General features: G+C 34.1%; 1 pseudogene; it reads left to right on the forward strand.

Annotated features, from left to right (window-relative positions):
• Nucleotides 1-22,259: 22,259 nt before the first annotated feature.
• Nucleotides 22,260-43,582, forward strand: LOC149254975 (endoglucanase 16-like; annotated as a pseudogene).
• Nucleotides 43,583-72,089: the final 28,507 nt, after the last annotated feature.

Here is a 72,089-nt window from a genome sequence, read left to right on the forward strand (position 1 = left end):
TGAATTGATCAACTATATTGATTGTTAGGGAGATGGAAAGTTCCAAGGAAAATAATGATGAGTGGTGGGTCAAGTGATGGGTCAATTGTAGCTCATCATATGAATAAGTGGCACTAATTCCTAATGCACATGTTGATGGAAGATGAGTTTATGGTTGGGTAAAGCTTGGATCTCTGAGATGTCTCACATTTTAATATTTCAATATGTTAGATAAACTTGACCCTATGGTGGAGTTGAGGTTATGTCAACAGTTATGGTTAACAGTTGTGGTTTTGGCCATGTAGTATTGGTGACTCATGGTATTACATGTAGTTGAAACCCTTAAAATGCTTGTGTATTCTCCATTATAGGCATCCATATTTGAGCGGTGAAAGATCAGGTTGTTGGTCGGCTTGTCTGTGTTTTAGCCAAGGACAATAATAGATCTATTGTTGGTTGGTTTTTCCCCAATTGGGGTTTTCCAGATAATCATGGTGTACATGTTTTGAATGTACAAGCTTCAAGGTACCGATGGATGCATCGTTGTATCTACCATACTCCCTACGCTAGGATGACCTCCATTGATCTGGGATCAATGATACTGGTCTGGGACTAGTGGTAGGAGTTGTACCATACTATGACGCTGACTTCGGGTCGGTTGAGACTGGTCTGGGACCAATGGTACATACTGCGAGACTGACTTCGTGTCAGTGCAGTACTGGTCTGGGACCAGTGAGAGTGGTACATACTATGATGCTGACTTCGGGTCAGTTGAGACTGGTCTGGGACTAGTGGTAGGAGTTGTACCATACTAAGACGCTGACTTCGGGTCGGTTGAGACTGGTCTGGGACCAGTGGTACATACTCTGAGACTGACTTCGTGTCAGTACAGTACTGGTCTGGGACCGGTGAGAGTGGTACATACTATGACGCTGACTTCGGGTCGGTTGAGACTGGTCTGGGACTAGTGGTACACTCTCTAAGACTGCGATACTGGTCTGGGACCAGTGGTAGGAGTGGTACTTACTATGAAGCTGACTTTGGGTTGGCTGAGACTAGTCTGGGACCAGTGGTACGCACTCTGAGACTGACTTTGAGTCAGTGGAGGATGATACTGGTTTAGGACCAGTGGAGTTGTACTCACTATGATGCTAACTTCGGGTTGGTTGAGACTGGTCTGGGACCAGTGGTACATACTCTAAGACTGACTTTGAGTCAGTATGATACATCCTCGATCATTTCTTCTTCTTCATAATTCAGACAAAAGCATAACATAACAGAACAATGCAAGAGCAGAGCAGAATAGAGCAAAACAATACCGATCAGTACAGGGCAGAACAAGACAATCAGAACAAGCAGAATAAAGCAGAGTAGGGCAAGGGTCAGGCTGTATAGGGCAGTGCATTTGATGGATGAATAGTAACGACTGATAGACAGATTGCATATGAAGTTCTCCCTGGTTGAGAGGGAGTGTTAAAATAGGCAACGAGGGAAAACTTCATGTGGGTCATCTTATTCATGGCTGATAATATTTTTATTAGATTCCTCTCATCGAGAGGTGTAGGATCGATATAAAGATCATCCGATTCCGATAAGTATTTATGGAGATATGAATTTATTTTGATTATGGAATTATTGTCAAGCCGACCTACAACTCATGTAGGCTCAACAACCCAACAGTCGCATCTATTCACCCACCAACGTTGTGTATAAATGAAAGAGGACTTTTCCTCATTTTCACTCACTCATATCATCACTTCTCTCTCTCTCTCTCTCTACTGCACAGAAATGAGTCTCTTCTCTACTACGCTGAAACGGGTCTCTCTCTCTCACACATGTGAAGCCAGAAGCTGTTGAATTTGAAGCTGCAACTACAGAAGTAAAGATTGACTTGCGTGGCCTAGAAGATCTCCTCTTTGGAACTGCATTGTAGGTTCATCTGAACCTCCTATGAAAGCCGCAAATTTTGGTGGTGGAATGAAGTCAATTCGATGAATGGTTTGCAAGGTATCGACTGCCCTAGTTTGAAGCTGGAAACTGCTGAAACTAAAGTTGCAACTGCCGAAGTAAAGATTGACCTGTGCGGCCTAGAAGATCTCCTCTTTCGAATTGCATTGTAGGTTCATTTGAACCTCCTCTGAAAGCTGCAACTTTTGGTGGTGGAATGAAGTCAATTCGACGAACGGTTTGCAACATATCGACTGCCCTAGTTTGAAGCTGGAAACTGCTGAAACTGAAGCTGCAACTGCAGAAGTAAAGATTGACCTACGTGCCCTAGAAGATCTCCTCTTTGGAACTACGCTACAGGTTCATCTCAACCTCCTATGGAAGCCGAAACTTTTGGTGGTGGAATGAAGTCAATCCGACGGTCGGTTTGTGAGATATCATCTGCCCTAGTTTGATAATGAAGCCGCTAATGCTGATGTTGTTGATCTAGGGTTTGTACTATTGATATGAATCAGATTTATTGTACTATTTCTCTCTGCTGAATTATTGAAGATAAAAGAAGATTTGATCAAAGGGTTTCCCCACACATTGTGGGGTTTGTCCCTGGCTAGCCGCCATATCTTGTGTCTCTTGTCTTGGCTTGTTTTCTATTGATCGTTTAATGTTCTATCTGCACTTTACTTTATGTACATGTGATTGCTAATCTGTGGAATATAATAAGAAAAAGAAGTAAACTGTTATAACCATAGAACATACCATAACTTAACAAAAACTCACTCCCTCATCTTTTTGAGTGAGGATAACAACAAGGGAATGATATAATGCAAATATATATAGGTAGAATTCCTTGATGATGTTTAGATTGGAAAAGGATGTGAAGGAAACATTGACTAATTTGATTTTATTAAATTCCCTTCTCTCAACCTCTGTCCACTAATGACCTTTTACATGAGATCCATGATTTTAAAGGAATCTAAGCCAAATAATTTATGAAATTAATCTTCCAAAATAATGATTGCAACAATGTCTTCTTATGAGGTGGGGAATCTATGTGATAGCTTTGATTCTTTCCAAATTCATTAGTATTGAATTTTTCAATATGATATGGTCAAGTAACTTTCTTTATACCACAATGAATATTATTTTCTTTGGATTTAAATAGATTCCATGCTTCCTGCACCTGTCAAATATTTTATTTTAAGTATCATAGTTGGTTGGAGTTATTTTTTGAAAAGATCACAATATTGTCTATGTAGACAACCACTCTTTAGTTAACAAGGCACACAAAATCCATATCCATCATGCATTGGATAATATTGATGACATTCAACAATCTTGGGATTCTTTTGAAAGCATATGTATTCATTTAGTCTTGAAAGTGGTTTCCAATTGATCCTCGTCCAAGATAAGGACATAAGTGTTCATTGAAAATTCATGAAAGAAAAATAGCATTTTAGAACATGTGAACATATATAAAGTTTGTTCCATGGGTGGGACAAGATAGTTATTCTCCTCAAATTCTAAATTAATATTTGGAAATCCATTTACAAACTCGTCTCATCACTCTTCTTCCATATGACAACAACAATTGTAATCCAATTACCATCCCAACTAAATTTACTCATGGATCACAACAAAATTTACTAAGGATCACAACAAACAGCAATTATGAATTTAGTTATGGATTTGTTTTTAGGTGGGAGATCCAACTGCAGACCATAACTGTTGGGAGAACCCAGAGAGGATGGACACTCCAAGGACTTTGTACAGAATAGATACATCCACTCACGGGACAGAAATTGCAGCAGAGACTTCTGCAGCATTGGCCGCTTCCTCCGTCATCTTTGCAGCCATTGACAAACCTTATTCCATTCTCCTACTCCAAAGAGCTCCGTCATCTTTGCAGCCATGGACAAACCTTATTCCATTCTCCTACTCCAAAGAGCTACTTTGGTATAAGATTAATCGTATTCTAAAATCACTTATACTGTTTCATTGGTTTAAAACAGCGATTGCAGATTTGAGAGATATTGAGATATTTTAGAATCTACAATTAGCAGAAAGGTTAATGGTTTAATTTCTTTTCACTATTATATTCTATTCTTAGAATTTACAATCTAGATAACTTTAGTAATTAAAACAAACATATGATACGAAACAATTTCTTTTCACTGTTCTGTTCTATTCTATTCTTAGAATCTACAATTTATTAGTAATTAAAACATACAATGGGTCATATTTGTTTGTGGATGAATGTTTTTTTATAACTTATGTCTCTATTTTTGGAATATTTTGGGATCAGAAAAACATGGGTGAAATTACTTATTTGAGGTTGCCTATGTTTCTTATGATTCCAAAATATTCCAATTTTTTTTTTTTAAATGCCCATTTTTAACATGTTTATAGAATTCATCTCTTAGATTCAAAATTGAAAATTAATTTAATGAATTGTCTTTTCCAACATTTTAAAATACTCATATAATTGAATACTAAATTTTAAAATACTCATATAATTGAATATTAATTTAGTACAACTCTTTTGTTCATGAGTTAGATTCAAAATTGAAAATTAATTTAATGAATTTTCTTCTCCAACATTTTATGATACTCATGTAATTGAATATGTCATTTAGTACAGCTCTTTCGTTTTGCTAACCAGTACCGTGGAACATATCGTGGAGAATGCCCTTTCTATTGCTCTGTCTCAGGCTATGATGTATCTTTCCTTAACATTATAAATTTTACTTCCTTTTTCACTTCACACGAAGTAAGTAACTTATTGAAGTCTTCTTATTATTCCTCTACTAACTAACATACAGGACGAGCTTGCATGAGCAGCGGTGTGGTTATATAGAGCAACTGGATTGCCATATTATACCAAATACATACTCCACCAGAATTTTTGTACTTCCAATGAGTATGAGTTCAATTGGGATCAAATGTGCAGGAGTTCAAATCCACCTGTCTAGTGTAAGTTCATATTCACATAAACATATGAATCACCAAATGTTCAATTGAGAAAAAGTTTAAGGCTAGCCACTTGACCTTAAACTGACCACAGCTTCATAAAATTAATAAACCTGGCAGCTATATTTCTCTGGAGAAACCAACCTGGAAGTTTTCAGAGGCCAAGCAGAAGTGTTCCTCTGCTGAGTTCTTCCACAAAGTCCTCAATTCAAAAATTCCATCACACCAGGTAAATGGAAGTTTCTCCCTGTCATGCTCTGAGTTTCAAAATTAAGCTCATTAATAGTGTTTGTATCTGTTGAGTTTCAAAATTAGGCTCATTAATAGTGTTTGTATCTGTTGCACTTGTACAGGAGGTTTGTTGTTTGTTAGAGATGGTGCAAATACACAATATGCTATAGGCACATCATTCCTTGTATCATTTTACGCAATACCTGCAATGTGGCGATCAAACATATGAACCAACCATTCTTATTGCATTTGCCAAACAACAAGTACATATACATATTATAATTTTTTAAGTGTTGCAAAATATTTAATAAATGAGGAGAAGAATTGAGCACACTTGTATATCCATTCCAGATTTCTCAGAGTATAAGAGATTCAAAGTTAAATAAATTTGATTTGTTTTTTGATATCATAATTTGAAAAAACCAGCAAAGTATTAGCTAACAAGTCCACTTTGTATATGTGAATTGTAGGTGGATTACATTTTGGGCAAGAATCCTGCTGGTATGTCTTTCATGGTGGGTTTTGGTGACAAATATCCACAGCAAGCTCACCACAGAGGGTCCTCCATAGTTTCAATATACGAGGATTCCAGAAAGATATCATACCGAAGGTTTCACTTTGTGGTTCAACAGAGAAGCACCAAACCCAAATGAATTAACAGGTGCGGTTGTGGGAGGGCCTGATCACTATGACGGGTTTGAGGATAGCAGGGCTGATTCCACCAAGCTTGAGCCCACGACGTATATCAATGCTCCTCTCGTGGGAGTCTTGGCTAAGCTCCATAGCAACATCATGGAATAATCGACATAACAAGGCCAATTCGTGAAAGGTTGAGCCCACAACTTATATCAATGATCCTCTTGTGGGAGTCCTGGTTAAGATCCACAACATCAGCATGGAATCATGGACTTAAGTTCAAAAAGTTAAGCTAGTAATATCTTTTACTAAGTCTGTATTCTATATGTAAATCTGAGTCAATGGAAATATATATGAATTTTGGTGCGTGTATGAGAGTCTCAGAAGATCCTGTGCCATCGTGTTATATATGTGAGGTGTTATATATGTGAGCAACTATGATAAATATTTTTTCTAATAATGTATAGTTTAATTTATCATGTGTTAAATTTTTGCTAATAAAATAATGGCATAAGAAATTTGGCTTTCCTTTTGTCCTAATATTGATCCTAGAGTTGTATCCGAGGCACTAATGGATATGTGAAAATGGAGAGACCAATTTCTCCCTCTTAAAATAGATGTGTTGTGGAAAATTTTTCTCTCCATATTTCAAAAGTAGTGCAACAAGATATATTCTAAAAAAATCATTATATTTAATGAGCAATTTAAACAATGGTGATGCTATTTTTGTGAAATTTTCTATGAATTTCCTATAACCTGCATGTCTTAAGAAAATCCTTCCATATTTTTTAGTCTTTGGAACTGGAACTTTAGAAATGACTTCTATCTTTGTTGGACCAACCTTGATTCCTGTAGACAATATAGAATGACCAAAAACAATTCCTTTAGCAAGTAACATATGGATTTTTTCATTACTTAATGAAATGACGCCTAATCATTTTTTTCAATATTTTCCAATGCTTTGTCAAAAAAATTACCATAAACAGTAAAATCATCCCTATAAACCTCAACACAATTATGAGTATAAATCCCCCATGCACATGTAAATGTGGTATAATCTTGATCTTCTAGAGTGATTTGAATTTGATTATAACCACTAAATCCATCAATAAAAGTTTTGTTTTGTTTTTGTTTTTTCTTGATAAGGTATCTAAAAATTGATCTATAAATGGAAGAGGAAAATGGTATTTTAAGGTGCTTTATTTAATTCACAACAACCTATGCAAACTCACCACTCACCATTCTTTTTAGGAACAATTACTAAAGGTGAAACCCATTGATTATAAAAAATATAATATATGGCCGTTAATTCCATTACAATTTTTTTAGAAGTGGATTCATACATATTTGGGGTTGTTTGATTGGTCAAGAAATTTCCTAAATATAAATGTGTTAGGATAGATTCCATTCATATCATTATAATCCCATTAAAATGCACCAAAATGTTTTTGTAGTTTTTGAAATAGCTTTCTTTATGAGATTCCTCAAATTTAGAATTTATGTTTAAAGTTTTTCCTTGTTTAATCTCAAGAGGGGTACTATAAGATTCTAATATTGAATTAATAAAATACGTATAACCGATTAGTGTTGACAGAGTATATATAGTACAATTTTCCTAAAATTTCTTATCCAAGATATGATCAAAAGAAACTTCCCCCAATATATTGAATTAAATCACAAAATTATTAGTAAAATTTGTGATTAGAAGTTTTTCAAGATCCTCTTTTAAATTCATAGCTTGGTTAATTGTTAAGATTGGTTGTACTATTTCTTCATCACTATTTGCATCATCAAGCTATTGTGTATTTTCTAATTCAGTTAATGATTTTGTAAGTGGATACAAAATAAATTTCTTATCTAAATCTCCATATGAAAATTTCATGTCTCATATTTACAACTGATTTACGTCTCAACTATAGTTAACCATGGTCTTCCTAAGATACATGATGACAACCCAAATTAGATTTAAAATACATAGGATATTTGAAATAATTTAAAGAGACTATAACATCTTCTATTGTTCCTTCAAGTTTCATTGTACATATATATGCTAATTGTAAAACTGTAGGTGTGTGATGAAGATTAGATAACTGTAACTAATTCATAGTTCCTTTGTGATGACATTAGTTGCAACTCTAGATTGATTAACATGTTTGCAATTAGAATGTTATTGATGTTTGCAATTAGAATGTTATTGTTGTGAATCTTAATAATAAGGCCACAAGGATCAACACATTTTTCTATAAAGATTTTAAGCGACATTATATCTTTTAATTTTCCAATTTCTTATATTATTTGTGGGTATTTTTTGTTCTTGGTTTTCATAGGCATGATTTCCTAACTATTTAGCATGGATGGGAATATCTCTTATTTCTTGTATTAAATGAGTTTTAATACAAAGATTCTTTAATTCACCCCATAAATCATATTCAAATTGTTTTATATACTTATTAAAATTCAACATTTCTAGAAAAGGAGGATATTTGCATGAGAAGAAGTTTGTTTTATTGCAAATTATAGAACTATTTTTTTTTTAAAAATCTATATTTTGCATTATAATAATTTGGTTTGAAGACCGAAACCTTTTACAACATGTGACATGATATTTTCACTTGTTTTCCACAATTCCTACCACATTACATCACATTACATCAAAGATTTTTTTAGACTACATACTATTGTACTGAAAACATTACTCCCATCAACTCTCCAAAATATGCATTAAGCACTGCATAATGACAAAACATATAACCAAATTAAAATTTAAAAGAAATTACAAGTCCTCCCTACCTGGAGTGACTTGGACTCCGTCATCATCCTCGATGGGATGCGCGTGGCTCTCTCGTGGAATATCATCGCTCGTGATATCCTCGTCTATCTGCTCCGTATTCATAGCTAACTCCTGATTTTTGTTGTTCTCCTATTTGCGTGGCATGCCATTCTCTTCCACTCTCCTCCCTAAATTGTGACCTAAAACTCTGGCGTTTCGACGACCAACTGCAGACGATCCAAATTTTTCTTCAGCAACTCGAGCTAATGGGAGAGAAACTCATTGATTGATCTAGTTTCTATCAATTGCATCTCTACATTACAAGAGATTAGTGCGAACATGTGAACGTCGAGCTCCTCACCGACTTCACCCTCAATTCTTTCCATTTCTGCTTGTAATCCTCGAAATTGATGAATCAATGTGATGAGGAATTGAACTACCTTCTTATTGATAACATAAGCTCCCGTTCTCCATATATAGTGTTGATACTTCCCTCATTCCCTCATTCCGGAAACCTGCTGCATTGAAGCGTGATGCATTCATCAAAGCCACTTGCATCGGGTCCATTAAGGATTGAGCACAAAACCTCTGAATTTCAAAGAACTGTCCATGGCCAAACATGTACTATGGTGTAGAGATTATGGTTTCACACATTTGAATTTCCCCATTAATCAAATCATGGTGTAGAGATTATGGTTTCACACATTTGAATTTCCCCATTAATCAAATCATTGCTAATCCATTTGTCTGGTGCCGACTCCAAGCTTACATCACTGCTCCATGTGGCCATGAAAGCATGATTCTCCAAGTTAATATGACACCCTTTTGTGTCTTAATTAATATGGAGCTTGATTCGAGAGGTCCTGTATTAATAACGAAATTTGATGCCTGATCCTAAGATTAATGTGCATCGTAAGCCCAATTATTTCTAACTGCTTGCTCAACATTAAGGGAGTGGCTTAAATATTATTTTCTCATCGTCTACCTTTAATTCCCAGGTTTTTAATAGCACTACATAATTTTCCATGCAGTCGGCTTCCTCATTCAGGTTCATTTTAATATGATAAAAATCTATATGTCAAATTTCTCATTAATAGTTTGATCCATTGCAAGAGAGCAGGGATAAATGGGTCATCTTTCTCACGACACTTGATAACCTGTTGGAGTCCCCAAACACCTTCAATTGTCGAATTCTGTGGGCAAAGATTGAATCCAATCTTTTCCACAGTGCAAAATACACTGCCTGGTCAGTCAATACCCTTAGGCTCCAGACGAATTCCAACCCTCTTTCTTTATCGAGGTGATGCAGTAGAACTATTATTATCATTTGATTGATTAAGACTTTCCTTCTCAATTTGTTTTTCAATAATAATAGGATAATATTTATGAATTGCTTTTCTTAATATAAGATGAATATCATTTAAATCAAGAGGGGTAATCATATAAGTTGGAAAATTTTGTAGCTCAACATTGTAAGCAGGTTGAGCTACTTTATTGTTGGGGTTTGGAACAAGTTATGCAAGTAACTGGGTAGGTCATGGAGGAATTTGGTTTGATGGTAATTGTAATTGTGATTATGAATTTGTGGCTATTGAGGTTAGGTACGATAGGATTCTTGAACTTGCTGGGGATGTTTGGTTTGTAGAGGATATTGTGGATATTGCTATGGAAAATATGGACAATTTGGCATTTTCCCATAGGCAAACCCTCCCCATCCTTGTTTCCAAGTTCATTTTTGAGTTTGGGTGGTGACCATGTTTCCGAAGGCATAGGATGAATCCAATTTTGTTGGGGGTATTGTTGATTTGAATAATAAGAATTAAATTGTTGTGTAGGGTATTGAGACATACTTGATGCTCATGACTACCAATGTATTTTTGGTGCAACAAAAAAAAATTGTTTTGTAACTTCTTTGTCTTTTTCATAGACTACTTTAAGTTCTGGTATTGAAGGGAAATTTCCTTTTACATATTTCCCTACACCAATATGACAATGTTCATATTATTTAAAGGATTTTTTCTCAAGAATCCCAAACAAGATTCCATGTTTCCTTCCGATTCAAGAATGACTTCACCTCACCTGCCTACCATTAGGGTTTTGTTGTTGAATTTAATAACTGGAAAAAAATTATTATTAAAAAAATTCAAAAATGCTATTATACTAATATGAATGGTCCTCTATATTAATACATTTTTTAATAGAAAAATATCATCATTTACATGATAAAGTTAGACATTCTATAGGTAGAAAAAGCTAAAGTTTCATTAAGTTTGGTAGTATTTTTTAAAACAAAAGCTAGCTCCCTCTACATATATATTTGCTGCATTTCATCTTATTACAACATCCGAAATTAATAGTGGAAACATGTCAAATTATTTTATTTATTTGTTTTAGGTTGTGAACACTGTATCACAAGAGTGTTTTTGTACATATATATTTGTTGCATTTCATCTTATTACAACATCCGAAATTAATAGTGGAAACATGTCAAATTATTTTATTTATTTGTTTTAGGTTGTGAACAATGTATCACAAGAATGTTTTTTTACTCTGGGAATAAAACTTTTAAGTGATTAGAAATTTATTTTTATATGATTGGTAAAGTGTTATGAATATTTTATTGAACAATGTATTATAATAAGTCCAATGTATTAAAATAAATTCGATAATATTATGTTTAAAATCCAAAATCTATATTTGAAGATTTATTTTTCTTTAGATTTATGGATCGATAAATTACTATTTATTGCATATGCATGGAAATTGTAATTATGTAGAAAATAGAGAACAATGAAATAAAACTCACAAACCACAAATTAACACAAAATATAACTTGGGAAATCTTTTGAGGAGACAATTCATCTAGAAGGTGTGGTTGCTTTTCTCTCTTTCCTTGAATGGAAAATGGATACAAGTACAAAGAAGTGAGGTGTGTGGTCCGTGGGATATTGCAATGCACAAATCCTCTCTATTTTCTCTTTCCTATCCTCTCTTAGCTACTCTACTCATCTATGAAAAAATGCATTGGAATATGATGGAACCCCTTTTCCTCCCAATGACCCAATTATAACACAACTTGATAGCCTATTGGTTGTTAAATTTGATTTCTCAAATCTTAATTAGTGTTAAAACATTGACTCTTCTAGAAAATTCTTCATCATGATCATGTGGCTAGTCCATTTTCCATGAATAATGGGTGCTGACATGACTTATGGTGGTTAAAACAAGAAAGCCAACTTCAGAAAGTGACATAGCTTTTCCATACAAACTCTAGTGAGGCAATTCTTGCATCGTTGAAAAGGTTTATGTGTGTAGAATAATAAAAGCATGAGGTGCTTAAGAAACAAATTTTTACTCCAAAAAAATATCAATTTATGCCTCAAACTACTCCCTGAAGGTTTCAGATCCTAATTTTCCAAACTAGGTCCTCCTAGTAAAAACCCAATTTACCAAACTAGGTCCTGCTAATTTGCCAAACTAGGTCCTGCTAGTAAAAACCCAATTTGCCAAACTAGGTCCTGCTAGTAAAAATGGTTATGTGCACTGATTCCTCCACTAATTCCACTATAAAAGCATCAAAATGGAAGATAAACAATATAATGATCTAATACAGTTCACCATAAGATAAAATATTCAAAAACAAAAGTATAAACCTATATGATAAAAGGGTGCATAATAATATAATCACTCACTTTAGAAGATGATTCCTCCATAGCCATATACATTGAAACAATAAGAAAGACACTTAAAAATTAATTTATTATGCTAATATGCATGTATATTTTGGAATATGAATTTTAGAATTTTAATTTAACTATCAGTAATTATTAGGGTGGAAGCAATTTAACCCCAATGGAATATTCTAGAATATTTTAGTAGTTGTCACATATCAAAGGCATTGATTTATTTCAAAATTATTTATTTCTTTCTAAGCTTTCAGCTAAAATGATTAATTAAAAAATGTCATATGAACAAGAGTTATGGTTTCTTGGACATGTGATATTATTAAGCTATGGTATTGTAACAAAACTTATTTATAGGTTAAGAACTTCAATAGTAAAGTAGGAATGAATCTCCGTGATTAATAACCTTGTTACATGCTTTTTTAAGTGTATATATATTTAACTCATAAATTAATTTGTTAATAATAATAATATGATTTACTTAATTTTGATAATTTGTTTTAAAATAATGTGAGATTAATCCTAAAGTAAGTATTTTAATACCTTATCAACCATTTAACTTATATAAATGTGTTAATTATTTTATAAAAAATTAACATAAATAAAATTAAAGTAAATTCCTATTTTATTTGTTCTCTAAAAATAACTAGAAAACATACTCACTAAAATAAATAAATTCCCATCTTATTGTTCCCTCTTAAAAATAATATTCATTTCAATAATGTCAGCTAAAATTGAAAGAAAGAAAAAAAAAGAAAACAAGACAACATATTGACGTATTCCTCAACTACCTTGGTAGTGGCTGCGGAAAATACACCAACCCAATTTATTATACGAATGATCTGAAACCAAAATTTAATCTGGGAAATGCATAAAAAAATTTGATACAGAAAATATAATGCAATAGCGTGATCGCTCTATAGTTAATCAATGACCTAACAATAAAAAAAAATGGATAAAATTCATACTCACCAAAATATTTTTGTTCCTAAGAGGGACTTAGGTATCTTATTTTTAAAGAGGATAAATGAAAAGACTAAAAATGACACAATTATCAACACTAAAATAATTCTAAACTTTACCAATGCGATATAATTAAAAATGCCATATTGCATATATTTTTAAATTAAAAAAAATAATAGTTAATTCCGTGATTATTGCATTGTGTCATGTCATAGATTTGTAAAAATATAAATTTAATTTAATTTAATAATTTTTATTTTTATTGTTGTTAAAGAATTTTGAAGTTTAAAGTGAACCTAATTTTTTTTATTTTTATTTTATATCCTAAAATTAAAATAGGAAAAAATTATATAATAATAATTTGGTTTATAGTAAGATAGATATAATATTTATTTTTATTGTTGTTAAAGAATTTTGAAGTTTAAAGTGAATATAATTTATTTATTTTTATTTTTATTTTTATTTTATATAGTAAAATTAAAATAGGAAAAGTTTATATAATAATAATTTAGTTTACAGTAAGATAGATATAATGTTATTTTTTTGTTTTGAAATCGAGATTTTTATTAATTTATATAAGAATATAATATGAGAAGTTTGTTATTAATCTTTTGCTAATTTTATTTTTCTTGAACTTATTGATCATAAGATAATGACAAAAATAGTTTGACAATAACAATAATAAACGCAGAGATCATATGTCGATCACCCAAAAAATGTAAAGGGCCCCAAGAACCAAAATGCATCCAATATTTATCCCCAATCAATAAGATTACTGGACACCTGGAATGTTTGGTCCATTTTCTGGAGGTAGAGGAGGGCGAAGACCCTCATGAATGTGTGCTTCCAAATGTGCCAATCTACACTCTAATCCATCCAACCTCGCCTAGATCCTTTTCTTCCCACAATGCAAGGATAATAGTGTATCCATCATGTGCCATTGGTTATGTTGAAGGTCATTCATGAAAGTAATGATTTCATTTTAGTCATCATGCCAGTTGCGTGTGAATTGCTCTAGAATGGTGGTTACGAGTTGAATTTGGTTTTCCAGTGAATCAAATGGAGGTGGGAGATCAATTCCACTAGGAGATGGAGGTGGTTATTGGTCTACCTCCTCCCCGCAGTCTCGAATTTATGCCTGATGGTCTTCTCCCTAGCCGTGAGGCCCCATGCATTTGTGAACATGAACTCACTGGCATTGCATGGCTGTGGAATTTTAATTGAAGGTCACCAATCCCACATCCTATTCTCAAAGAAATCGTCATCCACACCCTGAGACAAGGAGACTAAGAAGATTTACAAAATTATGCACTAGAGAGGGGTTGACACAAACATTCCAGACAATAACCATACCTGGAACAATAATTGACTCATAGGCCCAAAAAAAGAGAAGGGAAACCCCATAAAAAACACCATTACCTCCCCAATTGACCTCGAGTAATGAACACCAACAAAGGAGTAAGATAGAGACCTGGAGGGTCCTATCCCCAACAACCATAAACTCAGCCACGACTATCCCAAGCCGAATAACTGTTCCATCACAAAAGTTAACATTCTAGAAAAGAGAAAGAATATGAGAAAAATTGAAGACTAGGGGGGGGGGGGGATTTAACTAGCGAGATTGAAAATGAGGTGGCCACTCTCAAAGTCACCATAATCGTCAACACCAATTGTTGATTGCCTTGAATCAATTCTCAACTCCTGTCGTCTGTCTGTGCAGACCACCATGAGCCTGGCTCCCAAGCCGTTTTCTACCGAGTTTCTACCGTGATAGGGGATAAGCATCCAAGCTTTGAAACGACGACTATTCTAACTATTATAGTTTGGGGAGCTATGGATGAAAAGGATAGCAATCCACCTTGCACTCCAACGAAGACATTACCTACCAATTTCCCTCTTCCCATTACCATGCAAATCCAATGACTTTCCAATAGAACCCACATATCACATATACCACAATGCCCTTCGAGAACTGTCTGTTCTCGCGTGCCACATGAGGCATATTTAATACACTTCATGTCCTTTAATGCCATGTGGCATGGGGTTAAATGTCCCTCCCTGTCCTTCACTTAACATCGAGGTCACCCCCATCAGGGGTATTAAGTCCCATTGTGAAATAATTAAAAAAAATAACATAATAAATATCTCTCATGCTTTTAATTATAACTATATATTATTTTAAATATGAAACTTAACTTATATTAAATGAAATGCTTTTTGTTTTTGTTTTTGGTAAGTTAAGATTTCTATTGTTAATAAAACAATTGCAGTTGTTACTGTTGTTATTTGTCTTTGGTATGCCACATGGGAAACCACACCAGAGACAAGATAATTGTTGGTCAGTTAGTGTCCAAAATGGTATGAGGAAAAGAGCACCCAACAAACGTACAATTTGCCTATCCCTTTGAGGGGAAAACTAGCCGAAAGAAAAACTAAATTATAGACTGAATTTTGAGATTGTATGCAAATAACTAATAGCATTGGTCTAAAAATAAAAGAAATTGTCCCATAAGTGGGGAGACCAACCCTGAACACTACAACCAAAGAATCCAAAAAATTTGGACAAAATGAATAGAACAAAAATTAAGAAAAAATTGAGTCATGAAGATAAGGAGGTGTCTAATTCAATTGGGTGGTCTGAATCCTTGCAATGTGGTATCAATGTCAAACCTGGAGGCAAACCCATTTCAAGGCGAGCAATATGGCCCGCCAAATCCATCAACAACAACTTTAACTCCTCCAACTTGTGTGTGAGGTTGTCTCGAGCATCCCATATATTAACCATAGCTTTATGTAGAAGTAGTTTAATGTGCCAATAAAAATAAGAAATGAATGTTTTTTTATGGTCTTTGGTGTTTCCAATGTCCAGATCCCAATCCACAATATTTTCCATAACCTCAGAGTATAGTATGCCTTCATCCTCAACTGCGTAAATTTTTGAGTAGATTTTAATGGGAGTGTGATATTTATAGAGGCGGGAAAAAGTATTAGCTCAAAAATGAGCTTGTGAGCCTCTAACACTCCCACAACCTATAGCACCTTGTTAGATACATGTAGACTGTCACGTCATAGTGGCTAAGGGAAGAAAGAACTGAGTGAGTCAAAGGAGACTCAAAATTGAATGATGAACGAAGTGTAGGCCGAAGAAGAGATTAATACTTTCCTTGAGGAAAAAGGCTATGTCTATGATCACCTATGCATGTCCTCCATCATCCATTAGTGTTAAGGAGGGCATGAGGAACGTTAGAGAGAAGTTATCAAAAGGAGAACCAAGGAAAGAGGAGTTGCAAGCAAGAGTCATGTTGGGAGGTGGAAACAATTGGGAGGAATTGGAAAAAATGAAAATGGAAATCATTTTAGTGAGCTTGGAGATAACACCCTTCACAAAGTTTGTGGAGGCATTGACATGAGTGAGTTTAATGCAATATATCTTGCAAGGAGAGAGGCATCACTACCAAGACTAAGTTTATTGTACTCACTAATCAGTTATCATGTTAGGAGGGGGAGAGGCCTTGAACCCTAGCCCGAATTCTAACTGACACTTCACCTTCAGCCCTAAACACCTCATCAAGGAATATTAAATAAAATATTATCTAAAATTTATAAATATAGATAATTTTAAGTAATTTAATTTACTAAATAAAATGTAATATAAAATTAATTTAATTTAATATATCTATATATATATATATATATATATATATATATATATATATATCTATATATATATATATATATATATATATATATATATATATATATATATATCTATATATATATATAATTTTTTTTGTTTAAGATAATGGCTATAATAGACACCTAGGTCTCAAATCTTTTTGAAAAGCTAGCCTCGGACCTAAACCAAAAAAGGATCCCCTTGGTTTTGAAAACTACGTGTAACTTCCTTTCATAAGGGGAACCACTGACAAGATCGCACACGTTCTGTGTAAGAATTAGGTGCATGCTTCCTTTAAGCCCCTCAGCACTATTCGTAGCTCCCTTAAGTCAATCAAGGATCATGTTGACCCCAAAGATATGAAAGGTGTTTACTTAGTCCCTTGCTCATGTGGAACACCATATATTGGAGAAATAGGTTGTTCCATCAAGCAAAGTATCCAAGAGCATGCGGCAGATATTAGGCATAATAGATCCCGCTCGTCTGCCTTAGCTGAGCATGCGTCTAATACTAAACACTAGATATGTATTGAAGATTCCTGTGTTCTAGCAAAAATTGATAATTCCATAATAGGAAGTTCATGGAGGCTTTAGGAATTGAGAAGCACGATAAAAATCTGAATAGGGATGAAGGTTGGAAAATTAGCAGCAACTGATCCCTGCTCTCCATTCCTAGTTTTTTTTTTTTTTTGGAAATTGCCTATTTCTTTAGTCTCTTTTTTATTTAATTTTATTACTTATTAATTTAATTTTTATTATTATAATTTACTTTTATTTACAATTTTTTATTTATTTAATTTTTTTTTCACTGATCCTGTTTTTAATAATTTGTATTGATCCTTCTTTTGACTTCCTTTATTTTCTCCATAATTTTTGCATTTCATCTTTGTATATATTTTATTTATTTATTTATTATTATTATTATTATTTTCAATACATGAGGATTGTTTTGAACATTTGATTTCATTTGACTTTGACTTTTTAACCTATAAAAAAAATACAAAAAATTGTTTTTTTTATTTATTTTTGGCTTTCTAATGGATGAATTTGTTTTCTCTGAAACATCTACACCTATATATATTATTAAGTTTAGATCATATACTCCACTTTTGCTATGACAATGAACCACACTAGAGGATTCAAAACTTTAGTTCCAAAAAATTATTCGGTGTAATCTCTCCAAAAAGAAAAAATCTCTTTTAAAAATTTAAAATTTATTAACTAATTAATAATATTAATATTTAATAAAACCATTTCATAATTTAAAATTTATTTAAATTAAAAAAATCATTACTTTAAAGAATCACATTGTTTATTTTGAAAATGTTGCACTATTTCAAATGACAAAGTGTTCTCATTGAATTTTACACACATGCATGTGTTATATATTTTAAAGTATTTTAAAAAATAGAAGTAAGTATGTATATTTTTAATAATGGTTTTAATCATTAAAATGATTAATTTATTGAAATGATTTAGATTAAGTTATAAAGCAATATATGATTATCATTATAATTCAAAATTTTATATAATAGTTTGAGGTTAGATATATTAATAATCTGTGATTTAATGAAAATTAAGGAGCACTAAAGTGACTATTATTTTAGGGTGTCTAACTCTCTATCCTTATCACAACATGCTAATATGTCACTTCCAAAAATTGAGTTCTGGCCCGAATGAGAGCAAGCAATCTTCCCAACTACCCAAATTATAGATATTGCAATATACCATTGCACTCAAAATTTAAATTATATATATATATATATATATATATATATATATATATATATATATATATATATATATATATATATATATATATATAATTCCTATACCATATTTGCAAAGCCAATGCTAGTAGCTAATGGATAAGACCATAACACTAGATGGCCCTAACGTGTGACCTACTATTTTAAGCTTACCCATAAAGAAACTAGGCATCATCAAAATTGTACAAGGTCATCACTGCCATATATAAAAAATTTCCAAAATTTGATAAGAGATATTAACATTTCTAAAAATAAAAAATCTTTATGAGTTTATAAAACCTATAAATACATAAAACAAAAATAAAATTATAGATAGTAAAATTAAACCTGGTTGTAATTCTTTACTCTGCCTAGTCATGCTCGCAAGTATTTGTGCTCTATTTGGTGAGGGCATAAGAATTCAATGTTTTGGTATGCTAGTATAGCTGCAATATTCTATGGCACTTCATGTCACGAGTGTGGTTGGTTCCCATATATGGGACAATATTTGTAGCTTCATTCATTACCTCTTCATAATTCACCACTTCTTGCTTAATTTTAACCTCAACTTCTTGTTGCATTATCACATTTCTTGTTGTAGGGGAGGCAAAGCTGAAAAAATCCTGAGCAAGTTCTCTGGTTGCAATTCCCTCTGTAGCTGGGTTAAGGAGAAATTGGAAAAGGGAAAATACCTTTGAAATTAAATTAAATTAAAAGGAGATGATATATCAACTTGCACTAGAGAGAGAAGAGCCATATTTTAGAGCATGCAAGGGTCGATCCTATTGTAATAAACATTCCCCATAGTCAAAACCAATTGATTAAACACATCGTTGTATCATTGCCTTATATAATTATCTTGAAAGCCATGTTAATCGATAAATGAACATGACATTGCTACAATGGAGGAACCATGATATAGGACTAGAAAGTTACCATTAATACCTAGTACTGCATGTCATGATTTGGGTAAAGGATGATGCATGAACTAGCTTTGTGGACTTTTGTCATCCCACTAATACCTATTATTGCATGTCATGGGTTGGTAGAAGACAATGCATGACCTAGCTTTGCAGGACTTCGTCATCCCACCCCACCCCTTGTCCTTCTTTCATCAAATTCACCTCATACAAATAATATTATACTATATAAATATCAATGATATATTTTTATAATATTTATTTTTATTTTTATTGAAAATACTTATTATCTATCTAATTGATGCCAATGCATCTATCTCCCAAATTTACCCTTTCTTCATTCCAAATTTCTTAGTGTAATCCTGAAATTTATATTAAATTAAAACACTGAATTTCTAAGCCCTAATCTCCAAGGGTGTAATATGCACTATCCACATAACCAAGCACTAAGACTTAGAATTTTTCCAAAGTTCCACTTGTATTTGGGATAATTTGTTAGTAAGTTTCTTGCCGATGACCTAGATTTCTTTAGACCTAGATATGTCTCAACCCAAATAACGTTTTGGTGCACTTCCCAAAATCTACAGGGTCCACACCTGATTTTTTTCTAATGATCTGGATACTTTATTTAATCTAGATATATGCCCCGAACATAATTCATTTTCTTTAATCCAGATATGTTGTGACCCAAATAATCTCCTTCCAATTCAAATATAACCTTGATACAAGTATCTTTGTCCTAGCCCATATTTATCGCTTCAACTCACATGCCTTCACTTTGATTTGAATATAACTTCTCAATCTGAAAATCTAGGAATCCAGATCAGTTGTATGTGACACACTTTGGGAAGGCTTGGATGAGGCTTGAACCATATTTCTTTATGGCATGACCTCAAAGCCTTGTTGTGGGGTACACTCTAGATACTCAAGTTTGGGATGTGGTTTCAATCCAGACTCAGGTGAAATATACATTACCAACAATTATGAAGCTTAGATGCTCCTTGACTTGGATACTATGTTGCAAACTAGTATGCATGATGAAGATTGTTGACAAAATAATTCTTTATTTTTTCCATCTAATGAACTATTTATAAAATGAATTTGGACTTGCAAAAAGGTAATGTTATAACACTTGACTCCAGTCTGGATTGACGACCTCGAATTGTGTTGTAACCACAATTTACTCTGTAACTTCGAATTAGAGCCGACGATAGCGATTATTGATCATTCGTTATGAAAAATCAATTTTTCCTTGCAACAAGGCTAAAAATGATCTCGTTTTACGTTCAAAATTCTCACATTCTCGCCAATCTAGACATTACATAGTGAATGTAAAAACCCAAGCATTCATATAAAACATGACATAGAGATTGTGTGAGAGAGACTACACTGCAAATTCAACACACCATCTCGTAGTATTCTTGCTCAACATTTATTAACATGACCAACATTGATATTCAATAATATTTGAAGAGAACTTCCCACAAGAGATGAGATACAAATATCCATACAATCTTGTGAATAACATTCAAAATCAAATCATCAATTTTAATTAGTTGTTATATTGAGGGTTGTTAAATATTGCTATAATCTCCCTTCTTGGCCTGTCAAACCTTTTCTTACACTCACTCTCTATCTTATTCTTCTCTTCTCTCTGTCTATCTCACTCTCTACCCTTGTTTTCAGGACTCTATTATATACAAGGTGCCAATTTTGTTGAGATTCACTAAATATGGATCAAATTATCCCTACATAGAAATATCTAATCGAAGACTAAAATATCTAACTCCAATAAATCACTTCAAATAGTGAATATTATGTAGATGGTAAATTAATCCTCCACTTCTCAAATCAATCATTATTACATCTTAATTATGAAAACAAATCCCTTAATCATATCTTAAATTAAATTAAAGAAATCCACTTTATTTTTTAGTAAATTTGGTAAGACCTCTTAAGTCTGGTGGACTCTTAAAGAGATACTTCAACATCACTAATATATAAATATATTAATGATATAGTTTCAATTATATTAATATAAAAAGAAAATATTACGAATAATCTACATGATTAAATGATAGCCATTTTAATTCTGGACACTCTCTTATGGAATGAAGGGAAAAAAGAAGAAGAAATGATAATTACACTAGAATATTTAAATAATTATAATTGTAATTAATTATATAAGTAAGATAATGAAAAATTAATATACTTTATAATAATAATAATAATTATAAGTGAAGTTAGTAAATTTCGAAATAAATAATGCTTTTATGAATAGATTCTTTATTATTATATAAAGGGAAATCAAAGTTTCTTATTATTAATGTTGTAAAAATTTGACTTCATTTTTATTAGTGCACAAACTTTGTAGTAACATCTTGTATTTTTAAAATTAAGTGTTAATGACCCTACCTTGTGCTTCTTGTAAGGTTTGAAAGAAATTGTAATTATGATGTCCTTGGAGGCAGCCGACAGTGTCACTATTTGGCATAGAGGATTTTCTTCCTCTACGTGCTACCCATCTCAGGCCCATCTCAGACAACCGACACTCACAAACTTCCTTTAGTCCTTTAGTCCAAATTGCAGATACCCCACGTAAAACATTCCACTGCTTTTTCACTTTATTCTTTGAGTCCAAATCAGTTCTATGCATCATTACACCAACGTGGAGAAGTAAATATTTTTCTGCACGTTGTCCTTTATGTTTGTTGGGGTTTAGCAATCAGTTGCAGCAGCAATGGGTTACAGGCTCACCGTTGGAAGGTTTGTCTGCATAATTCTTGCTACAGTGCTGTCAGCTGATCATCAATTTGTGTTGGGTGAGTTTGATTACAAAGATGCTCTGCATAAATCTATTCTGTTTTTGGAAGCTCAACGTTCAGGAAAACTGTCTAGTAGGAACAGGATCAGTTGGAGAGGAGATTCCGCTGTCACAGATGGACACATGCAAAATGTAGTAACATAATTACTCCTTTTGGTATTGCCATCTAAGTCTGAATGCTTTGCACAATGAGAAAATAATATTAATGGATGCTATAGTTCATATAAACTTGTCTAGAGACTACTCCCATGAAAATTTGCAGCCTTTTCAATTAAAAAACACGGGTTGCCTGCCTTAGATTTTTATATTTTGAGCTGGCCATGGTCAAGCTAAATCAGATTTGTTTCACTGGTGAAGTTAGTGGAGTGTTGCTGGTAAACTGGTTTCATTATCATTATGGTCTGCTCTACCCTAATGGCTAAAGCCATTTCTAGTTTATTTGTTTTACGTTTGGGGTATTTTGACTATGATTGCAAACTGATAAAAATAGGTATTGTCTGTACAAATATTTCATTATTTCTATTCTGTCATTACTTGTGCCGTGTAAAATGTATCTTGTGTTGCAATTATAATTATGATTAAAAGGTAGGAATTTCAAAATGAAATGCAGTCTGTGTTTATTTATAATTATATTTAAAAATAAAAATTTCAAAATGAAATTGTTTGTGTGTTCAAAGAAATTTAAAAAACCCAAAGATTTGTTTATGGATCTATTATATAGATCATTTAAATTTAAATTTATTTCTAATCAATTAATGTGGCTTTGAAAAACTATATTAGTAAGTTTTAAAATAGTTCTAAATATTGACAATTTAAATAATTTATGTGATAACTTCCGAAAACAAATCTCTAAATGACTCTACTAAAAAACCACCTTTCATATATATATATTAAGATGCAGTTATAACCAAATTCCTATTCCATGCCGTTCTTTAAACTTATTGTCTAAATTTAGAGATTTACTTATAAGGATTTAGATTATCATTTCAAAACAGTAATTAGTTTTTTTGTTATCCCATTAAATTCCATCACTTTATTTAAACTTATTGTCTAGATTTACTAGTGGGGGTTTAGATTATCATTACAAAATAATAGCTATATTTTTTTCCTTTCCCATGATGAGCACTTTGCCCACCAAATTTCACCCTTTTTATTATTTAAACTTCTCGATCTGAGTGATGAGTTTACATTATCACTGAGATCTGGGCATTGCCAGCACAATTGAAATAGATATTGTCTGTGAAAATATTTCATTATTTCTGTTCTTTGAATGTACCATGTATCCCACGCTCAATTACAATTTCGATTGAGCTTATTGTCTGTGCAGGTATTTCAACATTGTGTATTATCATTGAGATCTGGGCATTGGCAGCACATTTGAAATAGATATTGTCTGTGAAAATATTTCATTATTTCTGTTCTTTGAATGTACAATGTATCCCACGCTCATTTACAATTTCAATTGAGCTTATTGTCTGTGCAGGTATTTCAACATTGTGTATTAAAGATATTGTTGTATCCTTATTAATTCCAATCGCTCTACTTTCAATTGCTCTACTTTCAGATCAATACGTGTTTTAGATTCTATGGCTACTCAGCAATTTTCATTTTTCCATGATTAAAAACTATTGTCCCGAGCCAGGCAAAAATCTAAAAGAGAGCTATAGCTTTGTAAGTTAAAAAGAAAACTGGCTAATGAATTTTGATGGAATGATAAAACGTAATAATGATATTTTTTACCAAGTTTGTTAAGTTTTTAAAGTAAGGTGGTGATATTCTTCATAAAAATTTGAACGGTCAAATCCATGTCTTGGTTGGCAAGTCCTCTCGATTATTGATGCAATGGTAAATTAAATACCGACCCAACAATGAATTCTAAATTAAATTAAGTTTGCTACGCTTTAAAGGATCCCATTAACACTCTCCAAATAATTTTGTTAATATAATATTTAGTCCAGATCCTACCAATTCCTGATAACTTGGTACATTAGAAAACTCACCACAAATTAATTTGAATTAAGGACTCTTCCTTGAAAGTGACAGGTTTGCTAGGGTACCATCAACATTCTCCATCCAAATAATTTGTGCATCCAATATGTAGTCCAGATCCTCAACAAGTCTGGAAAGATACAATGATGTTTCGCATGGTTTTTACTGTGTTTTTGTGTAGGTGGATTTGGTGGGAGGTTACTACGATGCTGGGGATAATGTGAAGTATGGACTTCCCATGGCATTCACAGTTACCATGTTGGCATGGGGAGCCCTTCACTATGAAGTTGAACTTGCAGCAGCTAGAGAATTGGAGAACGTTAGGAATGCCATTAGGTGGGGTACTGATTATTTCATCAAAGCAAGTGCCACTAAAAACCAGCTATGGGTTCAAGTAAACTAATTATTATAGCATTTAAATCACACTAAGGCTCACACTAACTAGCATTTATAGTTTTTTATGATTTCAATTTTTAGGGCAAACTTTAACTAATGAGAATAGAAAATACTAATTAGATTTACATAGAACATATGTTTAATTGTTTTTTTTCAGGTGGGAGATCCTAATGCAGACCATAGCTGTTGGCAGAACCCAGAGAGAATGGACACTCCAATGACTTTGTACAAAATAGATAAATCCACTCCAGGGACAGAAATTGCAGCAGAGACTGCTGCAGCGTTGGCTGCTTCCTCCATTGTCTTTCTAACCGCTGACAATCCTTATTCCCATCGCCTCCTCAAAAGATCTAGATTGGTATAAGATTAATCTCTTCCAAATTGAAAGTTAAATTAATCTAAAAATACAATATCCCCTTCAATTTTTTATAACATTCACATAATTGAATATGTAATGTATTATTGCAAATCTTTCGTTTTGCTGACCAGTACCGTGGAAAATATGATGGAGAATGCCCTTTCTATTGCTCTGTGTCAGGCTATGATGTATACTTTCCCCATAATGACACATATTTTCAAATTAAATACACATTACTAACACACCATTATTTAAAAGTACATAATGAGTAACTTCATGATGCCTTATTCTTCTTCCTCGGTCAATATGCAGGACGAGCTTGCATGGGCAGCATCATGGCTGTATAGGGCAACTGGATTGTCAAAATATACCAAATACATACTTCAGCACAATTTTTCTACTTCCACTGAATCTGACTTCAGCTGGGATCTCAAATCTCCAGGTGTTCAAGTCCTCATGTCTCGTGTAAGTTGATATCTGCATAAATCATATTAATTACCAAATGTTCAAGCTAGTCAATTGAGATAAAAGTTTGAAATATTGTCACTTGACCTTCAACTTACCCACATTATCATAAAACTAATAATAAAACATGGCAGCTATATTTCTCTGGAGAATCCAACTTGGAAGTTTACAGAAAGAAAGCTGAAGCATTTCTCTGCTCAGTTCTTCCAGAAAGTCCTCATTTCAAACTTTCCACAACACCAGGTAATTGAAAATTTCCCCGTATGCCATGGGTTTCAAAGTTAAGCTCCTTAACAATGTTTAATCTGTTGCATTTGGACAGGAGGATTGTTATATGTCAGAGATGGTGCAAATACGCAATATTCTACAAGCATATCATTCCTTGTATCTATATACAGTGATTTGTTATCAAAATACAAGCAATCCCTGCAATGTGGCGATCAAATCTATGAACCAAGAAACCTAATTGCATTTGCCAAAAAACAAGTACATATACATATTGGATTTTTCATTTTGCAAAATATTTAATAAAGGACCATAACAACTCATACTAGTGTATCTATTTCCACATTTTCAGAATTTAAGAAATTCAAAGTTAGTTAGATATCTGTTTCCTAGATCCATCACATTACATCAATGTTACTTGGGAGCGGGAGCGAAAACGGGAGCGGGAACGAAAACGGGAGCGGGAGCGACCATTTTCAGAAGCTCCCGGTTTGGGAGCGAATCCGGGTGCGATTTTTTAAAAATATATATATTTTTTATATTTTTTAATATTTGATACATATATGTCAACAAAAACATGTAGAATGATGAAATAGACATAAAAAACATAAAAAAACATAAATTTATCATTGAACCATATCACATCAATCATCTAGAAATTATAATCGTCATCAACCATGTCCACAAGTTAGTAACATACATATTACAACTCCAACATATAGAGTCTTATAAATTATGATTCATCAAATTCAATATTAAAGTTTCAACTTCAAGCGTTCAGAATTGAAAATTCAATAACATTTATCATCATTGATCACCAAAGTTGTACTTGTAAGCCAAGTTTAACCATTACAAGAAGTAATATTGAAGATATTTCTAAGTCCTAACTTCTAACTGTTAACATGATATGAAATGTTAAAAATTTATAAAATGAAACATGAATAATGAGATGAAATTAAACAACTTTAGTCTTTCACAAAGCATCATATTCATAATTCACAATCATTACCAATGAGTTATAATTTCCAAGGCCCAACTTCAAACTTCAAATTTTCATTGTCACAGTGATATAATGTTTACAAAAAATATCATAATGATATGAAAGAGTCAAGAGTCAAGAGTTAAGGACTCAAAACTCAACAGTTACGAAAACTAAAGTCTAATAGAAACTAAAAAAGACAAGTAAACTGTAAATCTACATGTGGCCCTTGCCACGAGAGTCTCCAGGAGTATAAGCAGGTCGTGGTGGTCTTCTAGGAGTCTCTCGCACAGATCGACAACCAAAACTAGAACCTCCACGCGAGGGTGTAGATGGAGGTGGCGACAGCAAAGGAACAAGACTCGGACCTCGAGCACTGCTACTGGATGGTGGAGGTGGAAGTGGAGGTGGCATGGCTGCTGCTTCATTTTCATCCCTTACAAGTTCCTCTTCTAGTTCTTCAATATGTACAATGCCATCCTCCAAATTGTCATCCTCTCGATGATTGTCCCAACTTTTATATGTGGGATCCTCATTAGCCCGATCACAGTAATGACTCAGCAACCTCAAGTTTTAGTGCACATAAACCAAGCTTTCTGCTCGGTTTTCATTGAGTCTGTTTCCTTTCACATTATGTATATAACTGTAGGTGCTCCAACACCTCTCTGCAGAAGAAGAATTTACAACCCGTGAAAGAACTTTTTTTGCCAATTTTGGCAAAAGTCTGTGGCCGCCATATGTTTTCCACCATGTGAGAGAATCAAATTTATATTTGTCGTCCATTGCATGGAAGTTACCATACAAACCAGTGCCACTGAAGTATCTGCCTATTTCAAGGCGCACAACTGCACATTCCTCCCTGTCAAGCACCAACTTTTCTAATGCTTCCAGATATCCTTTAGTTACCTCTTGATCTAAATGGGGTTTGGTCCTAACTCCACCCCCTGCTGCAGGTTGGCCCAACCAAGATGTAGAGTATTATTTTGGCGTAAGGATATATGCCAAGCAATGTAGTGGAAGGTTAAGCCTATTCCACCGTTCACACACACAATAATGAATCAGTTTGTACAAGTTGGGATCTCTATTATGAACAATGTCTTTTATTTCCCCCAACATGGTATCCATTTGCTCATACACCTCGCCAATCACTGGTTTGTCTGTATCTGCAAACCGAATCATGTGATAAATTGGCTTGGTGAAATCCAATACCTGCCTCACAATTGTCCAAAACTGCCCATCAAGAGCGGCCTCCTCCACCATTTCAAAACCTGCCATGTCAGCTACATTTGTAGCCCTTTCCTTTAACACCTACCAATGTGGACTTGATACCATGCTAGCTAATTCCTCTCTTACCTTCAAAAGGCGCCTGAAGGTGAGGTAATAGCTACCAAATCTAGTCCTCGCAATCTTCAGCAACTCCAATCTCGAGTGACTGCGGAAAAGGCCATGGGTATTGCTATGATTTGTAATAAATTTTATCATTTGTTTTCCTTTCTTGTACAAATTACCAATCCATTGGTATTGTTCATTTTTGTTTTTGACAATATCATGCAACAGAAGGTTCAATGTGTGAACCAAATATCCAGACCAAAATATGTTCGGGTATTTATCCTCAATAATTGCTCCCGCTGCCTTACAATTAGGAGTATTATCAGTGATGACTTGGATGACATTGTATGGGCCAATACGCTCAATTGTTTCAAGTAATGCTTCTGCAATGTTGATGGCAGTCTTGAACTTGTCTGAGTAATCATGTGCAGCTAGAAAGATGGGACCACTAATAGACACAGCAAGAACACTTATCAATGGCTTGCCTTTTACATTTGTCCATCCATCAGATACAATGGACACCCCATTGTCAGTCCAAGAACTTGTCATTTTATTCAAAGAATGTGATATTTTTGCTTTTTCATAATCAAGGCCAACAGTTCTTGCCTTGTCATACCCAGGGCTCTTGTATCCTTTAGGGGCATCATTTATGGCAGAAACCATTTCGTGCCAATAAGGTGAGCGTAGAACATTGAATGGTATCCCACATGCATAGAGAAACCTGTAAACTTTTGAATCCACATCATTCCTACACCCTCATCAAGGAAATCTGATATGGTTCTACGCCTTAAAGATGATGACCCTGTGGCTCCATGTCCATATCCACTGCCTTGGGAGGATGCTGAAGGAGTTCTTTGTGATTGTAAGCTTGGTTCAAAGAAACCCCTTGATCTTTTTGTTCTGTATTAGGCATCCTCCTCTTCCTTTATGTATTTGGCTCTATCTGATGTTGACACCGCTGCAAAAGTTTTGATTCCTATTTGTTTCTCTCCATCCCATGGCCTTTTCCCGCAGAGGTGTCTTCTAGCACGGGTGTATGAACCTGTGTAATCAGTGTTGCAATGGGGGCAATGAAATTTAGTGGTTCCACCCCCTCTCCCTGTTTCAGCCCTGTGAACATATTTCCACAATGGAGTTTGGTCTTGTTTAGTTTTTTGAGGGTCATGTTCACCCTCCTCCACCTCCTCCTCACTGTGGTTTTCACCCATTTGACATTCTCCGGCTTTTTCATCCCCCTCTTCAGTTTGGGGCCCCCTCCGTTTCCTACTCTCCAGCACCCTAATAACCATAAAAGGGACCAGGAAGAGGAAAATGCCAATAAATATCGCCAGGTCCATGGTGTTTGATGTTTGTAGGGTTTTGATTCTTGAATCTGCAAATTAATTTAAGTTGTTGGGATTAATTAATTTAATTTATTAATTTAATTTAAATACATGATCTTTAAATAGTTAAACTCAAACAACTAAATTAACTACCTAACCAGCTAAACTAACTAGATTACTAAGTTACTTACCTCTGCAGGCTTGCTCCTCACTCCTTGGCACTTGCTCCTCACTCCTCAGCACTTGCTCTTCGCTCCTTTGCTCTTGCTCCAGCTCCAAAACTTACTTAATGAAGTTATAATGAATGTTTTTTGGCCCATTGGGCTTATAAAACAAAAAAAAAATTCTAAATTTTTTTATTTTTTCGGGTCCGGCGGATTTGTTTTCCGCCGAATCGCTCCCGGCCTGGCTCGAATCGCTCCCGGAGCGATTTTTAATGTCCGGGAGCGATCAGGGAGCGATCAGATCGCTCCTGGGCATTAAAAATCGCTCCGGGAGGGTGGCAACGATCGCTCCCTGTGTCGCTCCCTAACAGACCAGGGAGCGCAAATTTTTTTAAGGGAGCGTGCTCCCGCCCGAAGTGTGCTTCGGGAGCGGGTTCGAGGGGGGGGGCTCCCCCGCAACATGGCATTACATATATACGTTTGTGATGGATCTGGAAGACAATATCTAAATAATTTTATTCACAAAAGTCTCTATTGAGAAATTCAGAATTAAAATCTCTATTGAGAGATTCAAAATTATAATTTAATTACTTTTCATATCTACATAGGATATAAAAACCAACAAAGTATTTTCTTACGCATCTGCATCTGATCTGAGACCACCTTGGTTATCTGGATGCAATAATGATTTAGCTATCGACTACATTGCGTTTAATATTGTAAAATTTACAGGTTGATTACATATTAGGTAAAAACCTTGTGGGCATGTCTTTCATGGTGGGTTTTGGTGACAAATATCCACAGCAAGTTCATCAAAGAGGGTTTTCAATAGTTTCAATATAGGTGGAGTCGACAACGATATCATGTACCGAAGGTTTCATGGTGTGGTTCCACAGACCAACACCGAACCCAAATGAATTAACTGGTGCAGTTGTAGGAGGGCCTGATCGCCATGAAAGGTTTGAGGATTGCAGGGCCGATCCAGGTTTGAGGATTGCAGGGCCGATCCGAGCAAGCTTGAGCCCACAACGTATATCAATGCCCCTCTCGTGGGAGTCCTGGCTAAGCTCCACAGTATCAGCATGAAATCACCAATTTAAATTTGAAAGGTTATGCTATTAATTCATTCTTTGTTCTAAGTTTGCTTTCCATTGTGGCTAGGTTAATTAGCCAATGGAAGAAAGTATATGAACTTTGTTTATTCTGGGCTCTAGGATTATTTTTTGGGTCATTTCAGCTTGTTGGATCCCATGGCCAGATTGAAGGCTTGTCACTGCTACTTCCATCCTGGATCATGTATGCAGAGCAGGCTTTGTAAATCGCTTTTTCCTTTTAAATAAAGTAAAATTGTATCACTTGTAAATAGAGAGACTTTACGTCTTGGATCCTGTACGAATAGGGTTTAATATGGCTGGTCAATTCTCTCCTCCTTTGCTTTATTGAATATAAATTTGTATTACTTGAAAAAACAAAGAGTATACGGGAGTCTCGGAGCTATTACATGAAACATTCATTTTCTGCGTTGGTTAATCGAGATTTAACCTTCTTGTTATTGAATATTAGATTTATATATATAAATAAAATATTATTGGTTTTTGTTAACCAAAAAAATTGAAACATGCACTTTTAGACAAAGTTCCAATAACAATGCCAATACTCTTATACTTACACCAACACTCTTATTTTTACTATTAGTATGTGTTTTGCACCAGTATACTTGATTAGGGGTTTTATTTAAATTATGTTTTTATTTTATAACTTTATTATAAAGTGTATTTTATTCACTATGCAATATTTTTAATATTGTTTTTAAGTTATTATTTTACTTACAATTTTCATTTATAAAGAATTCAACTTATATGCAAAGTTAAATGAGGGAAAATATATATATATATATATATATATATTTTCATAACATCAAGGAAAAATTTAAGGATGTGAATTTATTTTAAAGTTTAAAAATTTTGGCAAATCTTACTATTTCATAATATGCAAAGTGTAAAACATTTTGCAATTTGTTTGTAAAAGAATTAAAGTCTTTAAAATTTTGGTAATTTTTAAGGTAAAATAATTTTATACTTTAAATTTTGGATGAATCATTTTTAGAAAAATTAGAAATTGGTGAATCTCTTTTTAGGAAAAAAAACATGGGCAGCCTTTAAAATTTTCTCTCTACAATATCCATCATCATGTGGATAAAATTTAAGGTGCCATGTGGTTGTTTGTTACAAATTAATGTCTTTTTTCAAAAAGTGGCATAACTTTCAGATTTGAAGTCTATCTTTCATGTTGTTATTTTTTAAATAGACTATTTTTTGAGAGAGCTTTCTATTTAGATAATCAGTTTCAACATTTGAATATATATATATATATATATATATATATATATATATATATATATATATATATAGCGAGAGAGAGAGAGAGAGAGAGAGAGAGAGAGAGAGAGAGAGAGTTGCTCCAACTCAACTTTTCCTTACCAATTTCAACTATTTATGGAAATCTCACATGGAGGTTGTACTAGGAAGTAAGGAATTATATCAAATTACGTTGGGAAAAGAAAAATCTCCCACTAATATTGATAAGAGAGCCAAATGGGAGGAACGATGAATCATGTGGATTGATGAAAATGTCCATTTATCCTGATTTGTGGTTTCATATTCAAGAAACTGATTACTCAGATGAAAGTTTTTGTTTGTTTGTTTTATAATGTGGTTCATGGACTTTGGATATCAGTGACCCCTATTTCCATGCAATATTTTCACTAGGCAAATCCTCCTCTAGGGATCACTTCCTACTTGCTCAACCACAAAGCATGACCTCAGGGGTGTTGAGAGAATTGAACCCGTGACATCTCAATAGCAAAGGTGCTTTAATATCGGGGACTTGATCAATTGAGCTAACCTTCAGGGTTGACTTTGAAGAAGTATTAAAAAAGTTGAAAAATATATTTTGTGAACCTAATGTGAAGTTAGATCTCATCAACTCGAAAATAAAATCATGACATTAAGTCCTAATGGTTTACCTTGAATCGAAAATTATATATATATATATATATATATATATATATATATATATATATATATATATATATATATATATATATAAGTTCAAAACTTTTAGAAATTTAAATAAAGACTATCAAATTGATCTATATGATGAGAACTACATATATATTATTCTTTCCAAGCTTGGTTCTACATATATTTTTTATCTACATGTTATCCACTGAAGAAGCTCTAGGGTTTCATATTAAAAACATTCTCTTGAATATTTTTGTCATTCTCTGGTTAGATAGTAATACAAGCTCTTACATATTGGAGTGATTAGCACTATAGGTACATCTAACAAGGCCATGGTGGCGTAATAGAAATATAAAACCAAGCATCCAAAGAAGAAACATCCTTGTGAAAACAAGCAAAACAAGGGCCCAAAACCCTTTGAAACATCTTCTACTGCCAATGGTCACAAAGGACCAAAATGAAAAGAGTAAGAAGATTGATAGACATTGCAATGATTGTGGGAAAAATGGTCAATTTGGAGTTAAAATGTTCTAAAGTTATGGAGACCTTGGAAGCAATAAAGAAGCACAACCTACATCTCAATTCTTCTTCTAACACTTCCTCTCATGGACATGCACTTTATGCTTTTGGTTTCTCCTTAAAGAAATCTATAATTCTTCTTCTAATGAGTGGCTTATTGATTGTAGAGCATCTTATAATATGGTTAAGAATAAAGCCTTTTTTCTACTCTTAATGATTAAAACAAAAAATAAATACTTATTTGTGATGATAGACCTATTAATTTTGTAGGATTTGGAACAATTCAAGTAGATAATTATCATTTGAATGATTTATTATGTGTTTCAAGTCATTCTTGCAAACTTATATTAATATCATATCACTCATTAAGGTGAAGATGAAAAAACAAAGTTTTCACCTCATCAATTTTTAATTGAGGATTTAAAAGATCGTAAGCACATCCTTTCCATTGGAAAAGTTTGATATTACTAGGTTGTACAAGTTTGGCAACTTTGGGTCATCCTATTTTCCCTCAGTTTTTATTTCTCACAGTGATAACTTGAGCAAACTTTGGCATAAGTGATTTAGTTATATAAACTATCACTTATTGCAGAAACCTTGTAATCAAGATATGGTGATTGGTCTTCTTCTTGTTTCTTGTTGAGATGTCATTTATACTAGTCATGTTGGAAAAAATCAGTATGATAGTTTTGACAACTATGTCTCTTGACACACTACAACCCCGTTGTAGCTTGTCCATAGTGTTTTTGAGGTCCACTTTCTTCTACTTCTTTCTTAAGGTTCAATTACTTCTTAACTTTCATTGATGACTTATCTAAACAAACATGGGTTTATTTCTTAAAACATAAAAGATACGTTTTTTACTTGTTCTTGGCCTAAAAGGCCCTTGTAGAAAAACAATATAGAAATCAACTACAAAGGTTAAGAACAAATAATTCAGGTGAATATGTCAACAATAAATTCACAAATTATTTCACTTCCACAAAGGATATACAAAATATAACACCAAAAGAAGCATGGATTAAAATTAAGCTAGATGTAAGCCACTTTGTGTCTTTGGTAGTCACCAGAATGCGCTCACACTCCTAATTAAAAAATGAAATATTTACAACCTAAAAGAGAGAATTGTATTTTTGTTGGATATTCTAAAGATGTAAAAGGTTATAGACTTATTCAACCTCAATTCAATGAAATAATCGTTAGAATATATGTTAAATTTGATGAAAATCTCTTAGTCTAGAAGTTTGATTTAATGGTTGTGTCTTAAGAAGGGGGGACCCTTTTATTGATTTGTTTCACCAATTCAAATTGGTTTGGAAACCCTAATGATCATAATTCTAATGTGGGTTATGTTTTCAATGTTGGTTCCAGACATATCACTTAGGATTGTAAAAGGCACAAGAATATCACTCATTTTTAAAAAAATTAGAGTTTTAAGCAATAATTAATGCAATTCAAGAAGTATCTTGGCTTTGACAGATATTTTCATAGTTTTCTAACAACACCATGAAACCACCCTTTGGTGTGACAATCACAATGCCATCAAGATAGCCAAAGATCTAGTTCAACGTTAGCATAGGAAACCCATTGAGCTACAAATGCACTTCATCGGAAAGATCATTCATGATCAAGTTATCTTGAAGTGCTCGTTTTCCTTACAAATGATCTAGTTGCATATATTTTAATGAATTCTTTTATAGAAGCAGAGGTTTTTAAAATTCAATCTATGTTAGGAGTTCAAGAACTTGTGATTAAGGGGAGATGAGTTGTAGTGTTTCCTTCATTCCCATATTAATCATCTTCTTAAATCCTTAAATCCTATTTCAAGTTTCTCTTAAGGGTGATGTTAGGATAGACACTTGAGAATCAATTAAGTTCAACTTGTTTTAATATGTCTATTAGGTAACAATGAGTTTCATTGTGTGTTTCTTTAGTATGCATTAGTTGCATTGTAATCCAATGGTCACAATATGTTCTAGAAATAAAGTGATATGAAGAATCATATTATCCTTGATAATAATGATATTGATCCATGGCTTAAAACCTGATTGCTCCATGATATATATTTAAAGAGCATAGAAAGTCATGGTTGATGAGCATTTTGTAGAACTCTCTTAAGCAATGTTTTTTATTTTGCATTAATAAACTTACCTCAACTAGCCACATTGGCTAGGGACATGGATTGTTTCCCTCTTTGAGGGTTTTAACCATGTACAAATATTGACATTATGATATTTGATCTATTTGTAAGAGTGGTTACTTATGTTGTTCATCATGTATGGAATACCCTGTTTTCTTATAATATTTTTTCATTACAAGGGATAATCCTCTCGTAATGGCTCATCTTTCCATTGGTTCCCTAAGGTTTATTGTTATACCCTGGTTAATTCTTGGTATATCATGATTTGAATGATATGCAAATACTGTGAAAATGAAAGATGTAATTCATTCTATTTCTAATATAACCTATCTATGTTTCCTCTCTAGTAGAATACATTTAAATTGAATTGTGCATGCCCATGTTTGAAAAATGTGGGACAATAATGTCCAACCATTAAGAATTTATGAGCAATGTTATCTTTAGAGAAGTGACAACTAGTTGGACTATCATGCAAATAATTCCACACTTTCTTAGCATTATGTTTCTCACGACATCTCAATAAAACATCAACATAGCTTTCCTTAGAAATAATACCATTGAAAATTTTAAATTGAGTGTATCTAAGTCCTAATGATCTTCTTCTTTTCACATATTAATGTGCTTATTTAATGTACACATGATGTTTTCCGTCAACTACTACTTTACATAGGCCTTTTCCAATAACAATGATAGAATGCTTAACATAAATATCTTACAATTGAATGGCAATCATCCAATTTTCTTGCCTTTCACCAATTTCCTTTTGTATAAACAGAGATCTACAAAAACATGTGGAAGGATTACGTTTTTTGGGATTTTCAAGATGCAAGGTTTGAATTAATTAATTTCTTTGACCATGGTGAAAATTTGTTTCTCAAGTCTTGGATAATTTAGTTGAAAATCCTAATACCCATACTCATAAACTATATAGAAAACTCACTCCCTCATATTTTTGAGTGAGGATAACAACAAGGGAGTGATATAATGCAAATATATATAGGTAGAATTCCTTAATGATGTTTATAGGATGGGAAGGAAACATTGACTAATTTGATTTTATTAAATTCCCTTCTCTCGACCTCTGTCCACTAATGATCTTTTACATGAGATTCATGATTTTAAAGGAATCTAAGCCAAATAGTTTATGAAATTAATCTTCCGAAATAATGATTGCAACAATGTCTTCTTATGAGGTGGGGCATCTATGTGATAGCTTTGATTCTTTCCAAATTCATTAGTATTGAATTTTTCAATATGATATGGTCAAGTAACTTTCTTTATACCACAATGAATATTATTTTCTTTGGATTTAAATAGATTTTATGCTTCCTGCACCTGTCAAATATTTTATTTTAAGTATCATAGTTGGTTGGAGTTATTTTTTGTAAAGATCACGATATTGTCTATGTAGACAACCACTCTTTAGTTAACAAGGCACACAAAATCCATATCCGTCGTGCATTGAATAATATTGATGACATTCAACAATCTTGGGATTCTTTTGAAAGCATATGTATTCATTTAGTCTTGAAAATGGTTTCCAATTGATCCTTGTCCAAGATAAGGACATGAGTGTTCATTAAAAATTCATGAGAGAAAGATAGCATTTTAGAACTTGTGAACATATATAAAGTTTGTTCCATGGGTGTGACAAGATAGTTATTCTTCTCAAATTCTAAATTAGTATTTGGAAATCCATTTATAAACTCGTCTCATCACTCTTCTTCCATATGACAACAACAATTTTAATCCAATTACTTGTCTAATAAATGATTCAATGATAGTGGATGCATTTTTTATAGCTTCTACCAAATAGGCTTAGTGGCAAGCTTAAGAGGCATCATATCTTTTATAATCCTGGTACATAATAGTGTATTTTGTAACCATATTTTATATTCTTTTAGAGTATTTTTTAACCATGATTGTGTACTTGCATTTCTTTAAATAGTGAGCATTTATCTCACCTATGACATTAAAGCTCCATTTCTTGAAAGGATACTCATTATCAGTAGCTTACAAGGGATTTATTTCCTTATTTTTTCTATCTATGCATGTTTCCATATCTATTAGTACTGATTTGTTCATGCCCATGTTTGAAAAATGTGGGACAATAATGTCCAACCATTAAGAATTTATGAGAAATGGTATCTATAGAGAAGTGATAACTAGTTGGACTATCATGAAAATCATTCAACACTTTCTTTCCCTTGTCTTTCTTAGGGCATCTCAATAACATATTAACATAGCTTTCCCTAGAAATAATACCATTGAAAATTTTATATTGAGTACATTTAAGTCCGAACGATATTTTTATTTTCACATCTTAATGTGCTTCTTCAATGTCCACATGATTTTGTCTGTTAGCTACTACTTTACATAGGCCTTTTCCAATAAAAATGATGGAATGCTTAACATAAATATCTAACACTTGAATGGCACTCATCTAATTTTTTTTCCTTTCACCAATTTCCTTTTATATAAAGAGAGATCTACAACAACATGAGGAAGGATTAATTTTTTAGGGATTTTCAAGATGCAAGGTTTGAATTAATCAATTTCTTTGACCATGGTGAAAATTTGTTTCTCAAGTCTTGGATAATTTAGTTTAAAATCCTAAGACCCATATTCATAAAATATATAGAAAACTCACTCCCTTCCTCATCTTTTTGAATGAGGATAACAATAGGGGAGTGATCTAAAGCAAATACATAAAGGTGGAAATCCTTAATGGTGTTTAGATTGGATAAGGATGGGAAGGAAACACTGGCCAATTTAATTTTCTTGAATGCCCTTCTCTCAACCTTTGTCCACTAATGACCTTTCACACAAGATTCATGATTTTAAAGGAATATAAGACAAATAACCTTCTGAAATTAATCTTCCAAAATAATGATTGCACAAATTTCTTCTTATGAGGTGGGGCATTTATGTGATAGCTTTGATTCTTTCCAAATCTATTAGTATTGAATTTTTCAATATGACATGGTCAAGTAACTTTCCTTCTACCATATTGAATATTATTTTCTTTGGATTTCCTTCTACCACAATGAATATCATTTTCTTTGGATTTAAATAGATTCCACAAGTCTTGCACCTATCAAATGTTTTCTTTAAAGTATAGTAGTTGGTTGGAGTTTTTTTTTTAGAAGATCATGATATTGTCTATGTAGACAACTAATCTTAAGTTAACAAAGCCCATAAAATCCATATCCATCATGCATTGAAAAATGTTGATGACATTCAACAATATTGAGATTCTTTTGAATACACAATGCATGTGTACCTCGTTTAGTCTTGAAAGATATTTCCAATTGATCCTCATCCAAGATAACGACATCAATGTTCATTGAAAATCCATAAAGGAGAGATAACATTTTAGAACTTGTGAACATCTATAAAGTTTGTTCCATGAGTGGGACATGATAGTTATTCTTCTCAAATTCTAAATTAATATTTGGAAACCCACTCACAAACTTGTCTCAACACTCTTCTTTCATATGGCGACAACATTTGTAATCCAATTACTTTTAGAGTTACTTTCCTAATAAATAATTCAATAATAATAGATGTTACTTTCGTAATAAATGATTCAATGATAATAGATACATTTTTTTATAGCTTCTACTAAAAAAGCTTAGTGGTAAGCTTAAAAGACATTATATATTTTATAATCCTTGTATATAATACTTTTAGATTATAATATATTTAAAAAATACATCCTATAAACTTATAATAACTTGTTATATTCTCTCTTTTCAATTATTAAACAATCAGAATTGAAATTGAAATTTTATGTTTCACTAGCTCATACTACATAAAAGGCTATTTATTCTAACAATTAAACATTTTTTTAAAGTAAAACTATTCCTATTTTATTTTATTAAACTTCACATCGTATCTTCCGCGCTATTTAACAATCAAACAATTAAACTTTCTTTTAATGAAACATTTTTCATTTTATTTTATTAAACTTTACATTGTTTATCTCATCTTTACAATTATCTGAGTATTTAACATATTCGTACTTAAATGTCTAAGTCAAAAAAACAATAATTTATTATTATTTTTTGGTTAAATATCTTCTAACTTACATCTTAATTAAAACCCAACCCAAGTCTAAAGATTGTTTCACCATAAACTTTATTAAATAAAAATTGATAAAAAAACATTAAACAAAATATGGTTCATGAGCTATTGCTTGGTATCTGCATTTTCTGTAAGACTGCCTTATAAGACTAATAGAATGTATATGAAAGAGATTCCAGTTTTGAAATTAAACTTTATACCTCCTCTCTAATCTTACAAGACCAATAGAATGTATATTAAAGCTTTAAATTTTAAAATTAAACTTTATACCTATTCTCACTAAACTTTTCATTAAATTATATAGTTTTTTTATACCGGTATTTTGTATATTAATAGTAACGCTAATCATGCCGGCTTTATTGGCAACAGTTAGTTCATATTCAGTTTGTGTCGAAAAACTACAGCCAGTTCATATTCAGTTTGTGTAGAAAAACTAACTTCGTTATCTTCCTTGTGTTTTTTGAAAATTTAACATTTGCTCGTTAAAAGTACTGCGAGGAAATGGTGACGAGGCGGCCTTATACAGTGACTTATCATTTAGTTAATGTTTTCATGGAATGTTCCTCCTTTCATATCCAACAGAATTCTCTAGCCTTCAAAATAAGCCCCACATCAACCATGCATGCAAAACATGTACAAGACTTCTCTGTCCTACAAAACCTGTACAAGCCCCATGTGCATGCAAACGAGAGATCGATTTCCCTTCGTCATTACACGTTGGATGCGTGAGGCACAAATATATATACGCATCAACGATTTTTATTTCTGTAGCCATTTGTTGATCGATTGCAGCAGAAATGAGTTTCAGGCTTATCGTTGAAAGGTTTGTGTGTATAATTCTTGCTACTGTGCTGTCTGCTCATCATCAGTTTGTGTTGGGTGAGTTTGACTACAAAGATGCTCTGCATAAATCTATTCTGTTTCTGGAGGCTCAACGTTCAGGAAAACTGTCCAGCAGTAGCAACAGGATAAGCTGGAGAGGAGATTCTGCTCTAACAGACGGACAAATCCAAAATGTAATAACAATATTTTCTCATTTTGGTATTGCCATCTGTTCCGGATTGTTTTAGAAATGTTGTTTACTGAATGTTTTAGAAGTGTTGTTAATCATACTACGCTGATCTTATCAATGCGAAAATAACGAGGGTATCTATTTTGGCGAAAACAATTGATACTCCACCCACAACTTATTTAGATCAAACAATTGATCTCTCGAATTGATTTCTCAGCACTATCAGTTAAGTTATTAACATAAAGATCCCCCGCAACCCACCTACAATGTGAATTCTTACTCCAATATTATGAGTTATGAATTGTCTTCTCCAACATTTTAAAATACTCATATAGTTGAATATTAATTTAGTACAGCTCTTTGGTTCATGTGTTAGATTCAAAATTGAAAATTAATTTAATGAATTTTCTTCTTCAACTTTTTATGATACTCATATTCCAAAAATATTTTAAAAATGACCATTTTTAACATGTCTATAAAATTCATGTCTTAGATTCAAAATTGAAAATTAATTTAATGAATTGTCTTCTCCAACATTTTAAAATAAATTTAGTACATCTCTTTCGTTCATGTGTTAGATTCAAAATTGAAAATTAATTTAATGAATTGTACCGCGGAACATATCATGGAGAATGCCTTTCTATTGCTCTGTCTCAGGCTATGATGTATCTTTCCTTAACATTATAAATTTTACTTCCTTTTTCACTTCACACTATTATTTATTTAAACTACAGAGTAACTTCTTGAAGTCTTCTTATTATTCCTCTACTAAGTAACATACAGGACGAGCTTGCATGGGCAGCGGTGTGGCTATATAGAGCAACTGGATTGCCATATTATACCAAATACATACTCCACCAGAATTTTTGTACTTCCAATGAGTATGAGTTCAATTGGGATCTCAAATGTGCCACCTGTTTAGTGCATAGTTACCAAATCCGAATTCGATACGATACGGAAAAAATTCGACTCTATAAAATTTAATACGGAAAAAATTCGAGACTATACATCTTAGAAATACTTTAATATATTAATTTTTTAATTTTATTTATAAATTTAAATAAACAATCTTTATATTCAAAATTTTAATGAAAATATAAAAATTGTATAGGTTAATTTTTTTCCAAAATAGAAGTTATTGTTTTTATGTTTTATATCAAAGTTATTGATTTGTAACCAATTTACTATTTTATAATTTCCAATTTTCTATTTTATAATTTCTTATAAGGTAGGAATTATCCTTTTTTTTAATTGCAATTGTCATTTTATGAAATCTTCTAATATAGAAATTACTATTTTTTTATAAAAATTATAGTCTTTTTTTTCCAATAAGAATTACCAATTTGATAAGATAGAAATTACCGTTTTTTTCTTTCTTTAAAAATCAACTTTTCTTTTTATTTTTTTCCAATAACAAAATATATAAAAGCTAATTGATCTTAGTATTAGCTTTACCTTTCTCTATATTATTTTCAATTTTCCACCAAAGTTGCCTAGTTCTAAACTTGTTTGGCCCTTCCTCTATTATTATTATTTCCACCCGGGTTGGGCAGGTCCGAATTTGTATTCTTCTAATGCATAACAAAGCAAAGCTGGATTAAAAATTTTACCTTGCGAGGACGATTCCTATTCAACAATTGAAGAGTAAGTTCAATAACCTATTTCCACCAATTCAACAATTGAAAAGTAAATTCCTAAATTATAGAGGTAACCGTAAATTTTATTAAAAAAATAATAATAAAATAAAATACTTTTCAATTTACATACATATAACACTATTTTCTGAATTTTTCCTGAATTTATAAAATATATTTAAACAAGGTTTAAAAATCTCTAATTTGAAAAATTCTTATAAATTTAGTTAACCATATAAATTGGTATATATCAAACTTCAAATCTATTTACCGTATAGCTTACTTTGCTTACATGGCCACTGTTCAGTGTAACCAAGCACATCACGTATTCGTTTTGGGAGCGAAACATATTAAGTTAAGGTTGGGAGCGAAACACATTCACACTCGGGACGAAGCAGAGTGAATGTTGGATACAGCGAACCGAATCGAAATTATGTGAATTAATCACCGTATCGAACCGAACTGCCGAATTAACGTATTTTTTTCGGCGGTACGGACGTACTTGGTAACTATGATTTAGTGTAAGTCCATATTCACATAAACATATGAATCACCAAATGTTCAATTGAGAAAAAGTTTAAGACTGGCCACTTGACCTTCAACTGACCACATCTTCATAAAATTAATAAACCTGGCAGCTATATTTCTCTCGAGAAACCAACCTGGAAGTTTTTAGAGGAGGCCAAGTAGAAGTCTGCTCAGTTCTTCCACAAAGCCCTCAATTCAAAAATTCCATCACACCAGGTAATGGAATTTTCTCCCTGTCATGCTCTGAGTTTCAAAATTAAGCTCATTAACAGTGTTTGTATTTGTTGAGTTTCAAAATTAAGCTCGTTAATAGTGTTTGTATCTGTTGCACTAGTACAGGAGGTTTGTTGTTTGTTAGAGATGGTGCAAATACACAATATGCTATAGGCACATCATTCCTTGTATCAGTTTACAGTGACTTACTGTCACGATATAAGCAATACGTGCAATGTGGCGATCAAACATATGAACCAAGCATTCTTATTGCATTTGCCAAACAACAAGTACATATACATATTATAATTTTTTAAGTGTTGCAAAATATTTAATTAATGAGGAGAAGAATTGAGCACACTTGTATATCCATTCCAGCTTTCTCAGATTATAAGAGATTCAAAGTTAAATAATTTTGATTTGTTTTTTCATATCATAATTTGAAAAAACCAGCAAAGTATTAGCTAACAAATCCACTTTGTATATGTAAATTGTAGGTGGATTACATTTTGGGCAAGAATCCTGCTGGTATGTCTTTCGTGGTGGGTTTTGGTGACAAATATCCACAACAAGCTCACCACAGAGGGTCCTCCATAGTTTCGATATACGAGGGTCCTCCATAGTTTCGATATACGAGGATTCCAGAAAAATATCATGTACAGTTTCGATATACGGGGATTCCAGAAAGATATCATGTACCAAAGGTTTCACTTTGTGGTGTTGTTGTGGGAGGGCCTGATCGCTATGACGTGTTTGAGGATAGCAGGGCTGATTCCACCAAGCTTGAGCCCACGACGTATATCAATGCTCCTCTCGTGGGAGTCTTGGCTAAGCTTCACAACAACATCATGGAATAATCAACATAACAAGGCCGATTCGTGCAAGCCTGAGCCCACAACTTATATCAATGATCCTCTTGTGGGAGTCCTGGCTGGAATCACAGGCTTAAGTTCAAAAAGTTATGTTGGTAATATATTTTACTAAGTTTGTATTCTATATGCAAATATGAGTTGATGGAAATATATATGAATTTTGGTACTTCTGGGCTCCAGAATTGTTTTGTTTCATTTCATCCTATTGAATCCTATAATCAGATTGAAGACTTGTTTTAATATCTTAGATCCCATATATTCTATCTTTAAATAGTAGTGATATTAGCTTAGAAGAACATAAATTCTTCTATTTTTAAATAGTAGCGATATTAGCTTAGAAGAACATGGTGTATGAGAGTCCATCGTGTTATATATGTGAGCATATAGGGAATGTGTGATCATAGGATTTTTGTTCCATGATGTTATATATGAGCATTTAGGAATGTGCAATCATAGGATTTATTTGTTTATTAATGTATAGATTGCTCATCAGATTGAAGACTTGTTTTTATATCTTAGATCCCATATGCAGATTGAAAATTCTTCTATTTTTAAATAGCAGTGGTATTAGCTTAGAAGAACATGGTGTATGAGAGTCTTAGAAGATCCTGTGCCATCTTGTTATATATGTGAGCATATAGGGAATGTGTGATCATAGGATTTTTGTTCCATGATGTTATATATGAGCATTTAGGAATGTGTAATCATAGGATTTATTTGTTTATTAATGTATAGATTGCTCTTGGATTTGCACGAGGGGGAAATTTGCACTTGGTTATAATGTATATTTGTTTTAAATAATATGAATATATAATAATTTCTTTTAATGGTGTTTAATTTTAAAATACAAGTAGGGAGGATTGGTAATTTGAATATAGGTTGGAAATTTATAGATATCCTACAACAAATATGGGAGTATATGAGCATTACGAAATATAGATTTTGATTTGTGTGTATTTAGTTTAAAAAATATGAAAGTGATATAAATGTTCTATAAAAGTATATGTATTGTGAAAAAGAAACATATATTGTGATAAAGAAATATACTTTGTTAAGAAATATACTTTGTTAAGATGGGAGCATAGAGATTTAGTACTGATATAGAAATTTCAAGAATAAGTACAAAATATAAGTAGGGAGAGATGGACCACTCGAATATAGGTTGGGAATTCATACATATCATATAAAAAACATTAGACTATATGAGCATTATGAAGTATAGACTTTTGGTTTGTGTTTAGATTGTGTTTTTTAAAGAATGTATATTGATATCACCACTATGTATAAAATTATATGTATGTGATAAATAAATAGTCATTTTTAAGATGGGGGAGTAGATACTAATTACTTACACACAAGTCAAAACCAATGCTTTTACTTTGTAACTCCATCATGTAGACATTGCTAAAATGACATCCAGATAGAGAAACAACCATCCACTAGATTTCATGGGTACCCAACCATTGTACTTTGGTTCATTAGGATGTCCCTTCATGTACATGGCTCATTCAACTTCTTGCACTTCCTAAATTATACAACCAATATGGTCCATTCAAGTGTTTCCAACCAACACATGTCTTGCTCCTAGTGTTAACGAACTTCCTAGTAGAGATGATAGAACTAAAGTAGAAAACTCCTCTATATGGCCACACCCTCTTATAGATTTCCTTATGTTTTCTCTATGATATGATTTATTATTGATTTAATATAGTTTTTAAATGTTTTTATCTTTTATTTTGCTTTATTTGATTGTATATAATGAATTTTTACAATTTTGCATAGTTTCCAATTAATTTGATGACAATTATTTCCATTCGAAATTTATTTATTTTTCATATCATTTGATCTAATTTGTTTCCTATTATTTCATAAAAGTGCCAAAAAAATTATTGAAAAATTCTTGGTAACGAGATCCAAATCAAAGAGTTCAAAGCATTGATCATATATACACATTGCTAATATAATTTTATGAGCTCTCAATTCCTTAAATCTAGATCTAGAGGAATTGTTGATAGATTATTTGTATTTGGATCTCGATAAGGTAAATTATGTCTAAAAAACTCTCATAACTTAGATCATATATATTAGGATTTGGATCAAACTTAATATATCATTATTTGAAATTTCCAAATCCTTGATATTGGATATCCAAATCCAAAGCTTTGTTTCACATAATATTTCATAGATTTGAAATAACATGGTGGACAATGAAATGAATCTAACCAAATTTTGAGTGCATTTATGATGACATGTAATATGTCATGCCATGTTGACATGTCATTACATATGGCCAATGACTGATTTAATTTATTAAGCATACTAATGACTTGGTATGATGACATATACATTGACATGGTAGTTTTGACATAGGTGTTAAAAGTATTCAAATTTCATGAATTCATTGTATCTGGATAAGTAATGATTCAATGGAATTTATTGTGGTGTTATGCATTCTAGATTTTATTTTCTATCTAACTATATAGAACTAGGAATTTGTTTTGAAGTTTTTCATATGTACTATTTGTATATGGATCCTGATCATTTATTTTCTCACATCATTCTTCCTAATTCCATATTATTCATTTCCACTTCAAGTACTTGGATCAATGATTTTATATAACTATTTGGATATTGAAAATCCATATATGGATTAAATTTTATAGGGCTTATACAAGTCTTATGGATACTGAGGTATCCGCTTTATTTTTCACATTCAAATTGTTTTTTAGTCCATGTTACCTGTGAAGTTCTTCTCCATGTCAGATAAAACTACTCAGCTATTCGTGGGCTAACAAATGGATTATTAGAGATAATCATGTATGGAATCTACTAGACACTGGCATGCTTTTGTTGATGTGTCATCTACCATAGTATTTCTATCCATTACATATTTTCAGATCCCAAATTTTTGTATACTAGTCTAGTATTTGATTAAGATTAAAAGAATACATTGTAGTCCATATTGCATAATATTGTGCCAATGAATTATGTTAGGTGAAGGATAACTTATAAACTCTTTGTAACCATTTCACCCAATGAATATGGGATTAATATTTGAATCTATTATTTGTTTATGATTACTTGCATAAATATAAAATTATTTAACTATTAACATACTAGCTATTACTTTTTGTACATTTGGCAAATATTTTTGAGACTGAAATAATCTGAACGATAAAGAAAATAGAAAGAATAAGAGAATACAATAAATAATAGAAAATAAGGATAAAAAAACCTACTTTCATACAAACAAACACTACTACATATTCAAAATCTTGAATCAAATACAAATATCTGTATAACAAATTACAATTTGTTACTAACCATAAGAATTTGAAAAATGCAAAATTATATCGACATCATTGTTTGAAAGGAATAATCGTATGCTTTTATCCAACATTTTTTATAATAAATATTAAAATTAGACTTGGAATGTGGAATTTGTGTTGGGACTCTAGACACCACATAAACCAGGATTCTCCGCTCCAATGCGTTGGAAGCACACGCCTTACATGGTAGCACCACCTGTCTCGAGAGCTTGCTCCATCCCAGGTCAAATCCTCTTCACTGTGTGTTCCCCAACACGTCCATGAAGAATCCGGAGCACACCGCCTGTTTAACCGAGCTCATCCACAGGCTTACGGGGGCTCACCATCTTTGTTCGGCATTCCGAGGATTCATCCACTTGGGTAACCTCGAACTTAGCTCCGATACCACTTGTTGGGACTCTGGACACCACATATCTCCACAATGGTATGATATTGTCCACTTTGGGCCTAAGCCCTTATGGGTTTGTTTTTGGGCTTTACCCCAAAAGGCCTCATACCAATGGAGATATTTGTTCATCCTTATATACCCATGATCCTTCCCACTTCTACCACCTCTAATCAATGTGGGACTTTGTTCATATACCCAACAATTTGTTGTAACAAAAAGAAGATAAAATCGAATGTACTTTATTAATCTTTTCATTTAAGAGGAAGTTCTTTTGAGAAACAAAAAGAACGAAAATTTAGATTCCAAAGTTTGTATAATTTTATCAATTCTTAATAAATGTGCTTTATTAAGTATGCCATTTAAGAGGATGTTCTTTTGAGAAACAAAGAGATCGAAAACTTAGATTCTAGAAGCTTGTATAATTTTATCAACTCTTACTGATAAATTTCTTAATGATAAATTGAAACGTCATATATCTTTTGAGAAGACTTCTATGCAATTGTGTTGTTATATATTTTGTATTTCTATCAAGGTTTAAGATTTCCATATTCTTATATTTCACAGTAAGTTTATTTTTCAATTAATATTTCATATTGGATATAAGAATATGTATGTGATTTTTTAAATATAAATATATTTTTAAAATATAAATATATTTTTTGTGCTCAATCTTTTATTGATTTTATTAATTATTTAACTTAATTTTGTAATTAATTTGTTTGCTTGTGTTTTATCTCAATGCACATGTTCCCAATTAGGATAGGTAATTAGACATAATATTTCTAACATATACAAATAGTTGGATTTTAGAAATTTTAATGTCATTTTTCTAATTTAATTGATATTAAATTTATTCCAACATTTTAGGTGGAAACTATACCAAATGAGAGCAAGTCCAATGGGGACTTGCCATTAAATGATTCTAGCTTGTTGTTGCTGGAATTGTTTTTCCAACAATTAACATGCTACTTTGAACCATAAGGATATTGTTTAAGATGATGTTACCATAAAATAATCAACTATAAATCTAAAGTTAAGATGAATTGACATATACATTTCGAAGTTATTGAATAAAGTTAAGATGAATTTGCATATACATTTCAAAGTTATTGAATAAAGTTAAGATGAATTTGCATATACATTTCAAAGTTATTGCATGTTATTCAAGCTACTTTTTATTGAGAGAAGAATTTTTAACACACACACACACACACACACACACACACTTATATAACAAAAATACAAATATTATAGAAATATTCAAACAAATTAAGTGATTATGTATGATTGTATGTTATTAATACTAATGTAGATCCATCTTACATCTATTAATCACTAAGTGGAATAAAGGTCAATTGCAACACCAATTTATTTGTGACTAAAAGATTGAGATTTAGATGGATTTATGTGCGTTTATTTTCTTATGATTGTTATGGATGATGAAAAAATCAAATTTTATAAACTTTATTTTTCAATTGAATTTATAAGGATTACAATACACTACAGATCTATCTCTCCTATACCATGTTTAAAGTGCACCTTTTTACTATTGCTAGGCAAATGAAATATGGAGTGCATAGTCCTTTACTAATTGTGTTTTTGAATAATAATAATATATTATCATGGTTGTGGTGGAATGAATAACCATATTATCAATTCCTTGGACATGAACATTAGTTTTTTTCCCGGAAAAATATGGAGTGCGTAACCCTCTACTAATTGTGTTTTTTAATAATAGTAATATATTATCATGGTTGTGATGGAATGAATAGCCATATTATCAATTCCTTGTACATGAAAATTAGTTTTTTTCCCTTGGAAAAATTTGGGTAGATCAACCTAGAAGGGAATCTTTTAAAGCCCTTCAGTGAGACTAGCAGGGCCTAACTCCAAGGGCGTCGAGGAGAATTGCTTGTGTGACCTCCCGATTGGGGAGGTACTTAACAATGGGGACTCAAATATTTGAGCTAACCCTTGGGGCTTGGACATGAACATTATTTGTTTTCAATTCTAGTGAATATAATTGATCTATGGGAACAAATTTTGATCTCTTCTATGAATCATAGGAAACTACACTCAATCATTCCCAACAAAGAACAAATGCTATACCGAATTTATTATTTCACACAACCTTTACATTTAAACTTTATCTATATAAAAAAAATGTTTTAGAGGTAGAAATTTAGAAGGAAGCATTAGAAACTCCTATTGAGTCCATCTAGTTGTACTACCATCTTAGATCACAAATTCGTCTTGAATTTAGTCAAAGTAGAGTATCATCCCTTAAGACATCAAAATCCATTATATGTACTTAGAAAGAAGTTTAGAATATGAATATAAAAAACCTCATGATGGTCATTTTTATAAGTCGTATTGAATGTAGAAGACTCTTTTTGGCTTTCCATGCCAATTAATTCATTTAGATTCAACTGGATTTTTTGTGTAGCAAATATATCTTTATAGAAAAACATTTTGAGGGAAATTACACATGCATTATTCTTTTCAAATTAGTTTTTGTATCATGAGTATGGTCTTAATTTCAATTATGCGTACCAATGTTTCTATATAAATAGTTTCATCTTGTAGGCTTTAGTTAATTTATAGCTTCTAGCTTCTCATGCCAACTTCTTTAATTCAATTTTAATTCAACCCAGCACACAATATTAGAGCAAAACAATTACATTAAAGTCATTATGCCTTCATCAAGACAGATTAAAAATAGATAGTGTTGATCCGTAACATGCACTTGGGATAGATTCCCTTTGGACCCTTTGTGGGTGACTAATGAACCCCAAGATTTCATATTCATATTTAAAGCTATGAATTTATAATATATTAAATTATATAATTCAATATTATTTTTATCATTTTCAATCACAATTGGATATAAACATGTTTTACCCATTTATTTGTGTTTCTTACATATCCAAGCTCGCAAATAGTTTAGTTGTTGTATTATATTAATGCAAAAATCTAATAAATATTGTACTTTTGTGCTATTCATTACTAAATTTAGTTAGTTCATTTTTATGATGTGTTTCTTATGATATTCTTTATTTTAATGAAACATAGAAAAGAAATTGATATTGTATATTAAAATGAGATAAGTTTGAGTGCCAATGGAAAACAAAGTGGGCCTAATAATACCCACCTAGCATATAATTTAAACTAAAGAAAGCATTAAGATATGATATGAGATTGGGTAAACCTAAAATAATGTTGGTATAATAAATACCCATAGTCCAATTTTCTATTCTCCATTTCTTAGGTTAAGAAATATATGCTTCATGTTATATCATTTGTACATCATTTATACTCTATTAAAGGGAAGAAAATTAACTTGGGTGTTTAGTGACTTTCATTAAATTCACTCACCAAAAATAATCGTGTATAGTATGGAATTTGAACTTTGGTACTCACATATGATTATACCCTAGAAGGTTCCTGGAACTATTCACCCATGCTTGACCCACCTTATGATTATATGATAGCTCTCAAATTATACATCACCTTCCAAGAGCTAGTTTCACCTTGGTATAGACATGGGACACCATTGGGATGTTTGGCATTATGGCAAGTTCTTTGATTCCTTGTTACCCCATTGGTATCATACCCTGTGTTGCTAGTTTGCCTCATTTTTTTCCATTCGGTCATTTTTTTGGTGCATTTCCTAAGTTCACTAAACCATTTGAGGGCACAAACCCTTAATATGGGTCCATCGTTACTTAGGATGCCTTAAATAAGCTTCGTAGCTATTTAAATCTATTTGGAAATTGTTATTTAGTGGTAAATTTTAGTCAAATATCCAATATTTATTGATTTCTTCCAATTGATCATACCATAAATTTCCTTTAAATGGTATCATGAATGTCAATTAGCAAGTCAGATAATAGAGGGACATTTCAGGCCTAAATGATCTGCAATATCATTGTAACCAAATCGACGTGTAACCAAAATACATAACACACTACTTTTATAGAATTTTGACACTTATTGGAACATGAAAATGTTTCAAGTGAACTTCACAAGTTCACCTAGTTATTAAGTTAAAGGTTCTAATTAGAAATTTATGTTAGGATATTTAGACACTTAGGAGTTAGTTATGCTCAACTTGGTCTAATGTGTCTATTAGGTAGAATCATGTTTCTTTAGTATGTGTTATTTGCCTCATATTTGATGGCCATGATGTATTCTAGACATAAAGTAATCTAATGGTTTACATTCTCCTCGATATTAATGACTATTGATCCATGACTTGATGCCCAATTGGTCCATAATGTCAATTTAGAGAGCATGGGGGGTCACTGTTAATAATTATTTCATGAGAAATATCTTATGTAAAGTTCTTTCCTTTTTCATCAGTTAAATTTCCTCTAGTGGCCACGTTGACTGGGGATGTGGAGTATTTCCCTCTTTGAGGGTTTCAATCACATAAAAATACTAGAGCTATGATATTTGATCTAGTTTTGTGACTATTTATTGAAGGTGTTTGTCTTATATGGAATGAATTATCATCCTGAACATGTATCATAGCATGTTAAAATAGCTACTCTTTTTGTTGATCAATATCTTGAGCTTGTGTTGCAATTTCTAAAATTAATTATTTCCACATTTTTTTTCCTAAACAATTTATTCCATTATGTCTAGAGAATTGGTTTTAGTTAATAACACCTTTCCTTTCATAAAAAAGGTGTCTATTTTCCCAAGATACAATTTTTTTCATTATGTCATGAGATATACAATTTAATTACACTTTAAAATAATAATTATAGAGTTAGTTTTCCATTTTTCTGTTTATATTCTTAGTTTTATACTCTTTATAATTTACATATTTTTAGTTTGATACTCTTTATAATTTACATTTTCCCTTTGCCCCGCACTCTATAAAATCTTGGAAAATTAGAAGCAGTGTTGAAAATATTTTCTTAACTACATATTCTCTGTGTAGTGTGCTCTATGTGATCTCAAAAAATAAAAAAATAAAGGGCAAACTTGTATTTTTTAGGCAGGTTAATTGATACTTAACCCCATTGTTGTTGAGAATTAGATTTTTTTTATTTGTTTTTAACAAAAAATTGTTTGATTTTGGATAAGTTTTTTTTTTTTGTAAGCATGCACTCTGAGGCAAAGTTCCAACAACACCAACACCAACAATCCTATCCTCCACTACCATTGGTATGTGTTTTGCACTATCTCACGTGGTTAAAAGTTACTTCTTATAGTAAGAGGTCTTGAGTTCAAATCTCTTTTTAAGTTACATTTTACAATTCTTGTAAGCTTAAGTTATTTTATAACTTTATTGTAACGTGCATTTTGCTTATGTGTGTGTGTGTGTGTGTGTGTATATATATATATATATTACATGCAACTTTCGTTTATAAAGTAACTTCATTGTCAAAGTGTTTATCACTTGTTTTATAAAACTAGGTGACTTCATAAAGTAATGTATTTGTACAAGTGAGCTTATAAGTAAAGTTAGTGAGGGTTTTTTTATTATTTAATTTTCACATCATCTATAACCATACACGTGAACTTCTACTTATCATTTGGTTATTTTCTATCATTATTTCCCTTTTCTTTTAATGACATAACCTTCATATTAGAAGCCCATTTTTAGAGCTTTTTAAATATTCAATTTTTTCTAGAGATGTCCATTTAGCTAGTCAATTTCAACTTTTGAAACCATATTATATATATTTTGATATGGCCACTCCAAGTGAACTTTTCCTTAATGGTGTTGTAACATGATTAGTTTTTATTAAATTGCATGATCAAACGCATTTGCTTATATATATATATATATATATATATATATATATATATATATATATATATATATATATATATATATATATATATATATATAGATATTACATGCAACTTTAATTTATAAAGTAACTTCATTGTAAAAGTGTTTATCACTTGTTTTATAAAAGTAGGTAACTTCATAAAGTAATGTATTTGTATAAGTGAGCTTATAGGTAAAGTTAGTGAGCGTTTTTTTATTATTAAATTTTCACATCATCTACAACCATACGTGTGAACTTCTACTTACCATTTGGTTATTTGTTATCATTATTGCCTTTTTTTAATGACATAACCTTCATATTTGAAGCCCATTTTTAGAGCTTTTTTAAATATTCAATTTTTTCTAGAGATGTCCATTTAGCTAGTCTATTTCAACTTTTGAAACCATATTATATATATTTTGATATGGCCACTCCAAGTGAACTTTTTCTTACTGGTGTTGTAACATGATTAGTTTTGATTAAACTGCGTGATCAAACAATTTCTACTATGTATTCTTTGGAATGATTGGACCTCTTAAGATTCACTAGCCAAAAAGCATGTAGCCATATGGCTTCATTGTTTTCACCTCATTTGATTGATAGTTGTCTTCAGCATGAATTTTTATTTTGTGTAATTATTGTATGAATAATATAATCCATGGACAATACATTTTTCCATAAATAGTTTACTTTTCAAAACTGATAAGTAAGGTTTATCATTAGGAGTTAACTGAAATAGACAAAAAAATTCATAAAAATAGTCCAACAATGCTATTAAAACTTTAATTTTGTTGTGTGTGACATAGAATGCAAGGTAGGGGTGGTGTTCTAATGGTTTCTTATTCTAGTTGTTATTCCTAAGCCTGGATTAGGTTCATGATCCCTTGATCAAACTCATGATCTAACTCAAAAGAGAAAGCCAAAGCCAAAGCCCTCTCCTACACCCAAAAGGAGCTCTCGAGTAGCAACTTCCCCACAGGGTAAGATTTCCCAAGATTAAATTTTGGCTACCACGATGTTGTTAAAACATCAATTTTTCAGTGTGACATAGAATGAACAAACTCAATTTTGGCCAAACAACAAAAGACAATATTGATTATGATTTATTTCTCACATTTTGTAGAGAATAATATTTTGGCCATTTGGAAGAGGCAGACAAGTTCTTAGAATAATAGAAAGAAAAATGTATTATAGATATGCTATGTCCATCACTAATAAATCTCCCCACAAGACAATTATATCTCTCCAACTCTCTTTCCAGAAATTGTATGGTCCTGTATGGGGTATCTCCAAACCAAATGCCACCAACTTGTATTTATTTCCTAAATGGTTGAAGTCTCTCTCTCTTGGCCGAAGTTTGAACTTTGTGTACATCCGTGTTGGTCCTCTAGTAATCATTTCCATAGTTTACTAACAGATGAATTCATCAACTATATTGATTGTTAGGAAATGGAAAGTTCCAAGGCAAAAGAATGATCAGTGGTGGGTCAAGTGATGGTTCAATTGTAGCTCATCTATATGAATAAGTGGCACTAATTCCTAATGCACATATTGATGGAAGATGATTTTATGGTTGGGTGAAGCTTGGATCTCTGAGATGTCTCACATTTTAATATTTCAATATGTTAGATAAACTTGAACCTATGGTGGAGTTGAGGTTATGTCAACAGTTATGGTTAACAGTTGTGGTTTTGGGCATGTAGTATTGGTGACTCATGGTATTGAGCTCATGGTATTAATCTAGTTGAAACCCTTAAAATTCTTGTGTATTCTCCATTGTAGGCAGCCATAGTTGAGCGGTGAAAGCTCAGGTTGTTGGCCGGCTTGCCTGTGTTTTAGCCAAGGACAATAATAGATCTATTTTTGGTTGGTTTTTCCCCAATTATGGTTTTCCAGATAATCATGGTGTACATGTTTTGAATGTGTATTTCTTGATTGTTATATTTATTTCTCTTGAACCCTAACACAATATAGTTTGTTTTGGTATATTCCTCATAAACTCATGGAGCAATTGAGCTCTCGACACCATTCTTTTATAAAGAATTCTATGTGATGAGAAAACTCCTACCATGGAAGAATGGATTTATGTATTCACAATTGACCCATTGGTAGGTTGTTAATTTTGTTCATGGTAATGGCAATCATAAAAATTTTACTTATTTTTTCTCTACTACTCTTTCCTTTGCTGAGTTTCATTTGCAACATGTGGTGCAATTACTTGTTTATAATCCCTGTATCATATTAGATTATGGTATGTCTAAAAAAATACATCTCTATAAACCTATAATAACTTGTTATATTCTCTTCTTTTAATTATTAAACAATCAGAACTCAAATTCAAATGTTAAGCTTTACTAACTTCTTTTTGAGTGAAATTATTTCTATAATATGTTATTAAACTTTATGTTATTCATCTTGTTTTTACAATCATATGAATATGCCAAGAGTTTTAAGAGTTTTGGTGTTTGGAATCCATTTGTAGCAGTCCCATCCGTGTTTGTTAAATATCTTCCAACTTATTACTTTACTTAAAATACAAACCTAAAAATGATTTAATTATAAAATTTACTAAATAAAAATTTGTAAAAAAACATTAAACAAAATATGGAATGAGATGTTACATGGTATCTGCATTTTCTATCAGATTTGCAAAACTAGTAGAGTGTATATAAAAGCTTCCGGTTTTGAAATTAAACTTTAGACCTCTTCTATTGTTCTAAGGCTTACTGACCTGCACAAGTCTCAATTCGGTATTCATATGCTCTATTTGTAAATCATTTGACTATAAAAAAAAAAAGACCAAAACCTCTACCAAACACTGCTTCTCTCTTGTGTACCTATTTGGAAACACAAAAAAAATCACCTGTCTTACCTATCTTCCCAAGAACCATTGTTAAATTTCCAAACCTTAGTTGTGTTACCACACCCACCCAAATGAGCTTTTGAATGGGATGTAAGGGCTGACCCACAATGGAATTGTAGTGGAAGTGGGCGCCCATGAAACCACCTTTCCTTCAGGTATTGCGGCCAAAACTAATCTGGCATCAACACTCATGCCACACTGATAACAAGCTTAGTACCCAAAGCTAAACCTCACTTAAATCTAGTTCAAGTAATGTGGGCATGGACTAATCTACTTTCTCTTAGAGCCTTTAATTAGAGGAAAACTCGTAAAAGAGAGTCGTAGGTGTAGGGATCCACCCAAATACCATTATGGTTTGTAGAATGTAGAATTCGAAGGACCTCAGTCAATCAACTCTGCTTGCATAGTTTTCTCACACTTTTAGCAAGGTTAGGGTTGTCATGCACTTCTTGTGAAGTGCTCCTGTTGGAATTTGTGGTGAAAGGGAAGTTGATAGGAAGATAATTACATATGGGCTCGAGAAGGGTAGCCATTTTTTCTATTGTTTCTCTTGAATTTTTAGGTATATCGATATTGCCATTGTTGTGTTTATTGTCTCTATGTTAAAATTGGTTGAACTCCATGAGCCTTAGTTGATCACATTGGGTCTCGTGAATGCGATGAAGATCCTACTTTAAAATCCTGGAATTTTGAACGTTCCATGCACATTCCTTGGTATTTTTTGGTATATGTGTTGGGTTCATATCCATTAGAATGGTGAGTCGGGGCATCTAGTGTGAGTAACTCATGAAATATGTGTTGTTCAAAACCAATTATTGTTTTATGCGGTGGTCAAGAAATATAAACATTTGGAATGAGATATTAAATTTAATGGTGGCTTCAAGTCCATTGGATTCATCTTATATATAACACCTCCAATCAACCATTTCCAAGTAACAAAAAAGAATCTCCTCACCTTCCCACCAATGCAGAGCCTCAGTCGACCTATCATAAATCTCATCTCTGTGGAGTGTGTGGAGGAGGCGATATTGGAGATGTGATTCCATAACCACACAACAATACACATTTTCTGTGGAAATCCCCTTCCAAGTATATGCGTTGAACTATTTGAATGCAATAGTGTGATGCATATGGTTCAATGCTTGAATGTCGCGTGGGATGATGCTTATTGAATTATAAAAGGAAACAACAAATTCAAGTCATTTGTTCCAATTGTGAATATTATTACGACTATTGAAGTGAGCTCATTGACTGGCTTTGTGCGTTAAAATGTATTGGAGCTAATTATGGTGCATTGACATTTTGAGGACGAAAAGCACTGAAACAAGTTGTTAATAGAACATAAGAAGTCGATTACATAGGTTGTGATTGGTAGAGACAAGGAATTGATTTACAGTTGAAATGATTTCTTTATACTTGAGAGTAGCACAGAGCAAAAGTCCGGTAGTTAGATTTATGAGAAAAAGAGGCTCGTGGGAGAAGGCAAGAAACAAAGTTAGAGACATTGCACACATAAATAGCATTGTGAAGGAAAGTTAAAGGAGCATTATAAGAGCTTGGGATTGCTGACTCACGCATTCGAGCTTGGCCTTGCAGTGGATAATATCATATTTGATTGCAGTGGCAAAGTGTTGGTCCTCAGACTTGGTGTCTTTGGTCGTGCTTCCGAGGTGTGTTGAGAGCAAGATCTATATACAGTATATGTTGTCTGTGAGTTGATATTTTTCTAGCCTGATGTGAACTGTTTGCATTGAATTGAAGATGGTATATATATATTATCTATTGTTTGAGGTTGATATATGCGTTAGAATTGAAACTTGAATTCAATGATTTCATGAACCTTGTTACAGAGGAAATATACAGCTATTAAATAACCTGGAACTGGCTAGGTTATTGGTGCATTGGCATGAGCATTTGAAAGTTGAGCATTGAGCATTGAATAAGGTAATCTCTTTGGCATTGTATTGTTCAAAATTGAATGGGGGTGGTTGAAATTCCACAACTTAGAACTACTATATGCTACTTTGAATACATTGAAGGCTTGCATATTTCATATGTTCAATCATATTCAATTGTGATTCTGAACTGATTATATATCTTTACGACTTGGCTTATTTATATATGGCTTGAGATCAAGAATCTGTATTTGTGAAATTCACCTTAGTTATTCAATGAAAATGGCAAGAATCAATGAAGTATTAGAGTTCCTCAAAACTCTGATATTGTCTACTACTCATGATACATTAAAATTCAACAAAGTTTCTCTCACAGACATTCAAGTTTGTCTACAAAATGCACCAGAGAAAATTGACTTTTTGCAGCTTGAATCTCAGCTACAACGAGCAGAATTACAACAACGGAGTCATTTCTGAACCTTTTTCTATTCAGAACAATGAAACAGACTCCCATAAACAACAAGTCAATATTGTTGAAGTTGATTCAGATCTAGTGCCCAATAAAGCAACAAAGTTACATGCAGATGCAGAAGTTTAGTTTGCACTTCTCAAGCCCATCATCAGACCTTGGGAAGAGCTTTTCAGCAGCAAGCATAGAATTTGTCTTGGATATGACAAGGACGTGTCCTTTCATATTCCAGGTTACTCAAAGCCCATCCAGTTTCAGAGTGTTGGATTCCTTCATGACAATTCACCTTTAGCTGTTCCAGACTCTACTCGTCTTCCACAACAACAGATTGTGAAATGCCAACACTGTGATTGAGTTGTCCATATGAAAGATCACTGTTTTGATCTTCATCAATGTAAGCACTGTCATAAAACCACCCATTCTTCAAACAAATGCTTTAGAAACAAACCTCCAGCAAGAACAAGGATTCATCTTGGATGGATCACTTCTTAGCAATGGGCTTCAACAACCAAGAAAATATTTCACTCATACAACAGGATTTGTTCTCGAACATTAAAAAATCTTGCAGTTGAGATCTCTTCATCTTCTCGCCTTGTATCTAACAGGTGGGGGAAATGATGGTCATCTACAAGCTTCAGAGCCACATCAAGCGATCCTGAGCCACAACCTGCCACACCAGATTCAGAGTTGTAGCCAGAGACAAAGATGCCCCTGAGCATGCCTTCAGTCAGTGATACCTCTTCAAAGAATTGGGGACACTTCCTCTAGCAGAAGACTTCAGCTTCTTGCCAGTTTCAGAAGAGTTCCAGGAATTGCATTAAGCATTCTAGAGTTGTTGGTAATCCTTAAACCATCATAGGTTGAGACTTACCTTTTTAGGTTGAGGTTCTCCCTTTTATGGAGGGTGAGTCCTCCCTTTCATGGTTGAAGGTTTCCCTCTTCGAAACATAAAGAGCACTTCCTCTAGCAGAAGACTTGAGCTTCATGCCAGACTTGGAAGAGTTATGGGAATTTCACTAAGCGTTCCAGTGTTGGTGGTAATCCTTAAACCATCGCCCTTTATACCAACATCTCAGAGAGCACATTCAGCCTAGTACTGCCATGTTTTTTGCACATTTTGTATTACAACTCTCTTCTTGGACTCATACATACCCCTTTGGATTAAGGGGGGGAATGTTGGACACCTAATCCTCTATGGGTTGGTGTAGAATGTGAATAGCCATGAGAGTCCAAGAGACCTTGGGATGTGGAACCCAACGGTCACACGAATGTACTATAAATGTATATCACTGTCAAATAATAGATGTACTCTCCTACTTATCCTTAATATTCTATTGCTGCCATGTGTGTGTTTGACATAGATAACCAAGGTGCGACCTAGTGACCTAGGCTGGTCAACATGTATTTTTCAAAAGGGGTCACAGGTCACTATTTTTTACCTTAATCAAGATATCTTTTGCAACTTACAACATTTGGGGAGAGATGAACTTTAAATCTTTCAAATGTATCCTTTTCCAAGGGGTTGAAGGGAACTTTCTCAATTGACAGGATGGGGAAAAAAATTTAATATGTAGAGTGAGGATAAATTTTAGTCAATGGGGCTCCAAAATTTTGAAAGGGTAGAATTTTTAGGAGTTGTTACAACTGCTACAACACCTCCCACAAATTTCCTTTAAATTTATCCTCCAAAATTCCTTGTCCCTCTAAACACCAAACCCCAACTCCTATTGCTCCCTAACCTGTTCGTTATTTTTCCAAGGAGAGCCTACATAGGCCCCATTGTTGATTGTGTGTTATATTCTTTCCATGATTAGGCCCACATGCAAGGGGGGTGAAAGCACCCTCTATTTTTGTGCGAGACGCAGCATTGGGTAGTAGCCCCCCTTTATGGGTTCTAGGGAAGCACCCAGGGGAATTTTTTTTCTAGCCCTATATTAGGTGGGCGGACCTACCTATGGATTTGTGCATGGTTTTTGCACATGGTTTTTGGCATGATGGTTTTTTGCCCGTGGTATTTTGTAGATCCGGTCAAGGAAACTATGGTTATGTTCTAATATAAGGTTAATGGATTGAGGTTTATGGATTCTTTGGCATGTATATATGTACTATAACATTGAAAGGAATGGAATGAAAAATCAATCTGGTAGTCCGAGTTTTTGGATCCAAGGGAAAAATCTCTGTCTATATACATTTTATGTTTTATGCTTTCACCATTATTTATTTTTTCTTTTAGAATTCGTATGCAGGTAATTTTTGTACGGGGTTAAAACCTACACCCATAAGACAAATTTTCAGCGTGCCTCATTCCTTGAGTTTCTCCCATACAAAGCACACAAAACTCCAGCAAATGACTTCACCAAACTTCTGTGAATTACCCAGAATTTATCTTGTACCAACACTGTTCTCTCCCACTAGTGTGAATTTCGTGAGCGTCTTGGTCACACACAGACTATGGAGTTTAACTCCTGTCCTAGCTTTGGAATTTCTCCAAAATGCCCAATTTTGCCCCTAGAAAGACACTTCTAGTCCATCAAAGAAAGAGTTGAGTTCTCCACCCAGAAATTTCCTTGTGCTAAATAGAAAAAATGTTAACTTGGTTGAGTAGCTCAAGAAAACATAATGTTCAATTTTAATCTTTTCAAAAAGTACCCAAGTGGTGGGCTCCTTGCCTTATTTATAGAAGTTGATCCTCTGTCCCTTGGTGGACACATTTTCCACTAACTTTCACTCCTTTTTTTTTCTTTCTTCCTCCATAGGTGCGAGTTATCTCTAAGGGTTGAACTGGATCCTTTTTGTGGTCCCCACATGCCACTAAGGATGTAATTTCTCCTATTCTCCTAAGTCCTAGTGTCTCCCATATCAAAATTGCCTCCAATGCCCAAATTGCAAAATTGTGTTACACTTAGTACCATCCCAAGGATCACGCTGACCTCCTTAGATGAAAAATCAAAATTGGGTATATTACAACCCTCCCTACCAAATATTACTTGTCCTCAAGAAATGATCAAACAAGAGTTCTTCCTATTTGTTGACCCAAGTTGTCACTACAAGAAATACTAGCATCCTAATTGTGCCATTCACCATCTCTTGATCCATGCACCAACCTATCATAAAGGAGTCTCCATATATTAAGGACACAAGTCATCCCACTCAATGTGAAACACTCCTCACTCCATGTGCAGACCCAAGGTGTAGGGTTGCGAGATTCATCCCGTCTCCTATTGATAAGAAGATCACCTCGATGCTGCCAAGCCCTTGTCAACTCCTTTGAATGTTGTCCCACCAGACAATCAATCCTTAGTACCTAAAGAGGGAACTCCTTAAGATACAATCCAAGCCACATAAAATAGATATCTCATCCTGATGTATCAATCACAGACTCCTCTTGCCAGTAATATCACCATCCAAGTGAGTTGTTATCCTATATCGACTGATCCTTGGGAAGTGAATTTCTTGTTGTTGAACAAAGTCCCAATGGAAGATATTGGTGACCTCCCACTATGATAACCCACTCTTCCTAATCTGTAACCCAACTACTCAACCCTATAGCTCTCGAGTCCCAAACTAATCTCAAAATGATCCCATTAAGTGGATGTTGGTACCATTCCATTACCATCTTTTTCTTCTAGAAACACCATCATTTGTCTACCTTTTTCCTCCATAGACCCCTTATATCCCTCTAAATTGATTAATTAATAGCATTATAGTTGTTAGTTTTCATTAAAGTTAACTTATGAATTTTTATGTTAGAGATTAGGAATTTTCAATAAAAAGACTACAGGAAGTCATAACATCCTGTAAATGGTTTATCATCTGACACGTGGCGTAAAAGGCAAGCCAAAGCAATGGATAGGAACGAAACCTGGAATGTAAAGGCATGGTGAAAAATCAATTCTACAACAAATCAAAAGCTCTTGGTTATGCGGTCCACGCTGGTCAAACCCCAGCCTTTTGGTTACAAAGGCAATAAAAGCCATGGTTTCCCAAACCAGTTTCGTTTTGTTTTCTTTTTGGAAACCGGTTTAGATTAGAAATGACCAAAAATCATTCCATTGTAAAAGCAGAAACATCTGCTTAATGAATGTACATTCGATTCAGATAGGGACATGAAGATAAAGACTGTTTTCTTCAAAGTATGTTTTCAACCAAATAGAGATGAATTTTACAAAAGTGAGAGAGGGTTTTGTCCATAATAGGCCAACGAACAAAATGGTCCTTCATGTTTTACACAGGTGTTATGGTGTTGGAGAAATGTAAAACATACGGGTGCTACAAGAGGTTTTTTGCACTTTTGGAGTGTCCAAATGCCTTTATTAATGAGTCATATGATAACTAGATAGAACTATATTTCCAATGAGATATCATGCACTCAACTTTGAGTTGAGGAAGACCTCCAAAAGTTTTTGGAAAGATCACACTTCATTTTTGCACCCTCATTCTGCACTTTTTGACCAGTCTTGGAAGAATTGATATTTGAGGGACTATATTTGATCTTGTTCAGTGCTTGATAGGTCCATTGTGTAGCCAAGAGATATATATTTCCAACGATCTATCATGGGCTCAATTTTGACTTTGTGAAGGCACTCAAAATTTGATTTGAAGTCGACACTTCTCACTTCCTTCTCGCGCTACGCACTTGCCATGAAATCAACAACATGGTCAAATGCACAACGCCCCTTTTTTGCGGAAATTTTTGAAGAAATGGAGACCACCATGCGATGCATAAGGACAAATACATCTAATAACCATGTTTCCAGCCTTATTTTTCAAAACTGGCAGGTGAAAAAGGCAAAAAAAAAGCAAAAAATCATGTTTCTGCCTCATTTTTGGCCGAGGCGCTGTGCGTTTGACCAATCTTCGGAGAATGACGTTTTGGAGGTCAAATCAGGTCCATTTTGACAACTAAAAGAATATTTTGAAACTATACTGGATAAGCTTCCAATGCGCTATCTCGGGTTCAATTTGGACACCGCAAATGCAGGCAAAAGTGGGTCTGAAGATGGCGCTGTGTGTTTGACAGTTGGCCTAGTTTTTCACTGTTCTTCTCCAAATTTGATTTTTACATATGGGAAATCAATATTTTACTATTTTAATGCATATGATTGATGTAATTATCATTTTTTTACTATTACCTAGGGTAATTAAATTAGTTAAATGTCCTCCATGAGATGTAATGAACCAATTTACCTAAGTTAGGGATGAGTCACTTTGACCACCCTACACTCTAGCTATCAGTTCGGTTTTTGTTGTAACTACTCGTCCTCTCATGGATTTGACCCCTGAGGCTAGTATGAGTTGGTTTGAGGTCTATATCATGTAATTTCTCAGCCATTCTACAGGTTGGACTCCATTGGATGTTGTTATGCTCTTAACCTGCAAGACGATTACCAAAATACCATATATGCGAAGAAATATACCCAAAACATAGAATAGTGAGAAACAAGAGCAATTATTTTATTATTTAGAAGCAATGTTCACTTGACTCTTCGAGGGGGCAACCTCCAATATAGTAGAGCTCGACTACAAAGTAAGACACGATGCTCCTCGCAGGGAGTCTCTATCCTTTATATATGACTCATACACGCAATACCATGGATAAATACCATGGTTCTTATTAATACCATTTATCTAATACCATGGCCCATTTGCAACTAACTGTGGTCCCGTCACTAATTACGGGTTAACCACTTACAATTATTAATATGGGATTTATTGAATCTTTACTTAACTATAACTATGACTCGATCCTACTACATAAATAAGGGGGTTAGGGTGGGACCCTCACATGCCATCCCCATTAAGAATACCCTTGTCCTCAAGGTTGAAGCTGCAGAAACTGCTGAAGAATAGTGGCTGGTTCCCAGGCTGCATCTTCCGGAGAGGTGTCTTTCCACTTGACGAGGACTTCGCTGATCATGCCGCCACGCAGGTGCCGTTCTCGTGTGTCTAGGACCTGTTCAGGTTGGAGCCAGATTGACCCTTCTTAATCCAATTCAGGTAGACTGGTTTGAATTTTGCAATTGTTCCCAATCACTTTCTTTAGGCATGAGACATGGAAAACTGGATGGATTTTTGCAATGGACGACAAAGCTAGCTTGTAGGCCACTTCTCCAATGCATTGAAGTACTTGATATGGTTCGTAGAATCTTTGAGATAGTTTATGACAACCCTTGTCTTTGAGAGAAGTTTGCTTATATGGATGCAGCCTTAGAAATACCTGATCCCCTTCTTGAAATTGGCGCTCTGAGCGATGCTGATCTACCTATTGCTTCATGCGATTTTGAGCTTGATGAAGGTTCTCTCTAAGATGGGCGAGCATGGTTGTGCAGTTTTGTAGGAGTTGATCCATTGCTTGTACCTTTGAGCACCCCTTGATATAAGAAGTAGGGGAAGGAGAGAGTTGACCATAAACTGCTTCATAGGGAGTCACTTTGGTGGTGGCATGATAGGTGGTGTTATACCACCATTCAGCTAGCGGCAACCACTGTACCCATAGATGTTGCTTTTCTGAAGTGAAACACCTATGGTAGGTTTCCAGACATTTGTTGACGGCTTCAGTTTGATCATCCGTTTGTGGATGATAGGAAGTACTGAGTTTTAGCTGGGTGCCTTGTAGCCTGAAGAGTTCCTGCCAAAAATTACTGGTGAAGATTGGGTCACGATCAGACACAATAGAAGTGGGCATGCCATGCAATTTGAAGATCTGATCCATGAAAGATTGAGCGACCAAAGTTGGTGTAAACGGGCGGGGTAGGGTGCAGAAATGAGCATACTTAGAAAGTTGGTCCACAAACACCATGATGACTAACTTGTTTCCTGACTTTGGAAGACATGTAATGAAATCCATAGAAACCTTCATCCATATAGATGTCGGGATGGGCAACGGTTGTAATGTGCCCAGTGCTTTGACTGTCTCCCCTTTGTGGCATTGACAAACATCACATTCCGCTACAAAATTAAGGATGTCCTTTTTCATGCCTGTCGAAAAAAATGATCTTCTAGTGCGAGCATATGTCTTCTGAAAGCTTGAATGTCCTGCAATGGGGGATGAGTGCAATTTTTCCAAAATGCGGCTTTTGAGGGTGGATGTTGGTGATATTACGACTTTGTCCTTGTAGCGAAGAATCTCATCCTGCCACGGTAGCCCTTGGTGGAATTTGGATTCGCCTGCAATTGAGTAATGAGTTGGGAGAGCCAGGAATGTGAAAACCATTCCCTGCGAGCCTCTTCAATCCATTCTGGAATGGGAAGGGAAATTGCGAGCAGGGTACTTTCCTCCTAAAATTGGCGAGATAATGTATCTGCTACACTATTTTTGCACCCTTTCTTGTAAATGATCTCATAATCATATCCCAGCATCTTGGCGAGCCATTTATTTTGTTGTGGGGAGGATAAGCGTTGCTCCAAAAAATATTTAAGACTGTGATGGTTTGTGCAGATTTGGAAACGTCGCCCCAGTAAGTAAGGTCGCCAGGTATCTACTGCATGTAAGATGGCCATCATTTCCTTCTCATAGGTAGATTGTCCCAGATTATTCCCACTTAGTTGTTGGCTTGTGAAGGCCAAGGGTCGACCTTCCTTCATTAAGACCACCCCAATACCCGTACCCGAAGCATCACATTCAATGACAAAAGATTTGGTGAAATTAGGTAGTGCTAAGACTGGAGTGGAACACATGGCATTTTTGAGAGCTGTAAATGCCTTTTGTGTTTCATCATTCCAGAAGAATGAATTTTTCTTGAGAGTTGAGTGAGGGGCTTCGCAATGCGACCATAATTGCAGAAAAATTTGTGATAATAGCCTGTGAGACCCAAAAATCTTCTCAGTCTCTTCAACGTCTTAGGTTGAGGCCAATCCTGCATTGCTTGGATCTTACCTTCACGCCCCACAATGTGGCCCAAATACTCAACTTCTTCCATACCAAAAGAACATTTGGACATCTTAACAAATAATTTATGCTTGCGGAGCAGTTGCAAGAGCAGATCTACATGCTAAAGATGTGCGGCCCAAGTGAAACTATAGATGAGGATGTCATCGAAGAAGACAAGGACAAATTTCCTGAGATATGGTTTGAGAAGGTGGTTCATAAGGCTCTAAAAAGTAGATGGGGCATTACAAAGACTGAATGGCATGACCAGGAACTCATAATGGCCTTCATGAGTTCTGAAAGCAGTCTTTGGAATGTTGACTTCCTTCATGCGAATTTGGTGGTAGCCTGAGCAAAGATCCAACTTAGTGAAGAATTGAGCCCCATTGAGTTCATCTAGAAAATGATCAACAATCGGGATGGGAAATTTATCTTTCACTATCAACTTATTTCGGGCCCTGAAGTCTTGACACATCCACCATTCCCCATCTTTCTTGAGCACCATGACCACTGGTGATGAATAAGGACTAATGTTGGGACAAATGACACCTGCTTCCAAGAGTTCCTTCATTATTTTTCTATTTCATTCTTTTGGGTGAACGGATATCTGTATGGGCGCACATTTGGTGGTGGGTCCCTGGAACCAAGATGATGTTATGATCATGTTCCCCTCTTGAGGGTGGAAGCTCATGAGGCTTGTCAAACACTGGCAGATGGTTATTTAAAATCTGTTGCATCTTAGGATGAATCGGCAGAGAATTGGGTTCGACGGCCTAGATGGAACTAAATTGAGTTATAACTCCATGATGGCCCTTTTTTAGCAATTTTTCCATCCTATGTGAGCTGATGATAGAGGGAGCTCCCGCCTGGAGTCCACGGAGGGTATGTGTGGAGTTGTTCTACTTAAAGCTCATATATAACTCCTGGAAATCCATTGTGATTGGCCCAAGAGTGCGAATCCATTCAACACTGAGGACAATGTCGCACCCTCCCATGTGTATGGAAAACATGTGGGTCTTCAACTGATAATCCCCCATTTGAAGTTTGACATTTTCACAGCGGCCTTCACATTTCATTGTTCCCCCATCCGCAATTTGGACTTGGAAGTTAGAAACTGCTCATACAAAACAATGGACTGCTTCTGCGACTTTTTGATGGATGAAATTATGTGTACTTCCACTATCAATCAAGACTACTATTAGGCGATGTTTAATAAAACCTTTGATTTTAAGAGTTTGAGGTGAAGAAATCCCTGCCAAAGAATGCAGCGAAATCACTGGTTCGTCAAGGACATTGTCCTTCTGGTTGTCCTCTTCTACCTCCTCCGGTTCCTCAAGTGGTGGGGTTTCCTCCGATGAGATGTAATCAGTGGCATCAATTTGAAAAAATTTGGGCTCCTTGCATTTATGACTTGGGGAGTATTTTTCATCACAGTAGTAACATAATCCCTGCTTTCTTCTTTCGGCCTTTTCTATAGGTGACACCTTTTGAACCTTAAGTGTTTGAGTCATGCTGTGAGCCTGTGGGGGGCGACCCTTGGCGGTGAAATTTGGGTGAATGGACTGGGCGGCTAACACACGTTCCACGTTACGAGCTACCTTGCAAGGCTTCGACCATGTGGGAGGGTGGTGTAGTCGGACGTGGGCTTGTCTGGCCTCTTTAAGACCGCTGATAAAACATTCCATGTAGAACGCATCTGGGAGATCCCTAGTGCGGAAAGCCAAGGCTTCAAAGGCTGTAACATATTCATCCACTGTGCCAGTTTGTCGGAGCTTAGTGAGACGACCCAAAAAAACAGATTCCTGGTCAAAGCGCTCTGTAAGAGCTTTTTTGAAGGTGGCCCAAGTCAAAAAACTTCCATTGCAACATTGATGCCATTCCCACCATTGCCATCTTTCATTGTCCAAGTACATGCTCCCCACCATAAGCTGAGTCTCATTATCTAAGATGTTATTCAAATTGAAATACTGCTCAATTTGTGCTACCCATGCGGTCGGGTGAGAACCATCAAATATTTGCATATCCAGCTTGGGAGGTCGCGGACAGGATTGTTGGTGGGTGCCCCAGAGGTGAAGAGAGTGGCTAGACTCACCCTCACTATGTCCATTGCCAATATACACCTCCTTGTGGGCTTCCTCCTTGCCCATAAAGAGTGCGTTAGTTAGTTTTTCAAGCTGAGCTTGGATGGCTTGCAAGGATTATTCAAGTTTGTCGATCTTCTCATTGGCCATAGCTTGAGCTCTAGTTGCTACCATGCAATGATCCGATGTACTTGAAAGTTGGGACCACTCGAATTTTTTTCACTAACAATTGAATGGTACCACCTTTCTCAGCTTGTCGTCCTGATTCTTATGGGCTAGATCACCAATAAGGGCCCCGGGGGGTCTCAGTTTTTTTTTTTGAAAACTCCTAATGGAGTTTTACTCGCTTACGAATACTGCAGTAGCCGATTCGTCAAGTTGTCCATGCTACCAAAAGTGCTGCGAAAATCACACCCCGATATAGGAACCCCACATAACTACTCAGATCTGGTGGATCTGAGAGATTTGAATGGCTGATCGGATAGGTCTGATCGGTGGACAGATTGCTGCTGTGGATCTAATGGATCTAATATATCGGAAAGGTTGGTCTGCTAACTCGGAACTGCGGGACTGATGTATGCTGCTGCTGCAAACCCCCTTGCGAGATCTAGTTTGGCAGAGATTATGCGTGATCCCAAGATAGAAAAGGGAACTATGGTCTCGAGGAGTGTCAGGTGCTACAGATCGCAATATACATAAGGGTCTGATAGTAGTACTCGGCTCAATGTTTCAGGGCTCTAACTAAGGAGGATCAACCGTACCCTTAGTCGTACAACCCGACTACCCTATCGTATAGGCAAGTAATCTCTCCGAGTGTTGTTCTCGGTGTACTGTAGCAGTAATATGGCCGACAGTTTATCTATGGCGAGGTTTCAAAGGAGCTAGGGGGCTTCCGATATACCCAGAGAGTACTTGGAAGACAGTCCGTGCGCGGTTCTCTCTAATGTGCTACTACTCGAAGGGGTACCCACAGGGGTTACAAGGGAGTCCAACAAGCATGACCACCTCTTGTATTTCCTGCGTGCATGCCTCCCCAAATCCATAGGTTTATGCGCTCAATGACAGATCCCGTGGTTAGACGCCAGAACACATCTCTGGCCAAATTTTTTTTTGCTAAGAAATGGAGATCCCACCTGCCCTGGAAATTGCTTTGATACCACTTCTTATGCTCTTAACTTGCAAGATGCTTACCAAAATACCAAATATGCGAAGAAATATACCCAGAACGTAGAATAGTGAGAAACAAGAGCAAGTATTTTATTATTCAGAAGCAATGTTCACTTGCCTCTTCGAGGGGGCAACCTCCAATAGAGCAGAGCTCAATTACAAAATAAGACACGATGCTCCTTGCAGGGAGTCTCTATCCTTTATATATGACTCATACATGCAATACCATGGATCAATACCATGGTTCTTATTAATACCATCTATCTAATACCATGGCCCATTTGTAATTAACTGTGGTCCCGTCATTAATTGCGGGTTAACCACTTACAATTATTAATATGGGCTTTATTGACTCTTTACTTAACTATAACTATGACTCGATCGTACTACATAAATAAGGGGGTTAGGGTGGGACCCTAACAAATGTTGTACTAATGTTCCAGACTTTGGCATGGGATATATTGGATGAGTTGCAGCGATTTTTGTGGGATTCCTGTTGCATGATATTTTGATGTTATTTCCTCTTTAGTTACATATGTGTGAATCTTTTGTACCTTTCATGGTTCATTTCACTTTAAATATGTTTGATTTTTAAGGTGTCATTAGCAGAATTCACCTTCTGTGCTTTGTTTTGGGAAAATCATCATAATTTGTTTTATTTCATCAGTTTAAAAAGAATTCATGATTTTTCATGCTCTTTTTAACATCGCATCAGTCTAAACCATTTCATCACTATACTACAAAGTGTTAAAGTAACTTTCCTACCTTACCCCCTCAGATGTCTGCAATTCTAATTCTCTTTTGCCTTGATATACTTCACTCTCTGACCTAAATCACTCATCTACTGAGTACCCCAATCAAATTAAATCAAACAAACCATAAGCTAGTATACCTAGCCTAAAACCCTAATCTATCCAACCCTCTTGGCTATGATCCTTTGGATAGAGCCCTCTTCGGCTTGGTAGGGCTAGCTACTAAGTCAAAATATTGGTCTATGGTTACCTCAGTTGGACTCTTCCTCAGCCTTGGAGATTCGGAGGAGTGCTAACATCATCAATGGATCTCTAGGGAGAAGATACTCTTTGTGCAACTAAAAGACAATGGAAGACCTGTATGATATTCATACCCCTAAATGTGGCTCAAACTCCAAGCCTTTATATGTTGAGATATCATGTTAATCGAACAAAGGAAACTACCATGTTGACAACGCGAATCTCATATCGTAACTGGTTGTCCATCATGCTCATATTGGGTCCTCCTCCTCTATAACCCTCTACCACCATACAGGTAATGATTGAAGCTATTCCAAACCTACGAATACAATTCAGCAATGCTTGAACCTCCCACCCCACGGTTATCCACGAGCCTAAGAAACAACAAGGAACACCTACCTCACCACATGGATAAAGTGTTAGTTACCTCTGAGGTGTTAACCCGAGCATGAGCTAGATCACTCTCTGTGATTGTGATTCACTCATCAGCTGAACCCCTGGAGCCCATAGCCAAATTTGCGATGACATAGTTCTAACAACTATTGGGATCCATTTGTGCCTCGTATTTGATCCATACTAGTATAGGATCCATATATCAAGGAAAAATATGATGTACACCCCACATACCTACTTCTGCATGGTCACACAGCAAATTCTACCATCCAATATTCAAATGGTGTAGCCCAAAATTGCTAAGAGCCTACATGACCTCTTGTAAGAAAATTCCATCATCTTGTGTGCCGCATGCTCTTGAAATGCTTCAAAATTCCCTATCGAAAGTGTGTCACTCAGATCCCCAGTAATGATATCCTCAAGTGGGGACTAGGGGGAAAAGCATATGTTATCTATGTGGTGGACCATCTCATCCCTGTTCTGAAACTTGCCAACTCATGCATCGTCCATCTAACTGAACAGGGAAATTCCTATCCTTTCAATGGTACTTTGGGTCACATCTGATAGCCTTAGGTGAGCCCCTTGGGTGCTATTGCTCGTAAAGAGGGCATACAGTGTCAACAACTAGCTCCTCTGTGATGGTATGTGATTTCCTATGGGCATACTCAAGAGGTTTTCAACATTGCATAACTCTATACACCATAGAATGCCACGATCTGAGGATGAGTTAGTTTGCAACATCCCACATCTAGTAGATATCGTTATCTCTATCACCTCACGTCCTTGACCTTCAATGGTTGGACCTACCCTCCCAAACCTCCTTGAGAGAAATAAGGGGAAAATATCCCTATATGCCAGTGGTGATATCACTATAGAGTGGCTCCTCAATGATCCATGTACCACAAATGTCTGAGAAAAATCACCATCTCCACCCATGGTCCTATCTGGTGGCTTTTCAATGCCACCTCCACCAACCAAATCCTTCCTCATTACGTTTTACACCTTACAATCCCATTTATGACCAACATTCCATGACAGCTCACTAACTCTACCTACTCCCCTGGCACTTCAACCTACCACTAGTGTTGAATGAAACTTTGATGGAGATCTAAAGGAAAGTGTGTGCTTAGTCATCAGATCCAACACCTAGCTACTACCATCCCCCCAAAAAAATACAGATGTGGTGGTGGAGGGTTCCACCTAGATCCCAATAATAGTCTATCTTTGGAGCAATTCTAGTAACCCAAGGCCCTTATTGA

Source organism: Pinus tabuliformis, chromosome 7 (genome assembly GCF_031772625.1).
Source record: "Pinus tabuliformis cultivar Carrire ecotype Pingquan chromosome 7, CPIR1, whole genome shotgun sequence".
Classification (NCBI taxonomy): domain Eukaryota; kingdom Viridiplantae; phylum Streptophyta; class Pinopsida; order Pinales; family Pinaceae; genus Pinus; species Pinus tabuliformis.